Source organism: Dendropsophus ebraccatus, chromosome 2 (genome assembly GCF_027789765.1).
Source record: "Dendropsophus ebraccatus isolate aDenEbr1 chromosome 2, aDenEbr1.pat, whole genome shotgun sequence".
Taxonomy (NCBI): domain Eukaryota; kingdom Metazoa; phylum Chordata; class Amphibia; order Anura; family Hylidae; genus Dendropsophus; species Dendropsophus ebraccatus.
In genome coordinates this window covers 208211035-208283123 of record NC_091455.1, presented here as the reverse complement: position 1 = coordinate 208283123, position 72089 = coordinate 208211035, and the positions used below count along the sequence as shown (strand labels likewise).

The 72089-nt window shown below is 41.3% G+C and overlaps 1 protein-coding gene across 3 annotated transcripts; it reads right to left on the bottom strand.

Moving 5' to 3' along the window:
* Window positions 1-14104: 14104 nt before the first annotated feature.
* Window positions 14105-71436, bottom strand: ETV1 (ETS variant transcription factor 1). 3 transcript variants are annotated; one of them, XM_069959340.1, is made up of 13 exons: window positions 71232-71436; window positions 70591-70723; window positions 68913-69000; window positions 68479-68526; window positions 55123-55176; window positions 39206-39335; window positions 36660-36848; window positions 33255-33502; window positions 21074-21142; window positions 20896-20964; window positions 19199-19368; window positions 17613-17714; window positions 14105-16668 (listed from the first exon to the last, which is right to left on the bottom strand). In XM_069959340.1, the coding sequence occupies exons 2-13, from the start codon at window positions 70633-70635 to the stop codon at window positions 16447-16449; spliced, it is 1434 nt and encodes a 477-aa protein (XP_069815441.1). In that variant the 5' UTR covers window positions 70636-70723; window positions 71232-71436; the 3' UTR covers window positions 14105-16446. The 3 variants fall into 3 exon arrangements, with proteins under 3 accessions (XP_069815441.1, XP_069815443.1, XP_069815442.1); XM_069959342.1 differs by lacking the exons at window positions 68479-68526; window positions 68913-69000; window positions 70591-70723; window positions 71232-71436 and adding an exon at window positions 67912-68276; XM_069959341.1 differs by lacking the exons at window positions 68479-68526; window positions 68913-69000; window positions 70591-70723; window positions 71232-71436 and adding an exon at window positions 65924-66020.
* Window positions 71437-72089: the final 653 nt, after the last annotated feature.

Sequence of the window (72089 nt, the reverse complement as noted above, 5' to 3'; positions counted from 1 at the left end):
GTACATCCCCCATGCTACTCCCATACTGTAACCCCCCCATGCTACTCCCATACTGTACATCCCCCATGCTACTCCCATACTGTACATCCCCCATGCTACTCCCATAATGTACATTCCCCATGCTACTCCCATACTGTACATCCCCCATGCTACTCCCATACTGTAGATCCCCCCATGCTACTCCTATACTGTACATCCCCCATGCTACTCCCATACTGTAGATCCCCCCATGCTACTCCCATACTGTACATCCCCCATGCTACTCCCATAATGTACATCCCCCATGCTGCTCCCATAATGTACATCCCCCATGCTACTCCCATACTGTACATCCCCCATGCTACTCCCATACTGTACATCCCCCATGCTACTCCCATACTGTAACCCCCCCATGCTACTCCCATACTGTACATCCCCCATGCTACTCCCATAATGTACATCCCCATGCTACTCCCATACTGTACATCCCCCATGCTACTCCCATACTGTACATCCCCCATGCTACTCCCATACTGTAACCCCCCCATGCTACTCCCATACTGTACATCCCCCATGCTACTCCCATAATGTACATCCCCATGCTACTCCCATACTGTACATCCCCCATGCTACTCCCATACTGTACATCCCCCATGTTACTCCCATACTGTACATCCCCCATGCTACTCCCATACTGTACATCCCCCATGCTACTCCCATACTGTACTTCCCTCATGCTACTACCATACTGTACATCCCCCATGCTACTCCCATACTGTACATCCCCCATGCTACTCCCATACTGTACATCCCCCATGCTACTCCCATACTGTACTTCCCCCATGCTACTCCCATATTGTACATCCCCCATGCTACTCCCATACTGTAGATATCCTCATCATTCTCCAAAGCTGTAGATGTGCCCCCCCCTCGCACTATTCCAATAGTAAATGCCTGTCCTAAAAACCCCACCTAACTTCAGCTCACCTCCCACACGCTCCAGTGTGCAGTTCTCCCAGTGTGGCTCTGTCCCAATAGTGCTGGCCACCTTTGTTCTCTCAATTGAGTGTGTGTCCTAAAGGCGCACATGCAATTGAATGGTGTCCTGGATTTACTGGACAGACCGGCATAGCTGTCAGGGCGACACTGTCGGGCGTGCCATAGGTTCGCCACCATAGATTTCAAGTGACTGTACCACCAGGCCCAGGCTGAAGCACTGGAGTCGGGGCGATCCACCCCCAGTGGGAAGAAACCCCAGCCCCTCCATGACGCAGCTCCATTAGAATCAATTGAATCCTATCATAGAGGGGCTGGGGTTTCCTCCCACTAAGGGTGGGTTGGCCCGCCTCCAGTGCTTCAGCCTGGGCCTGGTGGTACAGTCACTTTAAAGGAATGGAATTATCCAGGTACAATGCTCTGCTGTCTCGGCGGCTCACATAGCCATAGCATAGAGAATGAATGGAGTGGCCCCATCGGAGCACCATATTGCAGCACATGAAGCATTAATGGCCTCCTGCACACGGTTATGCTATGTGCATGAGGCTCTACAGTCTTGTACACACCATAGACTCTTATTCTTCACCGAATTGTGAGTCTTGTCTCTAAAGAGAAACCTAATAAATACTAGCGGAGCCGCAGACAGAGATCTTCACAGCCTCTCAGACACTAGTGATTAACTACAAACAAGCCGTATTAGATTGTTGTTAAGTATGTCAATTAAGTAGAAGGCTAATTGACGTATAGGTGGCGGGAATTTATCAGATTGCTCAATTACTAATGCAAGGTGAGATCTAGGTGAGGACAGCAGGTGATAGATGTATGGTGAACAGTGATCAACTAGAAGGGGAATAAGGAGGAGGAACACAGCAAAAGTTTCAAGTAGTTTTAAGAGATTCAAAAGATTGAACTTTATTTCTTTTTTCAAAGAAATAGCGCCACTCCTTTTCACAGGCCACCCCTGGTATTGCAGGTTAGCCTATTTGATTGTTTTTTGTATCTTACTAAAGAAGTCCCAATTTTTGTATTATTTAATTTTGAGCCATCTAATGGGATGTTCTGTCCAATAGTCGAGAATATTTGATATTTTTACATCTTTCACCCCCTTTATTTCTGAATTGTTGGAATTTTACTGTAATTATCATATTTATTATTATTATAAGGCGAGAGGAACGAAAAATATTGTAGATCAGTGGTGAAAAGTTTACAGACTGAATACAAAAGTTATGGAGAAGCCAGCAGAGGGAAGCAAAGACTAGTCTAGGGAAAAGTTACCAGATTCTCACACAAAACTGTAACTTTAGGAAAACAGTTTCAGTCATTTTTGATGTTACTGTTAATGGAGCCGTAATATTTGCTACAGAAGACTAAAGACTCTATAAAAGAAAAGTTTATCCTTTTTTTAATTTAGTTTTAGCTCCAATACGTCATCAGGAAGAAGAAACTATTCTGAAGAAACTTATTGGTTGATGGAACTTGTAGAGTAGAGACGACTGCTCTCAGGCAAATTATATAAAATAATTTGTCACTGGTAAAACCGTATGTTGATACATAAGCTTCAATGGATTTACTATATCAGCACTACAGAATATAATGCCGCCCCCGATGCAAAAATATACCTGTTATAATACTTCTATGTACAAGAATATAACTACTATAATACTGCCCCTATATACAGGAATATAACTACTATAATACTGCTCCTATGTACAAGAATATAACTACTATAATACTGCTCCTATATACAGGAATATAACTACTATAATACTGCTCCTATATACAGGAATATAACTACTATAATATAAGACCCACATGACCAAAATTAGCAGGATATGCCTGTGCTCACATGTCTGGACCTTATGTCTTCCCCATTCTGTGAGAGCAGCAATGGTAAGTGTAATACTATATCCATACTTGTGTCGTTTGGGGGCAGCCTTCCCCGCCGGTGGTGCTGGCTGGGTTTTGGTGGGGCTTTTTGGGTCTGGTCCTGTGACATTGGGGTTGCAGGGCCGTTCCATGGCCTCCCTTCCCTGCACATGCACACTTTGCGGGGTTGGCGGTCGCTGACCGACACAGTGTGGAGTTAGCGTAGGGACCCGTGTGGAACAGAGGACCTGCGCGGTGGTACACGGGGCAATATGGCTTGATCAATTCATATACAGACACTCTGGTGTTGATTTTTAATATAGGCCTAGCGGCATTAGTATCAGCCATGGATGGGATGCGCAGCGGTTCCATTCTCTCCAGTTCGTGTATAACTACTATAATACTGCTCCTATATACAGGAATATAACTACTATAATACTGCCCCTATATACAGGAATATAACTACTATAATACTGCTCCTATATACATGAATATAACTACTATAATACTGCTTCTATATACAAGAATATAACTACTATAATACTGCCCCTATATACAAGAATATAACTACTATAATGCGGTTCAGGGAAGAAAAAGAGTGCTGCACCTCACACCTATGGCTGATACTAGTGCCGCTAGGCTAAATAAAAAACACATCAGAATTTTGTGTATGAATTGATCAAGCCATACTGCCCCATGTACCTCGTGCCGGTATCTGATACACATGGGTCCCTACACTAAGTCCACACCGTGCCAGTCAGTGGCCACCAACCCCGCAGGCACGCACAGTCAGGGAACGGGGGCCATGCCTGCGGGGTTAGTGTAGGGACCCATGTGTATCAGATACCTGCACGATGGTACATGGGGCAGTATGGCTTGATCAATTCATACACAAAATTCTGATGTGTTTTTTATTTAGCCAAGCGGCACTAGTATCAGCCATAGGTGCGAGGTGCAGCACTCTGTTTCTTCCCTGAACCGCATTTTGTTTCTCTCTTTTCTCCGTGTTTTGCACTCCTCCTGGTGAGACCCACATGACCGCAATTAGCAGGAGACACCTGAGTGCACATGTTTTTATCCCTCCTGTTTTTTCCCATTCTGTTTGCTGCAGCTATGGTGAGCGCAATACCTTATCCAGACTTGTGCTGCTTGGGGGCGACCTTCTCCGCCGGCGGTGCTGGCCGGGTTCTGGTGTGGTGTTTTTGGGTCTGGTCCTGTGGCATGGGGGTCGCAGGGCCGTCCCATGGCCCCCGTTCCCTGGCTGTGCACGCCTGCGGGGTTGGTGGCCACTGACTGGCACGGTGTGGACTTAGTGTAGGGACCCATGTGTATCAGATACCGGCACGAGGTACATGGGGCAGTATGGCTTGATCAATTCATACACAAAATTCTGATGTGTTTTTTATTTAGCCAAGCGGCACTAGTATCAGCCATAGGTGCGAGGTGCAGCACTCTGTTTCTTCCCTGAACCGTAACTACTATAATACTGCTCCTATATACATGAATATAACTACTATAATACTGCTTCTATATACAAGAATATAACTACTATAATACTGCCCCTATATACAAGAATATAACTACTATAATGCGGTTCAGGGAAGAAAAAGAGTGCTGCACCTCACACCTATGGCTGATACTAGTGCCGCTAGGCTAAATAAAAAACACATCAGAATTTTGTGTATGAATTGATCAAGCCATACTGCCCCATGTACCTCGTGCCGGTATCTGATACACATGGGTCCCTACACTAAGTCCACACCGTGCCAGTCAGTGGCCACCAACCCCGCAGGCACGCACAGTCAGGGAACGGGGGCCATGCCTGCGGGGTTGGTGGCCACTGACTGGCACGGTGTGGACTTAGTGTAGGGACCCATGTGTATCAGATACCTGCACAATGGTACATGGGGCAGTATGGCTTGATCAATTCATACACAAAATTCTGATGTGTTTTTTATTTAGCCTAGGGGTACTAGTATCAGCCATAGGTGTGAGGTGCAGCGCTCTTTTTCTTCCGTGAACCGCATAACTACTATAATACTGCTCCTATATACAGGAATATAACTACTATAATACTGCTCCTATATACAAGAATATAACTACTATAATACTGCTCCTATATACAGGAATATAACTACTATAATGAACAAGGATCAAGAAACAGAGTCTCGCACTCACCGGACTGAAGATGCAAGTGGTTTATTTCCGATACATCAGAGTAGGCTAGGCGGGGAGAGGGGAGATGGTGAAGCAGGTGTGTTCAGCAGGAGCAACAAAATGTTTCACGCCTACAGAGGCGCTTCGTCGGGCTAGGAACCGTTCCTAGCCCGACGAAGCGCCTCTGTAGGCGTGAAACATTTTGTTGCTCCTGCTGAACACACCTGCTTCACCATCTCCCCTCTCCCCGCCTAGCCTACTCTGATGTATCGGAAATAAACCACTTGCATCTTCAGTCCGGTGAGTGCGAGACTCTGTTTCTTGATCCTTGTTCATTTATCCTGCCTTTTTTGTCTCTGCACCGCCGCTCCACGGTTTGGATACAGTTTGTGTGCTATATACTCCAGTCCCGGGTTTCCCACATTGGGTGTACCTTGCAGTTAGTGCCGGCCGGAACTCTCACCATACGTATAACTACTATAATACTGCTCCTATATACAGGAATATAACTACTATAATACTGCTCCTATATACAGGAATATAACTACTATAATACTGCCCCATATATACAAGAATATAACTACTATAATACTGCCCTACTGCCCCCTATATACAAGAATATAACTACTATAATACTGCTCCAATATACAGGAATATAACTACTATAATACTGCTCCTATATACAAGAATATAACTACTATAATACTGCCCCCTATATACAAGAATATAACTACTATAATACTGCTCCTATATACAAGAATATAACTACTATAATACGATCTAGGAGAAAAAGAAGCGCTGCACCTCACACCTATGGCTGATACTAGTGCCTCTCGGCCGCATATAAAAAACATCAGAAGTTTGTGTGTAAATTGATCAAGCCACACTTCCCCATGTACCAACGTGCAGGTCTCTGATACACATGGGTCCCCACACTAAGTCCACATTGTGTCGGTCAGTGACCACCACCCCCACCAGGCGTGCACAGGCAGGGAAGGGAGGCCATGGAAAGGCCCTGCAACCCCCATGTCACAGGACCAGACCCAAAACAGCCCCCCAAAAACACCCAGCCGGCACCACCGGCGGAGGAGGTTGCCCCCAAACAGCACAAGTCTGGATAAGGTATTACACTCACCATAGCTGCTGCAGACAGAATGGGAAAGACAGGAGGGATTAAAACATGTTCATTCAGGTGTCTCCTGCTGATTGCGGTCATGTGGGTCTCCTGGATCGTATTTGTTTCTTTCTTTTCTCCTGGCAAGACCCGATGAATTTATTCTCAGGGAAATATGCCAGGGAGGGGAATCAGCAGGTATGCTATTCCTGGAACAGACTGTTTCGGGGCGTCGCCCTTCTACTAGCCTGACTGGACTGACTAGGAACAAAACTTGGCTAGAATAATACCCTAGAGAAATACAAGGAATACTGGGTAACTGAGCATAGACTATAATCCACACTATACTGCAAAAGTCAGGGATTTTTATAAAGACGCTAGCCAATCAGAAACCTCAACCCCAGCCAAGCCCTGAACCGAGCAAAGATCAGCTGATCCAGAGTAATAGATCGGCCCTGAGATGGCTCTTTAGCAACTGACCAAAACTAACTAATAGACAGGAGGCATTCCCAGACAACACCTACATTGGCACCACAGTGTCCGGCCCTGGCTGACCTCACACGTATCTGAAGTAGACAAGAAGGGATAATCCAAAGGGAAGAAAAGTTACTGAAACATGATATGAGATTCTACTTTTGCTAAATGTATAAAGTTCACTATTACGTGTAAATGAGATCCTGATAATTACTTAAAGTGCCGCTACGGAGCGTGATTGCTTTTAGAGTTGTGTTTTTGTAGCAATGTGAACCATTAGGAATGGAGAAGAGGCAAATTAAAAGAAAAACAACTTCAAATTGTAACATTTGGTTAAAAGCAAGTTGTAATATTACATTCCAGCATAACTGAGATGGAAACAATCAGGTAGCGATTAAGTGCAGAGGAGGCGAGGGCCCGGCCTTGTGTCTCTTCAGATCGCCCCGCTACAGTCAACCCCTCTCGTCGCTGTCTCTTCATTCTTGATTATCGAGCTCATTACCTTCAAACTCTCACACCTAATTAGTTCTAATGGATTAGTGAGGTCATTTGTCAGATGAAAGCACTCAACAAACTTGTACTTATGGTCTCAGTGGATGTTCCACATAGTATGGATCGAACTGGGCTCCCACTATGGTGATAGGTTCATCACGAGACCTTGGTGATGGTTTCCCTCTCTACACCTAAATCTATAAACCAACGTTCACACAAGAGTACAACTGCCGTTCTGTCCACCCATCTACCTAATATGATCTAGTTACTTACCAGGCAGGAATGCCCTGGTAGCTAAAGAGTTAATCAATGGAGAAGAGATGTATGAAGAGTTGTATGTATCATGGGGTTTTCTCTATTCTGAAGTCAACAACACGTTCTCCGTAACTCTCCAAAGACTTTAGTGTTAGGAGTAGGGATGGTCCGAACCGAGTTCGGATCGGGTTCGTACGAACCCGAACCCTCGGTAATGATTCCCGCTGTCTGCCCATTCCGTGCAGCGGGCGGGTATAGCGGGAGGACCGCCTGGAAAAATGGGATACAGCCACAGCCATAGGCTGTATCCCATTTTTCCAGGCGGTCTTCCCGCTGGATCCGCCCGCTGCACGGAGCGGGCAGACAGCGGGAATTCGATGCCGAGCGTTCGGGTTCATCCGAACCCGAACCTCGGCGGGTTCGGACCATCCCTAGTTAGGAGCCATTGGCATGCATGGCCAACACTTCCACATGTGGTTGTCATGAGGATGTGGTCCCAAAGGGAGCCTCCCACCGACCTTAGCCCATGTTCACATATCAGGCCAAACATTTTTAATAAGTCTGAGAACAATATGGCCAAGAATTGAAAATCCTTCAAGTCATATACTTCTTCAACCAAACCCATTAGTGTCAGTTTCCGGCTGACTTTAATATGGGCACCTTTAGAGGTGAAACAGATATAGGGGCAGGCAGGGCTAAAAATACCTTCACAGTCTTGGATAATTTTCTTTCCGGATCGGCAAGTCATTGACTCCTCCCAGTTTACTTGTCTGAATCTTGTCTGGAGAACTTCAAAAGAATGTAGAAAAAGCAGGGTTGTCTGCTGGAACTGTTCCTGCAACTGAGACGCCTCAAGGACCACATCTTATGGCAGATCGATTTTTATTTTCCCATTTGCAGTAAAAACATAGAGGTCACAGACAACGTATTTTGTGCAATCATGTGATATATACCCCAGCCATCTTTATTCTAGAATTCCAAATGGTTTTCAGGTCCAAAAAGTCATAGTGCCCAACAAAGAGAAAATAAGACATGACTAGAGATGAGCACACCTTGAGCATGCTCGAGTCGATCCGAACCCGAACTTTCGGCATTTGATTAGCGGTGGCTGCTGAACTTGGATAAAGCCCTAAGGCTATGTGGAAAACATGGATATAGTCATTGGCTGTATCCATGTTTTCCAGACAACCTTAGAGCTTTATCCAAGTTCAGCAGCCCCAGCTAATCAAATGCCGAACGTTCAGGTTCGGATCGACTCGAACCCGAACCCAGTTTGCTCATCTCTAGACATGACGCAAATTTCTTATGAACAGAACAAGAATAAAGCCAAATGGAGTCATGCGGAAACACAGTGGCACTAACATAACTACCTCTTCTGGGACAAGCTCATATGATGACATCATTGTCTCCTCTGATTACATCATTATCTCTTCTGAGAAAGTTCCTTCTGATGACATCATTTACTTTTTAAGACAAGCCCTACTGATGACATCATTGTCTCTTCTGAAAAAGTTCCTTCTGAGGACATCATTGACTATTTTTAGAACCCTTCAGATTATATCAATATGTCTTTCTGAGACAAGCCGTTCTGATGACATAATTGTCTTTTCTTTTTAGAAGAAACCCTTGTGATGACATCATGATTTTTTATCTTTTTTGGGGGGTGTATCCATTTTGATGACATCATGATGATCTTTTTTTGAGACCAGCCCTATTGATTTCATAATTGTCATTTCTTTTTAGAAGAACCCCTTCTGATGACATCATGATTTTTTTTTTTCTTTTGGAGGGGGGCAAACCCTTTTGACGACATCATGATCTCTTTTTTAAACAAGCCCTTCTGATGACATCATTGGCTTTCCTGCCAGGATACCATCCTCAGCATTCTCCAACCTATCAGCAAAATATGTTCAACTTTGAGAACACCTTGAATAATACTGTGAAAGGACTATGTGTCATCTTACAATATTCACATTAGCAGAGCAAAGGAAAATATAATGGAAGTACTCCAGACAACGCTTTTAAGGTCCAAAGTAGGTCACTAAAAGATTTGTGATGTCACCGGAGACTTCATTTATATTCTGAAAACTAATTTTGCTCCAATTGGTATTCAGGAGCTATACTGAGAGCCAGGCGCGAGACTAACGGAGATCTCACCTCATCCTGGCGGGTGAATTCATGGATTTCCCACAGAGAACTAACTGAAAAGTTTTTTTTTTTGTTTTTTTTTCTTGTATCCTGAATAGTATTGGAAGGGGAAGATTTAAAGTTTAAGTAGTATGTTTTTTTTTTTCTTTTTTACTATAATTCAGATAAAATAAAAGGTGAAGCAATTTTGCAAACCGTTATGGAAATAGAATCTCCGTTTTGTGTTCACAGCTTTTATATGCTTATCTGGGTGTCAGGTAAGGATTTTAACTAAAAACATTTCTGCATAATCTGATCTTGCAATCTTGGGTTACTCAAGTCCTTCCGTTCCCTTTGTGATAACCTGCCTACAGTCAAAAAGAAGGCAAGATGGAAAAGAACCACACCTGACTGCCGCATCAGACTACACAGGGCTTATTTGTAGTCTGTAACCATGGAGACATATAGGTCTGCATTGGAGCTCTATGCTCCAAAATATAAAGGGGTTGTATAAAATTACATTGCTGATTTCTTTATTAAAACAGCCCCACACCTACAGGATGCATTCGATATTGCAGATGACCCTGAGTCACTTCACTGGAATTGAACACCAACACTGGATACAACACTTGGACTTGGGGAAAAAAACATCAATGGTTTTCTAACCTTTTACTAAGGTCAAATGGGGCTATATGAAGTGAGTAGCCAAAAAGGAGTGTTTTAATGCAGTTTATAAAGTTGTCAGTTTTTTTTTCCATCTGTGACATGGTTTAAGCACACGGTGGTGTCATGTAAATAAATGACCATAAGAGTTGTCATGATAGAGATTGTTGGCAGGTAAAATTCATCATAAGGCTACGTTTGGCATCATTGTATCACTTTAAAAAATTGTTTGTTTTTTTTTTTTTTCATTTTTTTTTCCCAACTACTTTTACAAACGGTTTTAAATTACGGGTGTAACTGTGCCCTACTTTTGAGTTACTTTATCCTTTGGGAGGGGCAATTAAATTTTTAATTGATCTGTTAGAAATATGGGCATGTTTTAAAAACTTTTTTTAACCTTTAAAATAAAACGGTGTGTGTGCTTTTTTTTTGGTTTTTTTGTTTTTTTTTTTAAATAAAAACATGTACATAGCTTTGAGCTCAATACTTAGCACACCGCCGAAGCTCTAATGTGTCTTGCAGGAAAATAAAATTTTTTCATTCTAATTTTTGTATATTTCATTTAAAGGGAACCTGTCACCCCCCGTGCCGGGGTGACAAGCTCCCGACCCCCCGTTAGAGCCCCATATACTTACCTAATCCCGCCGGGTCCCGCTTCTGGAGGTGGTCGGGTGACGGAGATCTCAGCCCCTGCAGCCCGGCGCGCGCGCTGAGAGATGAGTCCAACGCTCATAGAGAATGACGGAGCGCTGGACTCTCCTGTCATTCTCTATGGGTGTTGGACTCATCTCTCAGCGCGCGCGCCGGGCTGCAGTGGCTGAGATCTTCATCACCCGACCACCTCCAGAAGCGGGACCCGGCGGGATTAGGTAAGTATATGGGGCTCTAACGGGGGGTCGGGAGCCTGTCACCCCGGCACGGGGGGTGACAGGTTCCCTTTAAATATCCCTCCAAGGGACAAAAAAAAAAAATAGAACAAAAAATGTAATAGGTTAACCAGGTACCCTCCACTCTGCCGAGCAAGAGGCACCTGGTTAAATGCTCAAGTCGCCCACTGAATTCAATGGGATTCAATACTTGAGTAACAAGCACTTAAGTATTTTAGTTCAACACTAGTTGTAAGTAATGAGCATGTTCTTGTTTTTGAGTTTTTTTTTCTCTAAGTGCCCAATGATTGCTAATGGAGCACATCATGCTGAAAAAAGTCTGTATTTTACTCTAATTTTTATGAACGTATTTTCATGTTATTTTACTCCGTGTGAACATAGTCTCAGCATGAAAGCTGTGAAAAGCCACATTCTTGTATCATTATTTAACCACCAAAGAAGTCAAGTTAAGATCATTGTCTGGGACTGTAAAAGATTTGCACAGTATAAGGCCATGATCATGCGTAGTATTTTGGTCATTTATTTTAGCCAAGGAGTAGGTAACAAAGTAAAAACAGAAAAAGTGCAAATCTTTTTACTATAGCTTCTCTCTCTGTCGAGCTGAGATTGATTACAAGCTTTGCAAAAAGTTTGGTTTGATACTGAGCCAAACTTTTTGCAAAGTTCGAAGCCAGATCGTAAAGATGGCGACCGCATAGCTAAAAAAAAAAAAGGTATGTCACCCATCTGTGCTCCACCACTGTCATCTTCCAGGTCTCCGGAGTCTCTAGAAGCAGCTGGAGACACAGGAGACACAGGGGATGCGACACAGGGTAAGCATGGAAAGGTAAGTATTGATGACAAAAAGCTGAACCGCAAAAAAACAGCTAAACGCCTGCAATTGTTAAACTCTTTCAGTGTGGTTCGTTTAAGGTTCGGTTGAATCCGAATTTTATGTCAAACTTCGTTGAACCTGCTGAACTGAATTTTTGAAAGATTTGCTCATCTTTAATCATAACAGTTCAACTGCTACTGTTGTTGAAAGGATCTGATAAAAATAAAAGTATATTAAATGGATACAGCATCTATAGACCTACATCCCTTCCCATAGACCTTAAAGGGTACCTTTCATGACAGCCCACTGCCAGATCAGCGGCGAGTTACTCTGTTCATCCAGAAGTTTGAGTCTCAATACATGCGAACACGCAATGAGACCATAATGCAAGCAATCCCTATTGAATCCAATCCATTGCTGTCTCATTGCGTGATAACCGTACATGTGATGATACATTCCCTTTAACAACCCCTAGGAATTACATTTCTAAAAAACATAAAATTAAAAGGGGAAGTCTGGTGAAAATTTGTATTAAAGTATTGTATTGCCCTCCAAAAGTTATACAAATCACCAATATACACTTATTACAGGAATGCACATAAAGTGCTTTTTCCCTGCACTTACTACTGCATCAAGGCTTCACTTCCTGGATATCATGGTGATGTCACTTCCTGGATAACATGGTGATGTCACTTCTTGGATAACATGGTGATCTCACTTCCTGGATAACATGGTGATGTCCCTTCCTGGATAACATGGTGATGTCACGACCTGACTCCCAGAGCTTTGCAGGCTATGGCTGCTGGAGAGGATGATGGCAGGGGGATGCTCAGTGTCCCTCCAGTGCCCTGTGTCCCTCAGTGTCCCCCTGCCATCATCCTCTCCAGCAGTCACAGCCCGCACAGCTCTGGGAGTCGGGTCGTGACATCACCATGTTATCCAGGAAGTGAGATCACCATGTTATCCAGGAAGTGACATTACCATGTTATCCAGGAAGTGACATCACCATGTTATCCATGAAGTGAAGCTTTGATGCAGTAGTAAAGAGAAAAAGCAGGGAAAAAGCACTTTATGTGCATTTCCCGTAATAAGTGTATATTTTGGGGGGCAATACAATACTTTAATAAAAATATTTGCAGGACTTCTCCTTTAATGTCAGTAGATCCATTTTTGTTTTGCTCTTCACAATTCTATAGTGTTGATTACAATAATGCTTCCTGCCACTACCACTATGAGGATCTTTTAGTGGAGGTCAAGATTTTACTGTTTAGGGCTATATTACATGGTCTGACATTACACTGTAACCAAGCCCATACATGGCTCAATTACTGTGCAGCCCTTGATTTGGTGTAAACATAAGTAATAAGAGAAGTACTCACCTGTCGAGGCTCCCCTGGATTGTCCAGCCTTGTTCCTGAGTTCCTGGGACTTCTGATTTAATCTCTAAATTGACAGACTAATCAGCCAATCACTGGCTGAGACTGCACAACGCAGCAAGTCAATAGATGAGCAGCCTGTCAATTCAGAGACGGGTTCAGAAGTGCCGGAGGCAGCTGCAAAGAACACAGAAACAAGATAGCAGGACACTGGAGGAGCCTGGATAGGTAAGTATAAGCTTAATTTTTTGGTCATCACCCGAGCATCACCCACACATCACTATTACATGTAGTGATGTGGGGTTGATTATTTTTAAAAATGTTAAAAGACAACGATCAGTCAATGATCGTTTCTTCGGCTGATCATTGTCCTTATTATACAGAGGAATATTTCGGTAGATTATCGCTATGTGTAATAGAGCCCATAGTTGTACTGGGAGTTCAGAGCTATGTAGTCTAAACACTAGATCTCTGAACCCACCATCAACCATAAATAAAACCCACCCAATACCAAGGAGGTATTGAGTATGAACATTTATAAAGCCTTTCGAGAAATCATCTAAAACTGCACTGAAATGTTGTATACATTATTTTTTAATTGAATGACAAACGTGTTAAGTCAATTTTGCACACATCCCGCATAGGATTGGTCAACGTGCAGGTTAAAAATTCTATGAGCGCAAATACATTCATCAGAATTAGCCTTTGCGCGGTCTGTAGTCTCGCATTCCACTAAGACAATGGAGATTTTTTTTTTTCCATAAAGCAAATTAAAATAAAAATAAAAATAAAATATCAGTAAAGAGAAGTGTTGGGATTTCTATAAATTTTGATGTTTTTATCCAGAAAAAAATATTAAAATTAAAAAGAAAAAAACAAAAACAAGAAACACACACAAAACCCATAAGTTTCCAATAAATTTTCAATACATATTCTTTCTGTACAGGACTTCTTAAAAATAAAACAAAATGTCAGAAATGTAACCTTTAGAAATTTCTCCCCAATCTGATTTCTGTTCATTTACATAGAGCCTCCAGGTAAGTGGCAGTAGACCCAGTCCATCCAACAGTTTCCGCTTCAAGTTCCGAGAGTCCTTTAAGAAGCAAAAAGACTCAGATCCCATGTTACAAAAAGTTCCGGCTGAGCCTCCCACAGCGAGCAGTCGCTTACCAGTCATTTGTTGATGCACAAAAGCTGATCACCTTGCGGCAAAGCTATGTCCTAAGCAATAAATGACTCAAATCATCTATTTTGTCCTGAAATGCTACCTGTAGTTACAGCGATGCGTAGAATGACCGGAGAGTAAATTTAGCATCAAAGAGAATAGTACAGAAAATATACAGCAGCAGAAGCAATTTTTTTTCTAGTATTTATACATGTTATGAACAGAACACAGCAGTAAAAGGCATAAATGCATATTAATGGGTACCATGTCTAAAAATTACTAAAGTACCTATTTAGTGTATTGGTTAATTTTGAATATTTTTTTTTATTTGTTTTTGTCTTTTTTTCTTTTTGTCCAAAGAGTGCTTTCTCTGCAGCCAAATAGCATAATAACGTGTTACAAAGAGTACAGTTAATTCTTATTAAATAGCTTATTCGTAAGTCATATATATTTTGTTATTCACTAAGAATTTTATAAATTCACATCTAAGAACAAAAATGTAACAAAATTTGTAAAATTTGCACCATTTTTTTTTAAAAGAGCCACTGACTCCTAAAAACATTGCATGCTTTTTCCAAGGTCCGATTACAAGTAATCCATCGGAATGGAGGACTAGCGTAAATATAGCAGTTGCACCAGAGTCATGTTTCCTGAAGGACTCTTTACAGGCTATACACAGCACATATTATTTGGGGGGCCCTGTTTGCATTGGGGCCAGGAGCCTCAAGTCATACCTCTTAACAGGAAGTAAGGTCTGTATACACAAAACCACGTAAGCCAAACCAAAGGTCTTTCCTCTTTATGTTGGTTGAGAGAGGGGTAGGGTGTGACGGATTTTCAAAGTGCGACCCTATTGTTCTCAAAAAGGCTATGTGGCTATGACTTACCCAACCCTATAGGGAACACATGAAAGTTCTACCATATGATTAAGCCAGAAGAGAAAACTGTCTGCTTTTTAGTTATAAAAATGGATGGAAACTTCAAGGCTTGTATCGAGTTACAAGTTACAGATGAGAAGATCCATCAATACTGGCATCTTGTGAGCCATGGTCTTGAGACATTACAAACAAAACTACATGCTTAGCCATAAGTCTATTAGACCTCAAGACCTGTTGAAGTTACCGATGGCTAAAAAAGTTGGCTGCAGCCCTAGTACTGCCTGGAAAACATAACTTTCCAAGGATGCACCCAACTTCTTCAGCCCCGGTAATTAAATGCTGAGACTTTCGGGTTCGGACAGACCAGAGAATGCTCGAGTTGTGCTCGTCTCTAGTCTTAAATGTTAGAAAACTTTGCCCCAGAAGCAGGAACTAAAGATGTCCAGCCTTATTCTGCTTCCCATAACCAGTCATGGAGCCTGGGTATGGAGGAATGGAGGAGCTTGGACATCTGTAAAGCTTTGAGAGCAGGTCCTTAATGAAGAGTTCTCCTACGTAAAGAAGTCTCTATTCTATATGAAAGTATAGACAGCCCTTCCTGGACAAGATTCTCACCTTACCCATATGTTTCCGAATATCACAAACATATACAGGTTTGACTAGATGAAGGTTGTCAAAAAGATGGTATGCATGTACAAGAGTCAGTGGCCTTCAAAGCAGCCAACTTTGGGGCAAAAAGGTAGGAAAAAAAATATAAAAGGAAAATACCAAAATAAAGAAAGCTTAATTTTTTTTTATATAGCCATTTACACCATTAACTGTACCCTGTGTATCCAGAAATAATGTACAATATCTCATGAGATCTTAAAACTGAAGAAAAGAAACACAGTCATGACTTATTAATGAAGTACCGTGAGCTTTAAGTCCCCTTCCCGAGCATAAATGAATATTATATATCCATCTGTTATCGTCCTGTTACATACATAGTATCAGTTTTATCCCCTGTCCCTCAAGTAAAGTGCTTTGTCCATGGCAGACCATAGCAGATATGCAACAGGAAAAGCCCATTCGTGATCTACTAAATATATATATTTATATATTTATAAAAAAAATTGTATATTTTGCTTTTCTTGGGTCTTGCGAAGAAAAGTGAAATGATCGTCATCATAGAAAGGTCTTTTTTTTTTTTTTTTTGCTTTTTCGTTAGTAAACGTATCCTTCATTGTATGGGTGACTGTTACAGTAGCCTCCGTCTGCCATGTAGGGAATATTTTCCTCAAAATGGGACAGTGGTACTGTATCCTCTTCGTTAATGTGTCGCTCCATGTCCGTTTTCAACAGCGGCCGTTGATTGTCTGGGAAGGCCATAGAGAAGAGCGCTTCAGGGTCGCACACAAATTTGTAGACGTATCTTTCTCCGGCGACCTTAATTAGAGAGAACAAAAAAAGTTTAAGAATCACCATCTATATCAATTTCTTCCACTCCATATTCAAGACATTTAAGGTGTGATGTATGTAAATGTGTGGCCATTGATGTAGATAATCCTTTGGCTCCATATGTCACTCGAAGTGTATAATCCACTGAGCAGTATACTTAAAGGGGTTAGAAAAACATGGTCTCTTTCTTCGAGAAACAGCGCCACTCTTGTCTTCAGTTTGGGAGTAGGTTTTGTAGCTCAGTTCCACTGAAGTGAATGGAGGTGAATTGTAATATCAGACACAACCCTGAGGACAGGGGTGGTGCTGTTTTTGCAAAAAAAAAGTAGCTGTGCTTTTGCTAATCCTTGGTAAGACCATTAAGAGGGCTCTAACCTTACTGGCAAAAAAAATTAAAGGATCCCATACACATTGGAGAAATGTCAACAAAATTGGGTCTCTCAGCCATAAGATATCAAATTTTTTGACATCTTACATTTAATTACTGAACTTTTTGGAACTCTCTGAACTATAAACTGGGTCTTCTTTGGAATTGGAACCAGTAAAAAGTAATAACCTGTCTTGGATTCACTGTATTCTCCTGGCATAATGTTAATGGTGGGCAATGGCTTCATGGTATGGGGCAAGAACTGGGCACCCCCAACAATGAGGTGGCCCTTGTCATGGTTCTTGGCATAGATGACTGCTTCCATGTCTCTACTTAATTCCAGACAGCAGTTTGCATAACAGTCTCATTTTTGGTCGTAACCTATTCCCATTGGTTGGACATCTACTGATTTTACTTTTCATGTTATGTGGAAATAAAAAATAGCTTAAAAAATAGGGTCATAGTCGTGTCATAGCAAAACCCTAAGAGGATGGTGAAAAAACTAGGGCTTTTGTGAGCCCCAATACCTATCATTTTGATGACCCCAACCTTATAGAGGTCTTACCTTTTGCATAATTCCCTTCTCATAATAATAGCGCAGTGAACGACTGAGCTTGTCATAGTTCATGGCGGGTCGGTTCTTCTGTATGCCCCATCGCCGCGCAACCTATCATAAAGAAAAGACCAGAAAATGAAACCATCTGTTTTTTACTTCTTTTTATGCATGTAGTCTGACCTACACCTTCAGTGGACCTTCACCTACTTGAAGGACAACTTTTTACCTACTAATGTAGAGAATGGAGCAATGGTGGAGGGGAGAGGCATTAATGTTTGGTATTGTACCAGTTTGTATTGGTATTATATGCAATGTAACACACTAAGGGGGCATTCACACATTCTGTGCATGGTCTGTTATTAAAGGGAAACTATCAGCAAGTTAGACAAATCTAACCTGCTGACAGCCCCCTTATGTGCACGAGGCACAGAGAAGGAAGGTTTGTCTCTTACTTTCCTCCACAGTGGTGTTCCCATTCCCAGTTAGTAGTTGAATCTATGGCCCAGCCACAGTTAGGAGCACTGTTCCGCCCCCATCGCTCCGGCTCAACCGCTGCATTGATTATCATTAGAAGCAGCAGGCAAGCTTGGTGTGATGGGGGCGGGGCAGTGCTTCTAAGGGGCCTATTCAATGGAGCGATAATCGGCCTAATCATCCCGATGAAATAGAGAGAACGATCAGCCGATGATCGTGTCATCGGCTGATCGGTCATTAAGGTTCAAACCTAAAATCCTTGGTCGCCACCCGCACATGGCTGGGTGGAATAGCAGGTGGCAACCGAGGATTTTAGGTTTGACACAAAACATCATACATTACCTGTCCAGGCTGCATGTCTTCTCCTTCTCCCGATCCCGGGCCGCAACAGCTTAGGAGCTGCCTGTTTGAGATGACACACCGCTCAGCCAATCACTGGCTGAGACCGCCGCGGCCAGTGATTGGCTGAGCGGTGTGTCATCTCAGACAGGCCTCTCCGAAGCTGCTGCAGGGCGGGCGGGACCGGGAGAAGAAGAAGACCTGCAGCCTTTACAGGTAAAGTATGAAACAAGGGCTGCAAGGACATCGGTAATGATGTCCCTGCAGCCCTTGCTAAATAATTGTCGGGCTCATTTACATCGTTGATCGGGCCCTGGTTGGCCCATGGAATACCACCCTAACCGTGCCTTGGATTCAACTACTAACTGCATGGAAACAGCACCAAGGAGGAAGGGAAGAGACATATCTTCCTCCTCAGTGCCCCATGTACATTAGGGGGCTATCAGCAGGTTAGATTAGTCTAACCTGCTGATAGTTCCCCTTTGAGGACAATGTGCTACGGAATGGACCGGGAGCTCTAAAAATGTTTAAATTTTCACGCTATGGTACTGACATGATCCGCTCCGTTGTACATCTTCTGTAATTATGGATGCGTGAATGCCCCCTTATTCTATCATTTACCATGTGTTCTCCCACTACAATCAGGAAGTGGCCTACGACTGACCAATATGCTCAACTTCCTTTGTGGAGATCTGCCGTTGGACTGTCTGCCTGGTACAAGCAATGAGTCAGTATGACAGTGCCAGCAATGGACAAACACTGGGCCAGAACAATGCACGCACCTCCTCGGGCTCAATGAGCTTGAACTCCATGCCTCGGCCTGTCCAAGCAATAAAATGGGAATTGGCCGGATCATCAAGTAATGCGACTAAAAACTGCCATAACTGGAGCGAACCTCTTCTCTGGTAGGTGGGCCCTTCGCGGTACAGTCCAGGCTCTTGTTTTATATCACCTGCGAAAAGATAACAAATTTCCACAGATTATTACAGTATCTTAACTAAAAGAGTTAATATATATATACTGTATATATATATATATCGGAATTGACGTTATTTTTTTTGTTCTTTTTAAAGGACGGCAACCTAATGTCTCACACTGAATTTAGGTCAGTGGCCCTTTAAGTCAAGTGCTTCACACGGACCTCTAGTTACGTAGTATTACATTCCCGTGAAATTCCTGAATTCAGCAAGTGTTATGTAAGCCATACAGGCCATTCACAGAAGGGCCGCAGTCCGCCTGGAATCCTGCTCTAGCTTGGCTGCAGTCCTGGGGGTTGCAGAAGCGGCGGTGGCGGTGCGGTTTTGCAGATGTTGCCGACAATAATAATATACATGATATACGCTCAGGACACAAAAGCCCAGAATGTTTCTCTTTGCTTATCCATAAGCACATGATTTGTCCCATAAATATGCAAAGCCTTGTGCGTCAGTCACTAACAATGCTGAGTTATAGCTCTGGCCTTTGCAGGCTGGATAATTGTATGGCTGGTATGAAGCAAATTCTTGCAGAAAGACTCATAAGCTGCTGGTGAGAATGCCAAGATTTCACTAGGAGAGCACGGTCAGGTTCTGGTGTCTGTACAGGTGGGACACATCAGTCTATGTATGGTGCTCATAGAGGCAAACAAGCTCTTGGTCTTGGATCTAAAGCTGGCCATACACATTAGATCAGTTTCAGCTGACCTCCTGATTCTCCCCCTGATGAAGCTGGGAGAGAAAAGCGTGGGGCAATAGGATTTCAACTTGCCTGAACCTTCTGTTCTCTGAGGAAATAAGACAGGGGCCAGTAGGTAGCTTTTCCATTTTGGAACATATACGCACTTGGCCAAGGTGAGTGTGCATGTGTGTGGCGGTGTGGGGGGAGGGGTCGAGGAGGAATATCTGTTTATCTCTTATGAAACATTATGGATCTTTGGTCCCACCCAGGAGGAGTGGCAAGAGTAGTAGTTACCTATCCATGATCAATAGCACATCTACAATCACCAGCATTCACGGTTGTACTTACTTTCTTCTAACAATCATACAAGTTGATGAAGTAGTTACAACACAGGGGGGAGAAGGATGGTGCAGCAGAAGTTGGACATATCTGATCCTTTTGCCTCAGGGCAAACAAGCCGATGTCAGAGATGTCTTGCTTACTCCTCACTCCCCATGTGGAACAAACACTCAACTGAGCAGAGCATACAAGTGTATGGGGAGGCTAACCTAAAGTCCATGGCCAGCTAAAGAGTTTACTTGGACAATGACTTCCCAATCTGTTGTTGTGTTTTGCCACACTATAGATTTTGGACCCGCCCAGGAGGAGCAGTAAAAGTCGTAGTTGCCTATTTGTGTTCACCAGCGCCTATGCGTTTAGTTTTCTTACTTCTAACATGATAACACAAGGTGATGAAGATGGTGCAATACAAATTTTCCAAGATGCAGAATTCAGTACAATATTAAAAAAATAATGATAATAATTAAATATTCGGAACACATACCTTCAAATTTCTCTGGGACCACACATGTGTCATCATAAAACTGTCGAGGACCCTTCTCGAACATACAGCCTGAAACATCAAATAACATAAAAGGTCAATCGTGAGCTGAAACCGATACGCGGTTGCCATGGTGCGGAACGGCGTATAAATAAATAAAAACAGCTGTAGAATAAAATACCTTCTGTCCCGTTGGGATGTGCCAGGAAAGCTTCTTGCCTCATGTAAATGGAATGGCAGCTAGGCACTTCTGCAAGGAAAAACAAGGCAATGCTAATCAAAGAAGTGTCTGGAATTGAAAGCGTGCAGGTTATCAATGAGACAGCCTGCAGACAGAAGAGTAACAGAAAGGGACACGCGCTGCAGCGAAAGGAAAACTGTCAACACATGGTTAGCCTTCTCCCAGACGCACGCACGTGGCACGGCAAAATGAAACGAGAATATGAAGAACATTGATTTTATCTAACACAGTCACTTGAACTCAAACTTTCAGCATAATCAACCTTGCTAAAGGTCAGCTCCTTTGGCAATCACACTTTACTTTAAATAGCACTTAGTATCCCCCACCCCCACCCGCCCCCTTTAAACTGGAGCGACTCACATTTGCCTGATCTGTTCTGATTAATTACATTATCTGAAGGCTGTACGTCTACCATGAAAAGTGACAGAATACAAAGTATCCTTTTAAAAAATTTTATTTTATTTTTTTTTTTGGAGGAGGGGCAACTTTACACCACAAAAGTGGTCAAAATTTAAACATATTTTAAAAAAAAAATCTATTAATATTTTAGGCAGTACAAAAAAATATCGAGACAGACTTTTTAAAATTTGTATGTGTAACGTTGTTCGATTTTAAAAGACGTCACGATTTTTTCTAAATTTATTCTGTAGCTTTAAATTTTATGTTGATACATTTTTTATGTAGAGATTTAAAGCATAAAAAGGTGTCAAATGGTTGTGTTAATTATAATTATTATATACGCAAAAGTGTTATAATAAGCATTTCATTATTTTCCCACCAACAACACTCGTGTATCCTCTGGCTAAGTGATGATAAGTATCTGATCAGATACCAGATATTTATCACCTATTCTAAGATACAGGAGTGTTGCTGGTGGGAAAACCGAGGAAATACCGTGTTTCTACGCATATAAGACCGTCCCCGAAAATAGGCTTTTTGGAGTAGGCTTGAAATATGGCTTGAAAGTCCTGGTTATAGTCAGCTGATCAGATCACTGACACTGGGTGCTGAGCGTCAGCCAATCAGGGCCAGACCTGTTATGCTCCGCCCCCACCTGCTGATCATAAGCTGCAGGGGTGGCAGGAGGGGTAAGAAGATGAACAGTAAGTGACGTTGAATATGGGGGGACAAAGGGTATGTGGGCCAACTGCAGAGGAGGAGGGAGAAATACAGTATGGGGACTACCTGCAGAGGGGGAGGGAGGTATACAGTATGGGGGAACAACTACAGAGGGGGAGGGAGGTATACAGTATGGGGAACAACTACAGAGGGGGAGGGAGGTATACAGTATGGGGAACAACTACAGAGGGGGAGGGAGGTATACAGTATGGGGGGGACAACTACAGAGGGGGAGGGAGGTATACAGTATGGGGACTACCTGCAGAGGGGGAGGGAGGTATACAGTATGGGGAACAACTACAGAGGGGGAGGGAGGTACACAGTATGGGGACTACCAGCAGAGGGGGAGGGAGGTATATAGTATAGGGGCTACCTGCAGAGGGGAGAGGGAGGTATACAGTATAGGGGCTACCTGCAGAGGGGGAGGGAGGTATACAATATGGGGGAACAACTACAGAGGGGGAGGGAGGTATACAGTATGGGGATTACCTGCAGAGGGGAGAGGGAGGTATACAGTATGGGGAACAACTACAGAGGGGGAGGGAGGTATACAGTATGGGGACTACCTGCAGAGGGGAGAGGGAGGTATACAGTATAGGTGCTACCTGCAGAGGGGGAGGGAGGTATACAATATGGGGGAACAACTACAGAGGGGGAGGGAGGTATACAGTATGGGGACTACCTGCAGAGGGGAGAGGGAGGTATACAGTATGGGGAACAACTACAGAGGGGGAGGGAGGTATACAGTATGGGGACTACCTGCAGAGGGGAGAGGGAGGTATACAGTATAGGCGCTACCTGCAGAGGGGGAGGGAGGTATACAATATGGGGGAACAACTACAGAGGGGGAGGGAGGTATACAGTATGGGGACTACCTGCAGAGGGGAGAGGGAGGTATACAGTATGGGGAACAACTACAGAGGGGGAGGGAGGTATACAGTATGGGGACTACCTGCAGAGGGGAGAGGGAGGTATACAGTATAGGCGCTACCTGCAGAGGGGGAGGGAGGTATACAATATGGGGGAACAACTACAGAGGGGGAGGGAGGTATACAGTATGGGGACTACCTGCAGAGGGGAGAGGGAGGTATACAGTATGGGGAACAACTACAGAGGGGGAGGGAGGTATACAGTATGGGGACTACCTGCAGAGGGGAGAGGGAGGTATACAGTATGGGGAACAACTACAGAGGGGGAGGGAGGTATACAGTATGGGGACTACCTGCAGAGGGGGAGGGAGGTATACAGTATGGGGAACAACTACAGAGGGGGAGGGAGGTATACAGTATGGGGACTACCTGCAGAGGGGAGAGGGAGGTATACAGTATGGGGAACAACTACAGAGGGGGAGGGAGGTATACAGTATGGGGACTACCTGCAGAGGGGAGAGGGAGGTATACAGTATAGGGGAAGAACTACAGAGTGGGAGGGAGATATACAATATGGGGGAACAGCTACAGAGGGGGGAGGGAAGTATGCTGTATGGGGGAACAACTAAAAAGGGAAGAGGAAGGTATACAGTATGGGGACTACCTGCAGAGGGGGGAGGGAGGTATATAGTATGGGGGGACAACTACAAAGGAGGGAGGGAGGTATACAGTATGGGGGAACAACTACAGAGGGGGAGGGAGGTATACAGTATGGGGGAACAACTACAGAGGGGGGGAGGTATACAGTATGGGGGAACAACTACAGAGGGGGAGGGGGGTATACAGTATGGGGACTACCAGCAGAGGGGGAGGGAGGTATATAGTATAGGAGAACAACTACAGAGGGATGAGAGAGGTATACAGTATGGGGGCTACCTGAAGAAGGGGGTTGTATACAGTGGGGGGGGGGACTACAGAAGGGAGAAGGAGGTATACAGTATGGAGGCCTAACGACAGGGGAACTTACAGTATAGGAGCCTAATAACAGTGGGACATACAGTATGGTGGCTAACTACTGTATACAGCAGGGCTACAGTGTAGGGCCATACTGTTTTTCTCTGAAAATAAGACCTACCCTGAAAATAGGACCCAGCTCTTTTTTAGAGAAAAAAAAAATAAGACCCTGTCTTATATTCAGAGAAACACAGTATCACAAGAATCGGGGCCCCAAGTCCCTTTGTTTGAATGAAGTTGATGGTCATGTATACGTCCTACCAGCGCTTGGACTCCTCCGTTATAGATGCCCGTCCACCTTATACTAAAATCATCATGCTGCCCTCACATACTCTGAGTGTATTCCAAAAAAGTGTCCATTTTGCATTTTTAGGCCATGTTCACACATCGCGAAAAACTGGCCACTCTGTGACTCGGGCGGGCCAGTGTTGGTGAAGATCTGCAGTACAGGCCAGATGATCTTCATTTGTGCGCCCGCATCCCAATTCACCATTGAACACAATGGAGAGTACGTCCGGAGCTGCACTCTCCATTGTGTGACCTGTCAGGGATGTGCTGCTGCTATTCAATGAATAGCCGCCGCACAAAACTGACATGTCAGTTTTTTATACGGCCGCTAGGGATCTCGTCCGGAGTGTATATTATGTATATAAACTCCATCCGGGTTTCCCTCAGAATGCAGTGCACGTATGTTGTGTATTAATCACGACCGTTGTTGCACATCGGCAACAACGGCCGTAATTAATACACAACTTATGTTGTATGAACATAGCCTTACAATGGGAGTGGAGATGAGCACAACTGGGGCATGTGCAAGTCCTTTCAGCATATGAATACCGGTGGTAAAGAAGTTGGATGCAGCCCTAGGGAGTCCTGGAAAACATGGACACTTCCATAGGCCTATGGCTGTACCCATGTTTTCCGGACTCCCTATGGCTGCATCCAACTTCTTCAGCCACTGGTATTCAAGGTCTACGTCTATTGTGCAACACTGTGTATAGTCTCCTGACTATACGAGCCACACGAGCAGTCAGCATCCTAAAATATATTAAAAACCATCAACATAGAAGAAGCTCAAAGCTAAAACCAAACGTCACCGGGAACACACAGAAATATCTGTTTCCCGGTCGTGTCATCGCGGATCGCTTTACTCAACGTCTAAGGTTTCAATTTTATGTATGAATAACACGACAAAAACCATCACGGGGATAATGACAGAGTGCCTTCTTCCCATTGACGCGGGCACAAGCCTGCTTTTGTTCTTCGGCAGCCATCTCCAAACTTTTGTTGAGCAAATTTGGACTCGGCCAGAGGATATGATGTTCTTACAGAAGATTACCATGTTTACACTGGGTAAATATTGAGCCGGCACTCTAACAATAATAACCTTATAATGCTGGATAATAGAGAAGGAGTTGTAGCAAAATTAAAGGGGTTTTCCACTTCTGACAAACTGTTATAAAGGTCCCCTAAAAATCCGCTAAATCAGTCATGCTGCTGGGACACTGTGGGGAAACTACAAAAAAAAAAAAATATATATATATATATATATATATATATATATATATATATATATATATATCAAATCAACTGGTGTCAGAATGTTATCCAAATTTGTAACTTATTTCTATAAAAAAAAAATTCTCCAGTACTTATCAGCTGCTGTATGTCCTACAGGAAGTGGTGTATTCTTTCCAGTCTGCTGCCACCTCTGTCCATGTCAGGAACTGTTCAGAGCAGCAGCAAATCCCCATAGAAAACCCCTCCTGCTCTGAGCAGTTCCTGACATGGACAGAGGTGGCAGCAGAGAGCACTGTGTCCGACTGGAGAGAATACATCACTTCCTGCAGGACATACAGCAGTGTGTACAATTTCCCTGCTGCACCACCACAGGAGAAATTATGCAGTACATAATTTTCATTCAAATCCATGTTTTTTCGCTCACTCTTAAAGGGGTATTCTGCTCAACCATAACTTTTGATATGTTGCTGCCTTTGGTAAGACTAACAATTTCTACTTCTTATTATCTATTCAGTCTCTTTTCCCCAATTCTGAGCTGCTGCTTCCGCCCCCTGCTCTATTCCAAGACAGCTGATGTAAACAAGTCCCTGGCAGGCTGTATCTGCAACTTTGTAGCTTTTTTGTAATGCTGGGAGGGTTAATCTCACTGGCAACTCACTGTGATTAACCCTACCGGCATTAAAAAGTTGCTACAAAGTTGCAGATAGGGACTTGTTCACATAATGTGTCTCGGAAGGGAGGGGGGAGGAGGGGGAGACAGAGAGAAAAGCTCACACACAGATTTTTGTGTCTTCAGCAGAAAGCAGCAGCTCAAAACTGAGGGAAGGAAACTGAATTGAAAATATGTATGGAAGGAATTGTTAGTCTCACCATGGGCAGCAACATATCTAAAGTTATGTTTGACTGGAATACTTCTTTAATGCAATTACAATGGCTGATCTAGTAGCAATACCAAGTGAAGAAAGTTAGGAATCTTTAAAAAGATATTCCTATCTTGAAAATGGAGAATGTATACAGTGTAGCTCATGGGGATACACCATATGCTGAACTCCCCATCAAAGTCAATGGGAGTTACACAACTTCCTTAAATGCTGCCTTTTGGTCGTTCCCAGCTTTCAGACCACCTCCAGTGGCCGCGAACAGTAACCCCTTTATGTTCTTATAACTAGAGGAAGTTTATGGTATCCTCTCCTGACCCTTAAAGGGGTTGTCCAGCAAAAATCTTTTTCTTTCAAATCAATTGGTGTCAGAAAGTTATATAGATTTGTAATTTATTTCTATAAAAAAATCTCAAGTCTTCCCATACTTATTAGCTGCTGTATGTCCTGCAGGAAATGTTTCATTCTCAGTCTGACACAGTACTCTCTGCTGACATCTCTGGCCGAGACAGGAACTGTCCAGAGCAGGAGAGGTTTTCTATGTGGATTCATAGAAAACCGAGACAGAGTTCCTGTCCCGGCCAGAGATGTCAGCAGAGAGCACTGTGTCAGACTGAAAAAAAACCAACACTTCCTGCAGGACATACAGCAGCTGATAAGTATGGGAAGACTTGAGATTTTTTTTTTAATAGAAGTAAATTACAAATCTATACAACTTTCTGACACCAGTTGATTTGGAAGGAAAAGATTTTCGCTGGACAACCCCTTTAAAGGGAGTGTTTAAGACTTTTCCTTTTTGTACTTTTACCAGAACTTTTTTTCCCACATTTTTTTTTATTTCACATGAATATCTTCGAAAGACAACAAAATGAGTTTTAAACACTAGACAATCCACCAGAAGACACCACCATATTTAAAAAAAAAAATAAAAAATTCCCATAATCCTCCTGTATTCTCTCGAAAGGTCTAACCGTTAATTTATGACTCCGAGAGCGGGTCAGGGCCTAATCAAATTGCAGAAACATTTCTAAAGTGATTATTCAATCAAATGACTAACATGGTTAATTAGGAGCCATAAACATTGCTCTGAGGTTCATCAAAGTAATGACTTGCTCAGAAAAATAGTAGCTAATTAAATTGCCGGCTGCTTCCATTTCTACCTTATCTAATAACCAGTCACATCAATGAAATTTAGCATTTACAGTTTCAAACTGTACGAAATGTTGATACAAAACACAGAACTATTTGCACCGGTTTAAACAGGGTGACTTCAAAGCAAACAATTAGAAGACGCTGAAGACTAATTGTATCTCGCTCTGTGATGAAGACGAGACTAAAGCCGGAGAAATGCAATTCCAAGAGACTAACTTGGGTCCAATTCTTTATCGGACGGGGGAAAATAGATTAACGCAAATTGGCTTCATCACATATTTAACGGTCGGGTGTAATGTGATTATTTTGGGGTTTAAATAGTCAAAACAGATCCACACTTGGCATAAAATGTAATAGAGTAGTAAATCAAGTAGAGATTAAAAATAATATATGTAAAAGCTAAAAAAAAAATGGAAAAAATTGTAAAGAAAAAAGAAAAATAAGCATAACACAAAATAAATAAAAATGTAAAACTATAAATAGTAATAAAAACAATAGAAAAAAAAGATATGAATAAATGTCAAAAAGTAAAAGAAAAATGTATTTAAAAATTTGTTAAAATATCAAAAAGTAGTACGTCAAAATGAAAAAAGTAAATAATCTAGGAAATTAAATATAAAAACAAAAGTAAAAAAAAAAACAACTTTAGAACGAAAGGCTATGTTCACACAACGTCAAAAATATTGAAAAGGCGGACGATTTTCATATTTAAAATGACGTCCATTTTTGCAGCGAATTAACTGACTGCTATGGCAATGCTTTGAAGTCAATGGGAAGACGGACGTCCAATGCACACAATGTATTCAATAACGGACGTTTTTACTGCGGACGTCAAAATAATGAACATGGTCATTATTTTTGGACGTCTTTTGCAAACAGCGGACGTTTTTTATTAGTTGTTCACACACAGTTTTTCTTTTGTCACCGTTCTTCCTCCGTTTTTACTATGAAATTCAATGGACTTTTCAATTAAGCCGCATCCAAAGTCCAATAAGTAACCAAACTAGAATAATGTACAAACAGCCGTCATTACACTAAGGGGAGGCCAGGCTGCTAAACGACGTCCGTTATTTTAGACTCAAAATGACAGGTGTCATTTTAAACGGAGCAGAAAAAACGCTGTGTGAACATGGCCAAATACAGACAATGAGAATGTGAAAAAAAAAATCCTAAAAAAGTTTTGTGTCCTCATACAATGTTATATTTGTAAATTTTTAAATATAAAAAAAACTTAAAAAAAAAAAAAAAGAAACAATACAATTAAACTTTGCTGGGTCTATGTTTGCATCTTTTGAAAGATATTGAATAAAAACAATTATTAGGAGGTACTTGAAGATGAAAGTGTTGCCGGTAGAGATGACTGCCAAGAAACTAATTAAGGCAAAATGAAAGCAAGTACATGAAGTTACAAAAATAAAAACAAGCCTGTGCTTTTATAGCGTTAAGGTCAAATTACTGTATGCGCTCTCTTTCTCGAACAGCGTTTCCATGTAAAAAGATGTGAACAACAGCCGCCATGTAGAAAACTGCAACAAAGGCAGGAAATTAAAAAAAAAAAAAAGTTTTCCGATGTTGAGGAGCACTCCTATAACTTACGAAATTATTAAAAAATTATTGAAAACCTATTATGGTCGCCTAAAAATATCATGTTTCTTTGAAATAAACCAAAAAGTGTCTAAAAAGGTGTTCCTGGATGACCCCAAACAAGTCTGTAACAGCATCCGCCCCTAGGTATAATACTAGTATCTTATGTGCCTTTGAGGCTAATGATGTGTGAACCTCCCAACAATCTGTTATCTTCTTGGGCTACACAGTACGCAGTGACAGACTACACAGAGGCCAAGGAAACTACATGGATAAGCAGGGACCCCTTTCATTTTGACAGGAATATGCCTGGTTGCTCAGCCCATAACATATTATCTGTATTAAAGTAAAAATAGTCACCTTCTCCCCACTCCTCTCTCTCTCTATGATCCTCGCCAGGTCATATAAACAAAACAGAAAAAAAAAGCCATTCTGGCCACATAGTGGGTACACAGCGGTTAGGGGATTATAGCATATGGCATCCTGACCCCTTTTAAATGGGTATGCTTGCCACTCTCATACTGACTATGTCCCAGTCCCCACAACTCATGTCTGGATAGCTACTGCTCCTGAGCGCTCACTTCTTGAGCAGGAACAAGAGAGACGAGGATACCCTAACACAGCCACATAGGAGCTAGAGGGGAGCAATAGGGGGGGGGGGGGGGTGTCAGGGCTTGGTATGTTTTTTTTTCTCTTTAATTATTACTATTAAAACCTACCCCTTCCTGTCCTGGCAGCATATAATTTTGGCCACAATAACCCTTTAAGGGCTGGCCCGCTCCATTCATTATTATTAGAAAGTAGAGGGCTGGTTGGGAACAGATCAACTCTATGGGGACAGGCAGTGCTCCTAATGGTGCCCCAGTGCTCCTAAGAGTCTTACCGGACCATGGAGCACACAACTAACTGCAATGGAATGGCACAGTGAAGAGGTAGGTATGTCTCTTACCTTCCTTCTGAGTCTCATGTGCAATAGAGACATATCAGCAGGTTAGATTTGTCTATCCTGCTGATAGTTCTCCTTTAAGGCTATGTTCAGACGCTGTATGAGACTGTCCGTCTCATCTCAGAAAAGATCATCCCGGCTGTTACTGCAGTACCGGCCAGATGATCTTTAGCGCTGCTGAGTTCTGATGCGGGCGCATGCATACGCGCCCACATCAAAACTCTCCACTGCTCACAATGGGGCGTGCGTCCGGAGCCACATGCTCCATAGTGCGCACTGACAAGGTTTTCTGCGGCCGCTATTCATTGAATAGAGGCCGCAGAAAACTGACATGTCAGTTTCTCACGGCGCCGCTAGGGATCCCGGCCAGAGTGTATACTATGTGTATACACTCCGGCCGGGATTCCCTAAGCCTGCAGCACAACGTAAGTTCCGTACTAATCACAGCCGTTGCAACAACGGCCGTGATTACCGCGGAGTTCACGTTGTGTGAACATGGCCTAATGCAGCTGTTACTGTATGGTTGGATTTCTTCAAGCCTCATTTAGATGCACGGAACATTTCTGCAACAAATCTGCCGCACGTGAATATAAACTAAAGCTCGGCTTGGCCTCAGCTTCCCACAGTGCAGCAGAGAAGGTCGAAAAGAGAAGAAAAAAAAAAAGTTGAATGGAATTCACAACCGAGTATTTCTTCTTTAATCTTTCACAGTCGAGAACACAGCTTTCTACATCTGTGTATATCCGGTACACACGGAGCCCATAAAATAGAGTCATATAACATACTGGCACAGCCAGCGCACATTAATCATTGCTGCGAGATATCTGGCAAGCAGAACAGCTGATGGAACTTTAAACCTTCCAGCTCAAGATTATTGAACCGCTCCGAGAATTTTCTTTCTTTTTTTTTTTTTTTTTTCCAACCTCCTCGTTGACTTTATGAATGAAGCTCTGAGCTACACAAAGACCATTCATGTAAGACAGCGCTTACAAAGGCAGCCCCCCTGGAGATCAATCAGTCATGGCTAAAATCTACGTGATTGGTTTAAGACCATCTACAGAACTTCCATTACAGATCTTAAATGCAGCCTGCGTTCCCGTGACCTCCCTTAATGCATAAAGAGTAAATCCAGACTGCGCAATTCTCAAATCTAATAAGGAGACACTAGCACTTACTGTAACTCTCCATCTCAATGATGTGTGTTTATTCGGGCTGCACCCACGACACCATGAGAAAGACTGACAAATTCAATCAGTGAGTTTTATTTTATTTGGTTTTTACAATGGGGCCTTTAACCAGGCTGAGTAAATTTTTTTCCATCATGGGAGGCCATATTGCCTTCAAACCGGGGGGGGGGGGGGGGGGGGGCAGGGGGAAGACAGTGTCATATAGCGTAAAAAAAAATATATATTAAAAAAATTATATATATTTACATAACTAAAGCAAGAGCGAAAGAAAAGACAGATGGCTTCAGTATGATCGGTCTTTGTTAAAGGGAATGTATCACCTCAAATTATTTTAATGATCGATATATTAAACATGTTCTCATTTTCTCATTAGTTATTGCCTTCATATTTTCTCCTTATATTTTTTGGGACATTTTTATGGTGGCAGCCATCTTGCTTCAGCTGTTTTTAACAGCATTTAGTGATATGCTTTACAGTAAGCCTCATGGACATAGACAGCAATAGACAAGAGCTGTCCCATTGCCATAAATAGGAAACGTTACTGGGCATACTCTGTGACCTTTGAAGTGGTTATTCCACAGGGAGGGGGAAGCTGAGCTGTGAGCTTCATCTCTTGTTTCCTCAATTTACTGGTGTCATTGATCACTGTGATGCTGTACAGAGTGCTTTGAATTAGTGTCCTCCTTATCATCATAGACAGAACAGTCTCAGCTTAGTTTTAGGCCAAGTGGTGAATCAAAACTGCAAAATTTCAGGATTACTTTATAATATAGATGATAAAGATGACATTAAAGAGCAGACTTTGGGCCAAGTTTGGTTTCCCAGATACCCAGACCATCCATTTTCCGCTATACGCCCTGTCCTGCTCTGGTGGGACATGTAGCTGCACTTGGTATGCTTTATAGTAATATAACATACGTAAGGATTACCATCATATATCAGGAAAGACTGTTCCCCAGTATGACAAGAGCTTAGACAAGACCAGCCCATGTCCTCTTTCTCTGTGGCCGATGAAAGGTAGGCTGATGCAAGCGGGTTCTGGGACTGTAATAAAGACAACATGGGTTGGACTTTCCTGGGCTATTGCCAAGCTGGGGAACATCCACTGGGCACTTGGGCTCAATTTGCATGTTAATACACACATACATATACCCAGAATCAGGATGACTGGTCCTATCTAGCCACGGCTTCTTTACATTACTATTTTTCTGCTGGCAGTTCCACTTTAAGCTTCCTTGGTTTTGGCCCACATACTATAGATTGATCTGTTTCTGGACACCTTTCATAGATGAAGGACTGACATCAAACATCTACTAAGTTACCTTCCTTTCATACTCTATTTGCTATTCAAATTTTGATTGGGGGGGGGGATCCATAAATGCAGGAACCTTCAACGCCCAAGCAACACTTCAGATTCTACTGGACACTTTATCATCAAGCAAAGATAGTTGATAAGACTATAATTAGTGTTAAGTTCGCCAACTTGGCTGGCTGGAGAAGTTGGATGGGGGTCCTAGGGGTCCTGGAAAATATGGATACAGCCATAGTCTGTATCCATCTTTTCCTGGGAAACCTAGAGCAGCATCCAACTTCTCCAGATGCCGGGAGTAAAATAACGAGTGTTCAGGTTCGGACAAACCTTGCCAAGCCTGAAGTTCACTCAACGCTAACTGTAATGCCTAGCCAACTTAATTTAGAAACAGCTATTTCCCTGACCATCTTTACTGAGAAGATATGGGTCAGAATGGCCCACCATAGTATCCTCTAGAGGACCCACATCAAGAACATTAACAAAAGAAGAAACTTCACAAATAAGACGGTGAATCTATGCAACAGGAGAGCGGTTTTTACCTGAGTCGTAAGCAAAATCTCTAGGTTCCTGCTTAATCATAAGAGGTGGAGGGAAGTTCTGGTTGGGGGCATTGCCCACCATAGTGCTGTGTTCGTACACTGGGTCGTGATATTCTTGTTTAAATCCTTGAGGAGGGAACTGGATGCTTGGCTCAGACATTTGTCGTTGGTAGACAGGTCGGCCTTCTCTTGGCAACGTAGGAAGCGGTGGAAACGAATTGCAAGGTTCTGAGAGTTGCCGACGAAACCTGGTTTGCACAGAAAAAAAACAAAGCTAAAATAATTACTGAAAAAAATACGAAAGAAACTAATATATAGAACTAATAGCTCAGGTGAGATAGAGTTTTAGAATAAGATTTTGCAAGTGTTCTTGGGTGGATCTAGTGGGTCTTAAAATTTCTAAATGGGCATCCAAATATTGGGAGGTATGTTTCAGGCAATGCTATCCACAAATGGGATAAAATGGCTTCTAAAGTCAATAATTCACTATAGGAGTCTGGACTTTAGATGGCTGAACCCGCCACTTGTGGGTGGATAGGGCCGTTCTGAACAACCACCAAGAGATGGCGTCAGGGGTGATAGGGGTTGGCCGTACTGGAAAATCACAGCCAACCGCTTGCAGCAAGAGCTCTCTGCCTACTCTTGCTGCTTAAATTTCCCCATAGACCTCACAGGTTGTCCCGAATGTTCCATGTGTGGGGAGGACGGGTGGGAGGGAGACATAACTGATGGCCAGACAATCATTCGACTGTCAATAATTGAAGGTGTTTGGGGGCCTTTATTCCTTCCATAAAATTTGATAAATAACCGTACATGATTGGTTCCTGTATGTTAACCAATAGCACAAAGAGGGGATAAGAGGTTCAGGCAGCTTGGTTTTCAACATGCCCAATTCCTCCAAGAGATAGGGCAGTGTCAGAGGTATCTGGCTTCTACTTGTCTCCATTATCTATGAGAACATGGCTTGGCCAACCAGAGAAGCTCATACATGGATAGTACGGTCTTTGGATCCTGACAAATTAAAGATTAGCTAATGGGCCCAAAAAGTTTGTCAGAAAAAAAAAACCTGCAAAAAATACATCTCTTTCCCTAACAGTTGAAGGAGTTTCACAAGATGATAAAAACTTTCTTTAAAAAAAACAGTACTACACTTTTTTTTTATGGTTGCAGCTCAGCCTTATACATTTCTTTGGAGCTATCATAACCCATAGTCAAGTGTGGTGCTGTTTCTGTAAGTAAGCAGCCATGTTTTTCTAATTCCTTGTTTCCATGGTTTTCCCACCTTTATCATGCATCCCTATAAACATGATAGGGGGTAACTGTATGATCATGGGGTAGCTGACTACTTGGATCCCCACTATCTTGTGAATGAGGTCCAGTGTCTCCCATTGGAATGGAGAAGTGGCACAGATAGGCACATGGCTATCTCCCAAAGAAGAAAATAGAGTGGCGGTGCACATGCGTCACCACCACCATATGTTTCATCGGGAGACTTGGGAATCTATTTTCAAGATCCCAGTGGATCCCAGCAGTCGGTTACCCCAGAATTATAGAACTGTTGCCTATCCCGAGAACAGGGTGTAAGTTCTAAAGGTGGAAAAACTCTTTAAGAGCAAAAAGTCGAAGAAATGGTACTTGAGATTTTTTGTTCTCCAACCATGTGTTTTCTTCCCATCAGGGCACATTGCCCCATCCTTGTTTTTGTTTTTTAACCATTTTCTCCTTCCCCATTGGAAACAAAACACAAAAAAAAGTAACTGCTCAGATCTGGATAATATGAACACAAACCTGAGTAACATACTACAAAACAAAAAATACCTAAAAATAAGCAAAAAGTGGAAAAAAAAAAAATGTTGCGTCTCTGACATAATCCTAAAAACACATTAAGGCAGTTAACACATATTTTCATCTTGGCTATTGCCAGCTCCGGAGACACTCCTTAAATTTCGAAGCCAATTTTTTTATTAGACAGTATAAAACAAATCCGTTTTGCAAAAGGAAGGAATGAAACTATAGACGCTCCGCAACCAAAGGTTAATTGTGTGATTGTATTTTAAAGGTGCAATGTGAGATAATCAAAGTGATTCCTCAGCGTTATTCAGTGAAGGTCACAAGCGGAAGGGAGAATTTATGGAAGGGGATAACAGGCTGCAACAAATCATGAGACCTGAGCGATGTCCGTGTCGGGCCTGGAGCTGACGGAACATGGGCTGCATCCAGCCAAGGTGATTCTAAACCATTAGTGCAGAGCAGAGTAGCATTTTCCCCTTTGCTGGAAACATTTGCCATGCAAAACATGTATACAAAAGAGATGTCGCATTTCCATGTTAGAGTAAGAATATCGGCATATGGAGACAACGATGAGAGCCCGGCCTTACAGACAAACGGCTCAATTTACATTCCTGGACTCTAGATGTTAGAACATAAAGTGGCAACTCTTCCTACTTCCTAATATAATTCAAATGGAGAAAAGTCCTCCTTTTGGGTCCCCCAGAAGTAAACTGAAATAGAGAGCGGCTACAAGGAGCATCTCTCTTTGGAGGAACCAGCATGTTTTGGCATTACAATAAAAGTCCATTCAAGTTTCCGATGGACATATTGTAGTACTTCACCTAACCAGGGGTGGCACTGCAGAAGAACTGAACATCTGCTGTTAATATTCACCAAAGCCAAAGGTTTGACCTGGAGCACAATTTTAGTCTCTATACCCTAATCTAGGCCCAGCTACGACCCTGCCCATGACAGACAAACCTTTAAAGGAGTTATCCAGTACTACAAAAACATGGCCACTTTTGTACCACTCTTGTCTCCAGTTCAGGTGCGGTTTGCAAATAAGCGCCATTTACATCAATAGAACTGAGTTTCAAACCCCACCCAATCCGGAGACAAGAGTGGTGCAAAAGTGGCCATGTTTTTGTAGCACTGGATAACCCCTAGCGTTGAGAGAAGATGCTGAACTGTTCGGGTTCAGCAATGTTCTCCGAACCCAAACATTTGACGTTTGACTCGTGGCTGCTGAGTTTGGATGAAGTCCTAGAGAGTCATGGAAAACATGGATACAGCCTAGGGCTGCTTCCAACTGAGGGGAGTAAAATGCGGAGTTCAAACCCAGCGTTTAAACCTTCACTATTGTTCAATGGATAGGTGATAAATGCACAACTACAACATCACTTTAAGTCACACCCCTGAAAATACTTTTTGGTTGGAAATGCCAGGGGGCCACCTACATTAGTACTATAATGATGTCATCCAGAATTCATGAAAGGTAAACGGAACAATCTCATTCGGACATTGTACCTGGAATGATGCTCTGGTTGGAGCCCCAATCCTAAGCAAAACTCTATGGGGTTTACATAGGTAGAACCCGGACTTAACACAGTGAGCAGATATGAGCGATGGCTTTACCTGTGGTCCATTGTGTAGGTGCTGTCTGGGATCGGCTGGGATGGCGGAAGATGTGTAGGAAAGATACGTTCTGCTTTAGGATTCTGTGCTGTGTTGGGTGATGCATGATGTAGTGGGGACACTGGAGTGCTTGAGGGGGTTGGGGGGTTAGAGGGCCTCATTCCAACTTGTGGTTTCTGATCATAGGCACTAGAAGGGAAATAACCGCAAAAACAATAATTTTCAATGAACGTCTTTAATATTTACAAATTTATCCTAAGAAAGAGGAAAACGAGCAGTGATAACAGTTATAGTGGAATATGATGGGTGCAAAAGAACACTGCACCATGTGGTAGAATAGGTGCATTACATCCTATTTTGTACTGGACACGTGAATTTGAATACATGATACAATTTTATAAAGTGTTGGTTGTCTTATGTAGGCTGCTAGTAGCAATGTGCCCCAAAACCACATGTCCACAGTATTCATGGGTAATAAAAAGTAGATTAAAGAACTTTTGGTTAGTTATTTAGTCAATGTCTAAGGCAATTTACAGCAATAACTAAACCTATATGGCTTTGAAACCAACATTTATGAGCTTCAGCATAAAGAACTACTGTTTATAATTTAGACCCATAGGAAACTACCAACAGCCAATATGGTGGCCTTTACTGGGTTCTTATTAGCTATAGGAAGGACACTCCTTTATTAACTACAGTGGAGAGGTTGCAAAGAACATCTGTTACACAGGAGGATAATGCACTCAAGGGGGATCATGCACTGGGGGGAAGATCATGCACTGGGGGGAAAAACCTGCACTGGGGGGAAGATCCTGCACTGGGGGAGGATCATGCACTGGGAGAGAATCATGCACTGGGAGAGAATCATGCACTGGGGGAAGAATCATGCACTGGGGGAAGAATCATGCACTGGGGGAAGAATCATGCACTGGGGGAGGATCATGCACTGGGGGAGGATCATACACTGGGGGAGGATCATACACTGGGGGAGGATCATACACTGGGGGAGGATCATGCATTGGGGGAGGATCATGCATTGGGGGAGATCATGCACTCGAGGGGGAGGATCATGCATTGGGGGAGGATTATGCACTGGGGGACAATCATGCACTGGGGGAGAATCATGCACTGGGGGGGAGGACCATGCACTGGGGGGGGGAGGATCATGCACTCGAGGGGGATTATGCACTGGGGGAGGAACATGCACTCAAGGGGGATCATGCACTGGGGGGAGGATAATGCACTCAAGGGGGATCATGCACTGGGGTAGGATCATGCACTGGGGGAGGACCATGCACTGGGGGGGAGGACCATGCACTGGGGGGGAGGACCATGCACTGGGGGGATCATGCACTGAAAGGGGGATCATGCACTGGAGGGGGGATCATGCACTGGAGAGGGGATCATGCACTGGAGGGGGAATCATGCACTGGGGGTGGATCATGCACTGGAGGGGGATCATGCACATCCATACATGATATAGACAATTTGCTGATTTTAATGGGAAGGGTGTAATACTTCATTTCGCAAGTGGAGGCACTGCTGCCATAATCCCCCACACATTGTTGCAATTTGCTGTAAACTGCATATTGTTGGACACAACAAGAAAATGATTCGGACTCAAGGATTTAAATAATCTGGGATTTTTTATTTCCAGGGAATCTGGTGATTTTAGAATACGGAAAATGAAGCATCAAAGACTAGAAAGTAACAGATGTCCTTGTTACATTAGACATATTTACACAGCAGCTGAAGGGGAATCAGGTGATCGGCCGCGTAGCCTACCTACAAGTCACAATACATTCTCCGCTGGACGGGCAGCGCAATGTAAATCACTTTAAAAGCCTGTCTGGTCTATGCTAAACAAAAATGCATTACAGTAAGGGGAAAAAAGCAAAGGTTAAAAAGCTCCCTGTAAACACTTCTGCTGAAAAGCATTATTTTTCATCTAAAGAGAACGTAGAGCCAAGAGGCCCCAAAACGTCCCCATAAATCACACCGCCGCCATCTAGAGAGACCCGTAAATTACAAAGGTGTCTTCATATTTTTAGGTGGTGATTGCGAATTCATCAGCTTCTTTGCATAGTGATCTTCCCCCAGACTCAATAACAGAAGTCCATAGTTTTGAGTACAGAATTAAATAAAAAAATAAAATAATATATATATCTTTTTTTATTATTATTATTTTATTTTTTATTTTTTTAATGTAATTTCTATGTATATACACTTTACATCAACCCTCAGGATTTTGCTTACTTGCCATTTATTTATTTATTTATTTTACAATTTTACGGGAGTCTGAAGTCCATCTCCTGCCTCATCAGGGGCTCGGTCTGATGTTTTGCCCCTCCCCCCAAGCTTTATGCTGCAGCTCTGTTTGTTCTGATTGGCTGCTATATATAAGCACAAGCCCAGCAGGAAGTCAATACACAGAGAGAGGATTTACATTGCAGACAGAAACTAACCCAATCCTCTGACACACAATATTAAAAACCAGACCACCCAGACACAAAGGACCCCCCCATGTCTCATATTGAGGTGCTTACCTGGCATTGTACAGGCACTTTTCTCCATAGCTGAATTTAAACGGCTGTTCCTGACTGCATGCGGTGTTCAGGTCAGAACATGGGCTGTGGGGTTCTTTCTTAATTTTTAAAGGGACACCGTGAAAAGCCACTAGGAGAAAATAATCAGTAATATTAATGCATCACATTGCACAAAACTAAAAAAATCTATTTATATTTTAATTAAAAATCTAATTTAAGGGAACGGGTCATCAGGATTTTTTTAATGACTCTTTTCATATAAACAATGCTTAAAAATCTTAGTTTTAACAATACAAAATTAATTCAGTGTTATTAGAGTTCATAAAGAAGAGCCTGGGTAAAGCAAAATCCTAAAGAAATTATCCAAGAAAAAAAAAATACTATATATATATATATATATATATATATATATATATATAATGGTGATTAATAATAATAAATAATAATAATAATAATAATAAATATATATATATATATATATATATATATATATAATTATTATATATATCTGCAAACCTGAGCATGTACAGTGAGTCAGGATTGTAGACCTTCGGCTTACAGGTTATGGGGTTTAAGAGCTTAGAGATCATCACTTGACACTTAATAACATAATAATGTGACGTCAGTCGCTCGTGTACACAACTACAAGGCAGCACTAAGGCCCGTGCAGGTAATAAATGCCTCTCTCCAACTTACACAGTACTGACATGGTCGACTTTGCCAGTCAAATGTGAAGGGGCAGAAAAACGAATGGTCTGTGATTTCCATAAAGATTGTCTGGTGGTTTTGAGAGAATTACAGCCTGACTATATCACTGCTGCCTGTATTACCATACAACAAGGTCCTTAAAGGACATTACAATGTAATGCAAACAGCAGGGACTATGAAACCTGTATAACAGCACAAGGTAGAAACTACTAAAATTTATAATGGCAGCCATGTCCTTGGACACTAGATAGGACTTATAGATCCTATACAGCAGCACACAACAGGGCCTATGGAACCTGTATAGCAGCACAAGACAAGACCTATGGGGCCTCTACAGCAGTACACAACAGGGCCTATGGATTTTATACAGCAGAACACAACGAGGCCTATACAGCCTGTACAGCATAACACAATGGGGCCTATACAGCCTGTACAGAAGCACATGACAAGATGTATGGGGCCTATGGAGCCTGTACTGCATAACACAACGAGGCCTATACAGCCTGTACAGCATAACACAATGGGGCCTATACAGCCTGTACAGAAGCACATGACAAGATGTATGGGGCCTATGGAGCCTGTACTGCATAACACAACGGGGCCTATGGGGCCTATATAGCAGAACACAATGGGGCCTATGAAGCCTATAGAGCATCAGACGATAAGACCTATGGAGCCTGTACATCAGCACACGATAAGGCTTTTGGGGCCTGTACATCAGAACACACACCGGGCCTATGGGGCCTATACAGCAGCTCACGACAAAGCCTATGGGGCCTGTACATCAGCACACGATAAGGCCTTTGGGGCCTGTACATCAGCACTCGACAAAGCCTATGGGGCCTGTACAGCAGAACACACACTGGGGCCTATGGGGCCTATACAGCAGCTCACGACAAAGCCTATGGGGCCTGTACATCAGCACACGATAAGGCCTTTGGGGCCTATAAAGCAGCACACGACAAAGCCTATGGGGCCTATACAGCAGCACACGACAAAGCCTATGGGGCCTGTACAGCAGAACACACACACAGGGGCCTATGGAGCCTTAACATCAGCACACAACAAGGCCTATAGGGCCTATACAGCAGAACACACATTTGGGCCTATGGGGCCTATGAGACCTGTACAGAAACAAACAACAAAGCCTATATGGCTTCAAACAACCTACAGAGCCTATACAAGACATATATTAAAAAAAATATGAAGGGCAAAAGCATGAAAACTGCATTACAATAGATATGTGCGTAAAAAGCATATAACATGGCATATGGCAGAGTAAGAAGATGGATCGGTCCTTTTATATGATATGATGCTCGGCCTGAGCAGTAAAGGGCGGAATTCTCTCACCATGCGCGCAATTCAATATCAATTAAGATTATCCGCCATTCATATGCATTTAGTCAATTCCGCCAATGTGGTCAGTGAATAGCAAAGAGGACGATTAGATTATTTCATTTCCTGTGGCAAGAATTCCCATATGGATTATCCAGGGAAAATTGTTCAATACAAAACTGGATTATTTTTTTTTTTTACTACATAGTTTTTAGTGAAAGGAGCTGCTTATGTGGCGTCATTTTATGTTATATTTTGGTGCAATGTGAACAATTTTAGTGCAAAAATATGGTTATATCAGCATTGTTATATATATTTTTTTTTATTTATTTTATTTATTTATTTTTTTGCTAAATCAACAGATAGTATATATCGACGAATAATCATTTTGTGTAATTGGGCCTTAAATGTGGGAACGCGACCCCAAATTGCTGGTAAAGTCATTTTAAAAAATTAAGTTTGTTTACAAAAACAAAGGTTATTTTGCTCAATAACAAAACACGGTACACAAAAGCAGTGAAAATCTCGCGTCTATAAAGCGTTAATACGGAGCCTCGATTTGCCGCGGAGGCGGCCATTTTGGTAGAGGAAATAATATTTACAGCATGACCTCACTAGAAAACATTAGAACTATCAGAATTGTAATTGTATCAACATAGTCACTAGAAAAACAATAGTAACAAATACATTACGTTGGCCTTCATAACTTATTATCCCTCCTTGGGAAATCCACATGAACATTTGGGGACGGAAAAAAAAAAAAGAAAAATTTCAAGAGAAAATAAAAAAATAAAAAAAAATTGTAAAACTAACACCAATGTATAAATGCATGTGCTAATGTGATAAGGGAAAAGCAGCTAATGAATGTTCATTTCCTTGCCAACTGAAATGTTGAGATGGAAGAAAAGGCGAGATGAGTAGGCGCCTATGTTAAATAATTTTCTTGCAATTTTTTTTAATTTTTTTATAATAAGGGATGCCCTGTACATTTCTAGAAAACAGTATTTCATATTACCAAAAGCTTGTACATCTGCTAAAAGGCTGTGTTCCAGCTTACTGGCATTTACACAGGGGGGGGGGGGGGGGAGGAAGAAGAAAAAAAAAAAAGCTGCATATTCATTTTGCGTTCCTTGCTTCTTTACCTTCCCACATGGAGCTGGTGCATGTAAAAGCCTGTTAAGTACTGAATTATTCCTTATCAAATCACCATCATCTGGAGTCATGATCAACACTAATTCAATTAAACTCCCCGAACACGGCTCCAGCCTGCTGCCTGCTCTATACATTTTGCTTGCACGCCGTAAGAAGAAGTAGTAAAAAAAAAAAAAAAAAATCTTTAATGCTTATGGACCGTGCGTCGTCTGAAGTTTGGAGATTGTGAAGCACTCAGCACTGGATGCTACAGTAACACTTCATCTAAGATGCTGAGTAAGGATTAAGTGATGCTAAAATGAATTCTCCATTATGCCGATCCTGCAGATTCAAGACCGGCCGTCCCGCTATTAACCGCAGGATGCATCACGTGTCGATTTAAGAAGTTTACGTCTTACGTTTTAACCTTGAAAGAGACGGGATCATGAATGGTTTTGGAAGATCTGAACTTTCTTGAGACTGTAGAGAGTCCCCCGACTGTCTCAAAAGCCAAGGATTTGGATAGGGGTCTTTGGAAAGGACTTTTGAAGTCATAGAAGGAATACAGGAAAGGACTTTTTATAATCCACTTCTAGTTTTAGCTCCAAAAATAGCATTGAAATAAAAGCTGTATCCTAAAGGAACATGCCAGGCAAAATGAATATATCATGTTATGTGTAGGTCTGGATCCTCAGGGGTGGAGCTTCAGCCAAAGAAAGGCCCACCCCCCAGGTCCAGCACGAGCTATAACAAAGTGTATCAGTGATTTCCAGTTAATTACTTTAATATATAGCACCTGTCTGAATTGTGTTTTACTTTTCAGCCACACCTGTCTTGCCTGTCAGACTTATGGCAGTGCAAGGGTTACTGCACTGCTAGGTCTGTCCAGCTAAACTTGGTGCTGGGATCAGGGCTGCTCCAATCAGCTGCTGGACCTAGTCTCTGATCCTGGATAAAAAGCAGCCAGCTCCTCACTTCTCTGCTGGCTATTAGCTCACACTAGTCCCAGCTCCCCTGCTCCTTTCCCAGTGTTCCCTGTCCTAATACGCTTGCTATTGCTCTGCCCGTGTTCTGACCTCTTGCTTGACATCTGACTATCTGCTCTGATTTTGTACTGAGTTGTCCGTTTGGTTTTGACCCTGCTAGTTGACTATCCTTCATTGTATTTTGTTTGTCTGTCTATGTTTTGTGTGTTCACCTACTCAGTGTAGGGACTGACTCTGTGGTTGTCCGCGACTGTTTAGGGTCGTCTGTGGCAAGTAGGCAGGGACATTGGTTGGGGCAAGTTTCAGGCTTCACTGTCTTGTCCTTGTCTCTCTAGCCTGACAGGAAGCCTGTGTATGTCTGGTAGAGGTGTCACCGTCTGGACCCCCACTAATAAGCAGAAAAAAGGGGGATGGCACTGGATGGAATCCAGTGACCGCCTCACTTACACTCATGAATGGGTTGACATAGCAGTAGCAGTACAGTGGATTTTTTCTACTTCCTCAGATAAGTCCTGTAAAGATTTACATTTATCAATAAATTTAAATTTTCCCCCTGTAATAACCCTTTAAGACAGTAATAATAAAAATATTTATAAATTGTATTTAAATTTTTTTCACATTTGACATATTAAGGTGTTAGCTGTCCCATAAAGAAAGAAAAATATAAGGAATTGCGCACCTTCCTATTGCCCACTGTGCTATGTTGGAAGAGATATCAAAGCATGGATGAGTTGTATTTATTTTTTATTGTATGATGGATTTTGCAGCATCCCGCTTTACAGCAGAGCCCAATTAGCGTATAATTAGTTAAGCGATAAGCGGCGTTTATATAACATAGCACCTGGTCGAATTCCAGAAGCAAAAGGGGATGACCTGCGTGTAGATAAGGACTACGGTGTCACAAGCTTTTTTTTTTTTTTCAATCTGTCTTCCTGTACAAGAAAACAAGACTGAAAGCACTTGACATATATCAGAGGCTCTCGCAGATTGTCTTCCAGTACATTTACCTCTGCCAAACCAGTGCCCTTCCCCCATGCCAAAATCCATTACTGAAAGGCCTAATCTCAGCTATCAGCATAGAGTGCCTTTTATGGAGCCATTAAACCATTTTTCTTGTTTACTGTGCCCGAAGAAAGATGTGAATTATGTCTGTGACAAATCTAGCGATAACATTTCTAAACCGCTATTAAAAACCTACACTAAAAAAATAAATAAAAAAATATTAAAGAAAATAAAATCCACCACTGACCTTAGCTTAACTAGTTTGATATTGCGATAAGTCTTCATGTCAAACTTTCGAGTAAGAAGCAAAAAAATAATAATAATAATTCAACTCCTGTGAATTTTTATTAATCATCGGATCAGCTGAACATTTCCATGTCTAAAAATATCAACAATGTGGAAGAAAAACTTAGTTTTGTTCCGTTTCAAATATTATTTTGGTTCTTTCCAGTTGATGACAGTCAGAGCTATTTGCAGTGGTGCAGGAAACACTAAACATTGAGTAACCCAATGAAAAGAGGGGGAACGTGTAGTGTCCCCTAGATATGGAAGTCAGGTTATCATACAGTGATGAGCTCTTGATAACTTTCTTGGAAATATGTGAATGTTCATCCGTTTGGGACCAGGTAAAGAACCCTCAAACAGATGCCTACAGATGGGCTACTCTTCCTTCTAGAAGAGATTCTTACTCGGCTATTATTCCTCAGTCAAGTTTCAAGGCTTCTAAATTGTAGAGATGCTACCTCCAATAGGTGTCACTAGAGAGCAAGCTCTCTTTCTTCTGGTAGTGAGCTATATGTTCTCAGCTGTCAGATCAACTAGAACACTTGCATGCACACTCAGCCGAGCTAAGCCCACATACGTATGGGGTGGAGGAGATGACCATTCAGCCGACAGCTATCTAAACTGAATGGCCAGTGTTAGGTCCAAGGTCGAGGATAGACTCCATATTCCATATTGTGACCTGTAATAATTCCCGTCAGTTGCTTCCCGTGTATAGATCAACCTATACTCTGGGTTTTCAGAAAAAGAAAGGAAAATATGAAAAATAAATTATTCTCAATTATGGCTAATGCAGAAAGCATATGCCTCGCTGACACCATCCAGCACCATGTGACAGGCTGCAGTTTATCCGCCACAGGCTCAGCCCCCTAGCGGCCACCCCCAGGGTCCAGGCAACAAGTGCAGGTTACATGTCACCTCTGTCAGCTCCCGTACTCAGCAAGTGTGCAGCTGAAGATTACAGGAGACACAGAGAGACAGATGGTCTGTATTTGGCTTAACCCTACAGCTGTAAAATTGGTTAAGGGCAAAGGTGACGGGGCTAATGATAGAGAAGGAGATTGTGCAGAGCCCAGACCGTGCATCGATTTTCTGTAAGTGAGCAGAATTTTTGTCTGGGGTAAAAGAAGTTACTAACCTTCCATAACCCGACCCCTCCGGAGCTTGTTAAATGTGACACTAAAATATCTAATGGAATAGGTTGTTCATACCATCACTGAACCATTGGGTTACCATAGCCTGGATGGATGGACAGAGAGATAGATAGATAGATAGATAGATAGATAGATAGATAGATAGATAGATGATAGATAGATAGATAGATAGATAGGAGATAGATAGATAGGAGATAGATAGGAGATAGATAGATAGATAGATAGATAGATAGATAGATAGATAGATAGATAGGAGATAGATAGATAGATAGATAGATAGATAGATATATAGATAGATAGATAGATATCCAAAAACTAACTGCAGCACACAGGACTTAGTGAAAAAAGTTCAATCTGTATTGGTGATTATTCCATACAAAACACACGGTAAATGGAAAGCGACGTTTCGACGTCTCAATGACGTCTTTTTCAAGCCAGTGAATCACTGGCTTGAAAAAGACGTCATTGAGACGTCAAAACGTTGCTTTCCATTTACCGTGTGTTTTGTATGGAATAATCACCAATACAGATTGAACTTTTTTCACTAAGTCCTGTGTGCTGCAGTTACTTTTTGGATGTTTATATAGACACCTGTGGATCGGGGTGTGAACCACGGCACCGGGCAAAGCTTTCAATTGAGTGCTGCGGAACTTGTGTTTGATAGATAGATAGATAGGATATAAGTGAAATTAAAAACACATTTATTAAAAAAATACATTAAATGTTATTAACGAGTTTCATGTGAACTGTCAAAAAAATATAAACAAAAATAAAAATAGTAAAAAAAAAAAATTGCAAAGTTTACGCTCCTAGGTTTCCGCTCAGTCGTCTATGCAGTTTACACTATAAGCTCCAGAGTTCATGAATTATTTAGAGACTTTTTGAGGCACTTCAGTCCGGGACCGATTCGGACAATGACCATAAATTAGAGCGGTGTGAAATGTAACACATGCCTCATGGCGTTCTGCGGATGGTATATGGCCAGTGTTAATGGGCTCTGACAAATGATAACACGGTATGAATTACGCATATTGCCATGTTCTATCTATAAACTGCCAACAAGCGACAGCTCCGAGCCATGCCAGGACCCGGGCGCGCTCCCTCACATTCTGAAATATTATACGCTGCAGCCCGGAGAAACCAGATTCATGGTCAGGAACGGAAAATTTTAGTACAACAACTGCGCAATAAACACAACAATTATTTTATGGGATGGCGGCATTAGTCACAATTGAGATTTTGACTCCTTTATGTAACAGATAGTGAAGCCTTTATGTAAGGAAGTGTTTCCAGATGACTCCTTATAATGTAATACAAGAGGGAAATTATAAGAAGGATAAGAAGAAGATCGCTCATCCACTCCCAAAATATTTAGTAATAAATTCCTAATGCAGCCCACTCACCGACATAATGTATCTGTACAAACAATACGCCTCTATGATAGGGGTTCAGCCACAGTTACACAAGGACTGAGGAAATACTGCAACAGGAGCAGTATTATAGTAGGTATATTCCTGTATATAGGAGCAGTATTATAGTAGTTATATTCTTGTATATAGGAGCAGCATTATAGTAGTTATATTCCTGTATATAGGAGCAGTATTATAGTAGTTATATCCCTGTATATAGGAGCAGTATTATAGTAGTTATATTCTTGTACATAGGAGCAGTATTATAGTAGTTATATTCTTGTATATAGGAGCAGTATTATAGTAGTTATATTCTTGTATATAGGAGCAGCATTATAGTAGTTATATTCCTGTATATAGGAGCAGTATTATAGTAGTTATATCCCTGTATATAGGAGCAGTATTATAGTAGTTATATTCTTGTACATAGGAGCAGTATTATAGTAGTTATATTCTTGTACATAGGAGCAGTATTATAGTAGTTATATTCTTGTATATAGGAGCAGCATTATAGTAGTTATATTCCTGTATATAGGAGCAGTATTATAGTAGTTATATCCCTGTATATAGGAGCAGTATTATAGTAGTTATATTCTTGTACATAGGAGCAGTATTATAGTAGTTATATTCTTGTATATAGGAGCAGCATTATAGTAGTTATATTCCTGTATATAGGAGCAGTATTATAGTAGTTATATCCCTGTATATAGGAGCAGTATTATAGTAGTTATATTCTTGTATATAGGAGCAGTATTATAGTAGTTATATTCTTGTATATAGGAGCAGCATTATAGTAGTTATATTCCTGTATATAGGAGCAGTATTATAGTAGTTATATCCCTGTATATAGGAGCAGTATTATAGTAGTTATATCCCTGTATATAGGAGCAGTATTATAGTAGTTATATTCTTGTATATAGGAGCAGTATTATAGTAGTTATATTCCTGTATATAGGAGCAGTATTATAGTAGTTATATTCTTGTATATAGGAGCAGTATTATAGTAGTTATATTCCTGTATATAGGGGGCAGTATTATAGTAGTTATATTCCTGTATATAGAAGCAGTATTATAGTAGTTATATTCCTGTATATAGGGGGCAGTATTATAGTAGTTATATTCTTGTATATAGGAGCAGTATTATAGTAGTTATATTCTTGTATATAGGAGCAGTATTATAGTAGTTATATTCCTGTATATAGGAGCAGTATTATAGTAGTTATATTCTTGTATATAGGAGCAGTATTATAGTAGTTATATTCTTGTATATAGGAGCAGTATTATAGTAGTTATATTCTTGTATATAGGACCAGTATTATAGTAGCTATAGTCTTGTATATAGGAGCAGTATTATGGTAGTTATATTCCTGTATACAGGAGCAGTATTATAGTAGTTATATTCCTGTATATAGGAGCAGTATTATAGTAGTTATATTCTTGTATATAAGAAGCAGTATTATAGTAGTTATATTCCTGTATATAGGAGCAGTATTCTAGTAGTTATATTTCTGTATATAGGAGCAGTATTATAGTAGTTATATTCCTGTATATAGGAGCAGTATTATAGTAGTTATATTCTTGTATATAGCAGTATTATAGTAGTTATATTCCTGTATATAGGAGCAGTAGTATAGTAGTTATATTCTTGTATATAAGGGCAGTATTATAGTAGTTATATTCCTGTATATAGGAGCAGTATTATAGTAGTTATATTCTTGTATATAGGAGCAGTATTATAGTAGTTATATTCTTGTATATAGGAGCAGTATTATAGTAGGTATATTCCTGTATATAGGAGCAGTATTATAGTAGTTATATTCCTGTACATAGGAGCAGTATTATAGTAGTTATATATAACAATGTAGGAAGTAGATCCGAGTTAGCACCAATGTTCATACGCTGTTAGTTCTATACCCATGAGCTACGATAATTCCAAATGAGGATTCTAGGCAGCAGTGTGCAGCGTGGAGGTGCAAAAAGCTAAACCAGTGTAGGTATAATCCAACAAAAGAGAAAAAGGAGCTTGCACTCACCACAGAATGCGTGGTTAACCACGTGAAACGGCTGTAGCCATCAGACGCCCCTGCCTTCACTTCCCCTCCGCACACATGTCCATGGAGACTGAATAAACGTATGTCTTTTGCAGCAATTCTGTGGTGAGTGCAAGCTTCTTTTTCTCTTTTGTTGGATTATAGTAGTTATATTCTTGTATAGGAGCAGTATTATAGTAGTTATATTCCTGTATATAGGAGCAGTATTATAGTAGTTATATTCTTGTATATAGGGGCAGTATTATAGTAGTTATATTCTTGTATATAGGAGCAGTATTATAGTAGTTATATTCTTGTATATAGGTGGCAGTATTATAGTAGTTATGTGGAGAAGGAGAAATATGCAGTCGCACTCACCCTTGGACTTTCAGCTGAGCGGCTTTATTGCAATTCACAAGGTGCGGGGAGGGAGAGGACTCAGGTGTGTACGCGTCCTGGGACGGCCGTTTCGGGGATACGCCCCCTTTGTCGACCTGGTCGACAAAGGGGGCGTATCCCCGAAACGGCCGTCCCAGGACGCGTACACACCTGAGTCCTCTCCCTCCCCGCACCTTGTGAATTGCAATAAAGCCGCTCAGCTGAAAGTCCAAGGGTGAGTGCGACTGCATATTTCTCCTTCTCCACTTCAGTACCTCTCACCTCTGTAGTGTGCACCCCCTTTCAGCAGCCATATTCACACACGCTGTCTGGCCCAAAGGACTTACCCAAGGTTCCATCTAGAAAGTGCATTGTCTTGGAGTGGTGCAGGCTTCTGTATCTCACTACCCACTATTATAGTAGTTATATTCTTGTATATAGGGGCAGTATTATAGTAGTTATATTCTTGTATATAGGAGCAGTATTATAGTAGTTATATTCTTGTATATAGGTGGCAGTATTATAGTAGTTATATTCTTGTATATAGGGGCAGTATTATAGTAGTTATATTCTTGTATATAGGAGGTAGTATTATAGTAATTATATCCTTGTATATAAGGGGGCAGTATTATAGTAGTTATATTCTCATATATAGGAGCAGTATTATATTAGTTATATTCTTGCACATACAGGCCAATATTTTAGTAGATATAGTTAATAGGTGAATGGATTTGTAAAGATATATATATATATATATCTGTTACTTAGTGCTTTTTGTCACTTATGCAAGTTATTATCATTACTCTTGTAACCTCATGAATTGTAATGCCTTTTGCTATTTTTTCAGTCACTTAAACTTACTTTAAAAATAAATAAATAAATAAAACAAAAGGTTGGAGATAAATGAGCATCAGCTTTAAAACCTGACAGCTTCCTTTGTATTCATTCACACCCAGAAGCTACAATGATGCATTTTTAATTCTTCCTGTGCTGTAATGTAAGGTGCATGGTGAACACATCTGCATATTCATGTAGGGGATCGGTAGCGACACCCTCTCTGTACACCCTATAGGATGTTACTATCTCTGTTGGTTGTTATTGGTGTTATAATGTTTGCACTCTACTTGTGATTTGCTCATTTTACTTTATTAGTTTACCATCAATTGCCTGGAGTCTCAATCAAGGAAACCTACAACAACGTGGAGTTTACTAGGACCCTGTAGAGAACTGGAATCTGCACATGATCAAAGCAGTGTTTAATGCAGGCAAGGAAACTGTCACTCGGTTTATTTCACCTTAAATGAGTGTATTACTTCCATCATTCTGTTCAGCCGTTCTCCTAATATGCAGGAGAATATGACTCTTTCCACACCCCTCCCCCCGACCTCCAGCTGCTGATTGACTGTTGACTGCCTATACACAACATGGATAGATAACTGCCAATCAGCAGCTGGTGGGCGGAGTTTTCTGCTTCTTATGAATATCCAGGACTACTGAGCTCATGCACATAATGGAGAGAACCAGTTATTGTCCATGTTATACAGGAGGATATCTCTGGATCAGCTGCACAGGACAATGTAAGTGATACATCATTCTGTTCAGCTTCTCTGTCACTAGTTTATGCTACCCTAAGATAGGACACCATAATCCTACTGACAGAGTCTCTTCAACCTACTTTCTTCTTGTTAATGTGCTCTATATAGTAACTTGGATGACTACCACTAGGGGTGTTGTTACAGGAACTTACCTAGGACCTACTAGATCCTGGGGTTTCCTGTGTATATGAAATGAGTTATGATTCCATATGGACTTCTTTACTTTTTCTGAATTGCCCAGTCCAGTGGCCGGGGGAGGAGTAGGCTTACTGTCCCTTTAAAGTGTCACTGTCGTTTTTTTTTTTTTCCAGAAATCAATAGTACAGGTGATTTTAAGGAACTTTGTAATTGGGGTAATTAGCCAAAAAATGCATTTTTATCATGAAAAAGCCGTTTGAAGCTCTCCCCCCTGTCTTCATGGTTTTCTATATAGAGGGAAGGGGTGTAGGGAGATGAGGCACTAAAACAGGACAACAAAGAGTTATTTTCTGCTACATCACCGGGCTATCTCCTCTGACAGTCAGCACTGACCTCTCTGACCTCTGAACATTGGCTTTCACACAGGTCCCGCTGTGTAATCCTTTGTTCTCTGCTTTCTGCTGCCGACTAATCTCCCTCCTCCCCCCTCCCCTCTCCATAGGTTACACAGGGCCCGTCTGATGTAAAAGAGTGGAGATTTCCTGATAATGAGCAGTGGATGAGAGGAGGGGGGCTGGGGAAAGTATATATATATATTTTTTTTTTTTGTTTTTTTTTTGTTTTTTTTGTGCTGCCATCATGGTACAAAGGCCGTATATAACAAGCAGCAATGACACATTGTACAGACTAGAGAACTGTCACTACTCCTCATTGATAATAAAGACTACAACCCCCAGTATCTCCTGCCAGGATGAGTGACAAGGTGCAGAACCCTCACAATCATCAGGGTTGAGAAAAATCAGCGGCTCCTATTGGACATTTCTAAGAATTTAAGGTTACCGGCCCTTTAATAAAATCTAGATACAAGGACACTAAGGTGGAGATGATCTTTTCAGAGACCGGCCGTTCCGTGACCCGGCCGTGTCACAGAACGGCCAGTCTCATACATTGTATGAACATGACCTGTGTTCACACTCCAGTCAGAGGATCCATTCAGATTCTATGTGACCGGAAGGATAGCAGAGCATGGAGAACGATTTTTTCCCATTCAAACGACAAATGCTACGGTGACTGCAGTGTGAACAGAGCCTTATCTGCATTGTTCCATATTTTACAATGTTGTGAAAAAAAAAAAGAGAAACAGTGATGTGAGTTGCACCAAATGACATCTTCAGCTCTGCTAAGGCCCGGTTCACACTGAATTTTTTGCAGTCCGTTTTTGTATACTGTATGTTAAAAAACTGATTTATTAAAAAACTGTATAATTTTCAGAGCTTGTTGTTAGGTCATCTGTTTCTGCAAGGTCCTGCGTGACCTCTAGGTTTATGACATGCTCTTCACTTCTTTATGTAACACCTTGTTTAATAAAAATTTGATAAAAAAAAAAAAAAAAAACATGCGTTTTGATCCGTTTTGTACAATGTAAAAACGGATCAAAATCAATGCACACAAACATCTGTTTTTTCATCCATTTACAAAAAAAAACATAAAAAAAACAGACAGCAAAAACACAAAGTGAACCCAGCCTAAAACGATATCATTAGTTGTGCCAAAGGGCGACCTCTAGCCTGCAACATCTGTGCTGCAAATTGTGCCAAATGACAATTTCAGCTCTGCTGTATCTGCATAGTGTTAAAGGCCAACACTGAAACTGTCAATTGTCATCACCTGCAATACAGAGGAGCAGATTTGATGTTGTCTTTTGGCATAACTCACACTGTAGATATAGCAGAGCTGAGTCGGTCATTTGGTAACACTAGTGATACAGATGAGCAGGCCTGATGTTGACTTCTGGTATAACTCCAGGTGCAGATGTAGCAGAGCCGAGTCTTTCACTTGACCCCACTTGTGATACAGATGATGCTTGATGCTGTCTTTCATGATGTAGCAGAGCCAAGTCTTTGCTAACACTTGTATAAGGCTGGGTTCACACTACGTTTTTGCAATCTGTTTTTTGGGAAAAAACGGATGAAAAACCGATGGAAAAAAACTGATTCAGCTGTTTGCATCCGTTTTGATCCGTTTTTCCATTGACTTCCATTATAAAAAAAAAACAAAAACGGATCAAAACGAATCCGTTTTTTTTTTGACAGACACAAAAATGTGGTCGACCTCATTTTTGTGTCCGTCACAAAAAAGAAACGGATCCGTTTTGATCATTTTTTTTTTATTATTATTATTATTATAATTGAAGTCAATGGAAAAAGTTGCATCTGTTTTTTCCATCTGTTTTTTGCAAAAAAAAAAAAAAAAAAAACGGATGAAAATAAAACAGTTTGCAAAAACGTAGTGTGAATCCAGCCTTACAGATGAGCAGACTTGATGTTGTCTTTTGGCATAACTCACAATGCAGATGTAGCAGGGATGAGTCTGTCATTTGGTACTACTTGTGGCACAGACGGGCAGACTTGATGTTCTCTCTTGGCATAGCCCACACTGTAGGTACAGTAGAGCCGAGTCTGTCATTCGGTTACACTTGTGATACAGATGAGCAGACTCAACACTGTCATTTGACATAGCTCCCAATCCAGATGTAGCAGAGCCGAGCTTGTCATTTGGCACCACTTGTGCTATAGATGCAGCAGACTCTACTACGCCTGACAAGCTCAGCTCATACCATAAAGGAATAAGCGAGGAGCCGCAAGGACTTTGTCCAGGCTGCACGACGATGGGGGTTATTACTGTAATTCACAGCGCCGCATAGCAAAGCAAAACCACAAACCCCGGCAATAAAAAAATAATCATTCGAGCTGCAAAGAATAAAGATCCTTCAAGACTCCTTGAGGTTGGTGTAAAAGGAGGAAGGAACTGTCCGCAGCCGACCATGAACTATAATAACCTCTAAGGCACAGGGTGCTGACCTACAATGGTATAATGGGGAGGGGGGGAAAGGATATAACATGACCCCATCTGCGGCTAGTAAGTGCATCTTCTCTAATAGAGCGTTTACACAGACAGATTTATCTGTCAGCGGTTGCAAAACTACAACTCCCATCATGGTTTTGCAACCGCTGGAGTGCCACAGTTTGGGGAATGTATGCAAGTCTGACTGCAGTAAACAGTATTGTTCAGATCAACTGGTTTCAGAAAGTTATATAGATTTGTAATTTATTTCTATGTAAAAATCTGCAGTTTCCCAGTACTTATTAACTGCTGTATGCCCTGCAGGAAGTGGTGTATTCTTTCCAGTCTGACACAGTGCTCTCTGCTGCCACCTCTGTCCATGTCAGGAATTATCCAGAGCAGGAGAGGTTTTCTATGGGGATTTGCTGTTGCTCTGGACAGTTCCTGATATGGACAGAGGTGGCAGCAAAGAGCAGTGTGTCAGACCCAGTGTGCGGAGAACACAACACTTCCTGCAGGTAATACAGCAGCTGATAAGTACTGGAAGACTGGAGATTTTTTAAATAGAAGTAAATTACAAATCTGTACAACTTTCTAAAACCAGCTGATTTAAAGAAAAATATTTTCACTGGAGTACCCCTTTAAACTTGACGCATTAGTCCAGCATCCCAAATACAGCCTCAAAGGGGTTAAATTCAAAAATTCCCCTCTGCTACATCTGTCTAACCCAGTGACTCATTGGTATAGCAGAGGATTCCGACCTCCATTACATCCAGGCTTCATTAGATTACACAGAATAGGAACAATCACTTCAGAACATCCAGAAGGAATAAACCCCAGGATATAAGGAAGCGGTGGCCATGGCCCTATGTCCTGGAGAGCAGAGTAACCGAGGAGGAGGAGGAGGAGGAGGAAGACGACTTACAGTTATCAGCCTGGTAGTCTGGAACAAACTGCTCATCGTTGTCCGGCACCTGAGCTGTGAAGACAAGAGAGAGAATAATGTAAGAAAAGGAACTGAAGGAAAATATGGCGCCTAATAATAAAAAGTCACAGCATAAGGATATCTCCTATCTATCTATCTATCTATCTATCTATCTCCTATCTATCTATCTATCTCCTATCTATCTATCTCCTATCTATCTATCTATCTATCTCCTATCTATCTATCTCCTATCTATCTATCTCCTATCTATCTATCTATCTATCTATCTATCTATCTATCTATCTATCTATCTATCTATCTATCTATCTATTATCTATCTCCTATCTATCTATCTATCTATCTCCTATCTATCTATCTTCTATCTATCTATCTATCTATCTCCTATCTATCTCCTATCTATCTATCTATCTCCTATCCATCTACTATCAATCTCCTATCCATCTACTATCTATCTATCTATCTATACAATAGATATTCAGCTGCACTTCCTAGATGAGCGGGTGCCAGGGAATGTCCCGACCGCGGACCCCGTAGATACCAGTCCAATAGATATATCTATCTATCTATCTATCTATCTATCTATCAGAAATACATACATATCATTATATATATTTTTTATCAGAGTTAGTAAAAATTTGCTAGAAAAATATAGCCCATATACTGTATGACAGACACATGATGAAATGTGGTGGACGCTATTATAGTTAAAGGGTTCTACTGGGCGCCACTGGTTTTGGTCATGTGACAAGTCTGGCACCACATCTACAGCACATCAGAACAATCTAAGGTGTAAACCTAGTGATAGATAGATAGATAGATAGATAGATAGATAGATAGATAGATAGATAGATAGGAGATAGATAGATAGATAGATAGATAGATAGATAGGAGATAGATAGATAGATAGATAGATAGATAGATAGATAGGAGATAGATAGATAGATAGATAGATAGATAGATAGATAGATAGATAGGAGATAGATAGGAGATAGATAGATAGATAGATAGATAGATAGATAGATAGATAGATAGATAGGAGATAGGAGATAGATAGATAGGAGATAGATAGATAGATAGATAGATAGATAGATAGATAGATAGATAGATAGATAGATAGATAGGAGATAGATAGATAGGAGATAGATAGATAGATAGATAGATAGATAGATAGATAGATAATAGATAGATAGATAGATAGATAGATAGATAGATAGGAGATAGATAGATAGATAGATAGATAGATTGATAGAGAGATAGATAGATAGATAGATAGATAGATAGATAATAGATAGATAGATAGATAGATAGATAGATAGATAGGAGATATATAGATAGATAGATAGATAGGAGATAGATAGATAGATAATAGATAGATAATAGATAGATAGATAGATAGATAGATAGATAGGAGATAGATAGATAGATAGATAGATAGATAGATAGATAGATAGGAGATAGATAGATAGGAGATAGATAGATAATAGATAGGAGATAGATAGATAGATAGATAGATAGGAGATAGATAGATAGATAGATAATAGATAGATAGATAATAGATAATAGATAGATAGATAATAGATAGATACAAATGTTCATCATAAAAACTTCATGTAGCAGAGCTGAGTTGGTGATTGGACACACCCTAGGCTGACAGTATACAGCGCTATGATATTATATAGGACTGCTCCCTGATGATGCCGCTACCTGTCCCCCACTATAGACATGTATTATTCCCCCCGGTGAGGACTGACACCGTGTCACCTCCATGTATAGGTCCCCGAATCCCCGGCCGCCGCCGCTGCTGAATCGTCTGATTGTGCGGATGTATAAGAGCCCATTGTGCTTTGTTTCGGGCTGTATGTTTAGGCAGCGATATAAAGGGTCATTGTGCATCATTAACGCTACTAATGTTTTTGCTGTGAGCGCCGGGAGAAGCGTCTGATGGAGACCGTCCACAAGAACACGGCCAAAGGTTTCCAGAAAGTTCTAGAAAGACTGAAGGACCCAACAATACTGTAGATACATGCAAGACAGACAGAGACTTCTCAGAGGGTTCTGTATGTAGTGGCAGGTGGGAAAGAGAGAGAGAGAGAGAGAGAGAGAGAGAGAGAGAGAGAGAGAGAGAGAGAGAGAGAGGGGGGGGGGGAGGAAAGAGGGAGAGAGAGCAAGAGAGAGAGAAAACTAGAGAGAATGAGAACACAAGAGCAAGAAAGAATGAGAGAGAGGGGGAAAGAAAGAGAGCAAGAAAGAGAGAAAACTAGAGAGAATGAGAGCACGAGAGCAAGAGAGAACGTGAGAGAGAGCGTGAGAGAGAAAACTAGAGAATAAGAGCAAGAGGATGAGAGAGAGAGAGCGCGCGCAAGAGAGCGAGAGAGCAAGGAAACTAGAAAGAATGAGAGCAAGAGGTCAAGAGAGAGAGCGCAAGAGAGCGAGAGAGAGAAAACTAGAGAGAATGAGCGTACAAGAGCAAGAAAGAATGAAAGAGAGGGGGAAATAAAGAAAGAGTGAGAGAGGTAGAAAACTAGAAAGAATGAGAGCAAGAGGATGAGAGAGAGAGAGAGAGAGAGAGAGAGAAAGAAAGAAAGAAAGAAAGAAAGAGAGACTGATATGATGAAAGAAAGGGAAAAAAAGACAAAAAAGAAAGTATCAGAAACAGAGAAAGAAAGGGAGAAAAAAGGACCTCTGTATGGCCGCCTGTCAGACCTGCTGGGAGTTGTAGTTTCACAACAGACAGACCATCAGAGAGCTAGTGCTGTGTCCCCCGCCTATAATATAACCGCAGCACATTGCACCCATCTGGCTGCTGATTTTTCTGCAGATCTTTTCATTAGATTTGATGGACACTGAATGGCGCCCTGTGTGATATCTGCAGCGGCTGGAGGTGTCGCAGGATTATCCGCTGCCCGTTGCACCTTGATGCAGATATTGCACGAGCCTGCGACGTCCGCCCCTCCCCCCATACACATAACAATATCTCCTAACACCATACAAATCCCTGGAGGGAACAAATCAACACAAATATTTTATGTTAATAAAGTTGTACAAATGTTAACAAAAAAAAAACAACAACCACGGAGCGCTAATCCACGCTGACATTTTTAGGAAATGCCACTGAGCACTTGAGTGACGGACGGGAGAAATGCAAACAAGTCATTAGAACGTCCATGGCACAGAGAGAGTTAATGCTGCCAAATGGTCGGAGCTCCATCATCCTCGGATTACATCCCCATCAATCACAATAATGAGGAGAAGAAGAAGAGCTGCACATTAACCCTTCCTTATCTGCCGCCTCACACGCAGGGAGGGATGATGGGAGACTGTACACCTGCATGTCCCTTCTCTGTTCCCTGGGCAGGTGGATGCCGTCTATTGTCCCAGTTATCAGCCATGACTGTAGTGTTCTGCAATGGGATGAGCATAAGGAGTGCAGAAAACTTTATTTCAGCATTGCCAAACCTGTGGTTTTCCAAAACTACAACACCCATCATGCACTGCCAGTTTATGGAGAGAAACCCTAAAGCCACAGCTCTCCAGCTGTTGCAGAACTACAACTCCCATCATAAACTGACAGCATATAGAAAGCCTCCTACAAGCTGGGGCTCTCCAGTCATTGCAAAACTACAACCCCCATCATGCACTGACATCTTATGCAGAAGAACTCAAAAGCCACAGCTCTCCAGTCATTGCAAAACTATAACTCTCATCATGCCCTGACAGCTTATGGAGAAGAACCCTAAAGCCACAGCTCTCCAGTCATTGCCAAACTACAACTCCCATCATGCCTTATGGAGAGGAATCCTAATACCACATCTCTCCAGCTGTTGCAAAACTACAACTCCCATCATTTCCTGACTTTAGAAAACCTCCTACAAGCTGTGTCTCTCTAGTCATTGCAAAACTACAACCCCTATCATGCCTTGACAGCTTATTAAGAGAAACCCTAAAGCCACAGCTCTCCATCTGTTGCAGAACTACAACTCCCATCATGCCCTGACAGCCTATTTAGGACATGGATTTCCATATGGCAGAGATAACCGGCTGCATCAAAGAGCAAAATGATCATGCAAAAGAAATCTACTGGATCTCATGCCAGCCGATCCTGAGCCCAGGGATACCACATTCTTGTATCTATACCAGGGATGGGGAGCCTTTGGTCCACCAGCTGTTGCAAAACTACAATTCCCATCATGCCTGGACAGCCAAAGCATTAGCTTTGGCTGTCCAGGCATGATGGGAATTGTAGTTTTGCAACAGCTGGAGGGCCAATGTTCCCCATCCCTGGTCTATAGGATCCTCCAGCAATGATCACATGTTAATGCCTATATTAGTGCCCAATGTGTAAAGCTGCCAATGACACAACGGACGATTATCGGTCGCATAATCGTTAACGATTAACGATCTCAAACGACCGCTATTGCGAAAGACCTTAAAACGTTCACTCATTTCCATGGAACGATAATCGTTACTTATGATCGTATTTGCCATCGCTATTTCTTCGCTATTGCGTTCGTATCTACTGCGACCGACCGAACGACGTCTTATTCAATGCGAACGATTTGCGAACGAGCAACGATAAAAAAAAAGGTCCAGGTCTTATAAAGCGATCAACGATTTCTCGTTCGGTCGTTAATCGTTAACTGCATTTCAACCGAACGATTATCGTTTAGATTCGAACGATTTAACGATAATCTGAACGATAATCGTCTGGTGGAATAGGGCCCTAATTACTCTCATCGGCTCTAACGCTGCAGATCACAAAGGGTTAAACAGTGAATGTATTATATCCAATGAATACTGCGGCCAAAGGTATATCCATAGAAGGGGTTAGGGGTTAAGGTGAGAGGTCACTGGTATTGGAAGGGGTTAAGAACTGGACCCTTGGTTATTGCTAGGCATGATGCTAGCCAAAGGCATGATGGGAGTTGTAGTTTTGCAACATCTGGAGAGAGATCCCTGCAGTACAGTGCCCATTGAAAGGTAACAATGTATCCAAGTGTTGCCCGTCTCTTGTGATACACTCGGATACACGTATCCACCGTTCAGTAAGGTAGTGTATGGCTGGATTGTTCCTCGCTGCGGAGCCATCGCACAATCATATTCCAGCTATTTGGAGACAGAATCGGAAGCCTGTTTTCGCTTTATTATTAGCGGGTGCGGAGGTGGAGATGGGAGCTGGATTAACATCGACGTGCCAGCTCCAACCCACCCCCAAGATGTCAGGCTTTTTACTAAATCAACAGAATCAAGGAAATCTAATGGAGCTTTCAGAGAGAGAGAGAGAGAGAGACTCCTGACAAGATGTCTCGGGGAAGATATAAAGCCTACAAGTGCCTACACCGGCCTGGGAAGCCACAAAAAGCTACAAAAAAAAAAAGTGGCTGCGGAAAGGGGAAGGCATCGGCCAGGAAGGGGTTAAGGTTTTAATTAAAGCGAGCTCTATCCACTGTAACAATGACCTGCAGCCAAAGAAGACAGAAGATGGATGAGTCACTCTTTCTGCCAGTGAATGAGACAGCTGATCCGATGCAATTTCTCAAGACAAGCAAGCAGGGCTGGAGTTCTGCCTCCATTCACAAAAACACACACAGAAGTCCACCATGGAGCACGCGGCCCAACCGCACGGCCGTCCGGCGTCACACCCTTCTGTCCAGGGAACAAAATCAAGGCAAAATCCAGCTATATAAACACGGACGTCCATGGGGGGGGGGGGGGATAGACACTTAAAGGGACAAGAACCCTAAAGTGTGTAGGGTATTGGGGTGCACACTGAAATGATGCAATAAACCAAACCTGTCACCAAGACTATCTAATCTATCGCCATCATGTTATAGAGCGGGAAGAGCTGAGCGGATTGGTATATAACTTTATGGGGAAAGATTCAGTATACGTTGTAACATGTTGTGTGAAATCCCTGATCATTCCGAGTCCAGTGGGCGGAGTCACTCAATGGACTGGACTCTTTAGCTGTGGAAATATCAGAGATTCCATTGAATAAATTACAAGTTATACTGAATTTTTCCCCATAAAGATATATATCAATCCGCTCAGCTCCTTCTGTTCTATAATATGATGCCGATAGCTTAGGGAACATTTTCATAGTGACGTGTTCCCTTTAAGGCTACATTCACACGTTGTGGTTTTTCACGACTGTCCGCAATCTTCATCCACAATCCACAAAAGAATTGGTACATCATCCGTATTTTCTGACTCTTCCCATAGACTTCTATGGGATAATCTGTGTCGCAATTACAGACTGTACTAAGGCTGATCAGTAATCGCGGATTATGGATCCGTAAAACTACGGGCAGTGTGAACACTCCGGTTTAAATCAATGGGCCCGGAATTTGAACGTGTGAATGCATACATTGGGGGGCGTTCACACAGGCAGATCTGCCACTACTGTATGTACACTTATCTGGTGCAGAATCCTTGCACTTTTTTTGGAACAGATGCGAAGGTGTGATTATAGCCTTGGGCTATGTTCACACAAAGCTTTGCTTTGGCGTTCGTGATACCACCACTTTGACAGTCGAGTTGTGCAATCACTGTAATATATTCCCATTTTGGCCACGATCTTGAGAGATTTAAGCCTAAAAAAATTGTGCTATTTATACGACCATTGCGCAATTCGCTGCAAAGCAGTCAAAATTGTGGACAAAACGCAAAATAAATGCCATGTGTGAACAGAGCCTAATGTTGCACCTACGCAGACAGATTTATTTGACAGATTATTAAAGTTAAACCCAGGAATGGATTTGAAAAGAGCAGAAATCTCAGTCTTTTTATGACCTGTTCTCTGTTTATAGTCCGTTCCTGGCTTTGGCTTCAATAATCTGTCAGATCAATCAGTGTGTGTATTGTTTCCTTTAGAGATATATAGACTGAATCTACACTGTGAGCCCTAATGGAGACAGGGATGAGGGATGACCGGCTGTGTACAGGGCTATGGAATAAGTTGGCGCTATATAAATAAAGGAATTATTATCCTCATTAGGGAATGTTCCCACCTGAGGATTCGCTGCCGATCTGCTGCAATAAATGTACAGTCATTCTGTGCCAATCAATTAGTTGCAGCAAATCTGCAGGTGTGAACATACCCTAAAGTAATATTCACTCTATGTAAGAGGGTCATAAGGTGCATTCACATGTACAGGATCTGCGGCGTGGCTGATCACTGAAATCTACAGCTTCAAATCTTCAACAGATCCTACATATGTGTGTATATGTATGTTCCCTGTATATGTATGTACCCTAGGAGCATATTCACACCTGAGGATTTGCAGCAATCAGCAAATCAGTGTATATACAAATCAGCTGCAGAAAATATAAAGCAAATCCCCACATGTGGAGGATATGTTAAAATACGCCACAAAAATTTAAAAAACAAACAAACTACAATTGGGCCAGATTAGTTGCACCAAAATTGAAGTGCAAAAGTCTTAGGCTGGGTTCACAGTGCATTTTTGCTGTCCGTTTTATGCAAAACGTTGTTTGCATCCGTTTTGATCCGTGTTTCCATTGACTACCTTTTATAAAAAATAAACTGATCAAAAATCAGATCGGTTTTGTTTACATTAAAAAGGGATGCATTTTGATCCTTTTTTAATTCTTTTTTTATAATGCAAGTCAATGGAAAAACGGATGCACACAAATGTATCTGTTTTTCGTCAGTTTTATGCATAAAAATGGACTGCAGTGTGAATCCAGCCTTAGATGAGATTCTAAAATCAAAATTTGCTAATTCTAAGGAAAATATTTCTGCAACAGAAAAATTCTGCATTAAAATTTCAACAATTAAAAAAAAAAAAAAAATGCGACATGCAAATCTACCTTTACGGGAGAGTTCACACACTGCAAGTTTGCTGCAGTTTAACTCTTGTTTCTGCAGCATGTGCATGGATTTCTCCAAAATTAATGGAACAATTGCAGAAATTCCTGAAACAAAACAGTCACGTGTGGCTATCCTGTAAGGCAATGAATGGTGCACAACCCGCAGCCCTCTAAGTGTTGCAAAAGTACATTTTCCACCATGTTAGCCAGCGGCTGTCCAGGCAATGATGGGAATTATAGTTTTGCAACAGTTGGAGCGCTGCAAGTTGTGCACCACTTAAGTTATTTGCAGACGACTTATTGCAAAAAAAAATAAAAATAAAAATCTGCCACTGTCCTGACCATCCATTTGGAGAAACCAATGCACTTGCTGCGAAAGGAATCCCATTCAGATGCATTGCGCTAACTTTTAATTTCAGAAATTTCTGCATGGGAATTTACAGGTGGGAGATTTGTTGCGGAAATTTTAGTAGTTGCAGCAATCTAGGTGTTTTCCTGAAAAAACCCATTCAGATGCACAGAGCAGAGTCTGAGTTGTAGAAATTTCTTGGACAAATCTTCCCTATTCAAATTACCTGCGGCAGATTTGTCGCAGAAATTTCTGCAACTACGTTTGCATGGCATGCATTAGAATGCATTGGAACAGTTGTAAAAAAAACAAAAAAAACTGTCACATGTGAATTCTCCTGCTGCCAGACGTGATGATTATGGCGGCAAAGGGTTTCCTGCACTTTCTGCTACTCAATCCAATGGAGAACACTACAGTAAAATCTGACATATGTAAATCCACTCTTAGTCAAAGTAAGAACATACAGTATGTTCAGGATTTTATGGAATCGAGTGAAGATCTGTTTGGTTTTGTTGTCTTGAATGCACATTCCATGGTCTGGAGACACAACCAGGACAGGTATTCACATTGCTAATACTGAGCACAATTATGGTGGTCACCAGTCTTGTTAGAGTAAGTTCAGGTTCGCTTGATCCCGGACACTCGGCATTTGACTCCTACTGACTGGAGAAGATGGATGCAGTCTTATGGCTACCTGGAAAACATGGATACAGTCATAGGCGGTATCCATGTTTTCCATGTAAACCTGGGGCTGCATCCATCTTCTCCAGTCAACAGGAGTCAAATGCGGAGAGTTCTGGTTCGGACAAACCTGAACTTACTGTAAGTTTGCTCATCTCTACTTTTAACACATCCTTAAACTAAAATCAAAAGGGTAGGACAGTTAACAATCTAGAACATAGGTTTTAAACTCCGGCCCTCCAGCTGTTACAAGATTACAACTCCCATTATGCCTGGACAAGCAAAGCTTTAGCTTCGGCTGCCCAGGCATGATGGGAATTGTAGTTTTCCAACAGCTGGATGACACCCATGATCTAGAATGTAACTAAAAAGATAGTTTGTTGCAATCTACTAATAATTTTCACATCAGCACACATCAATCTCAAGTTTCCATATTGCTATTATAGCGATAAACTTTATTATAAAGCCCAATCGATGTTCCAAGTGATATGTACCATTGCCTATTGGGCCACCACAGAGACTGATAGCCGTGCTCTGGCCACTTGCTATTGGTCACTGATAAGACTTCAGAAACTTCAGTCACAAATAGATACAACATTTCTATTGTATATGTAATAGACTTGTACGAGGAGCGTACACCCAACACACACAATCCATGTGACCCTGATCAGACAAAAAAAATCTATATTATTAGAACATTGTTTATAAATATTCACACATAGAGGCTGGGTTCACACTATGTATATTTCAGTCAGTATTGTGGTCCTCATATTGCAACCAAAACCAGGAGTGGATTGAAAACACAGAAAGGCTCTGTTCACACAATGTTAAAATTGAGTGGATGGCCGCCATTTAATGGCAAATATTTGCTGTTATTTTAAAACAACGGCTGTTATATTGAAATAATGGCCGTTATTTACTGTTATATGGCGGCCATCCACTCAATTTCATCATTGTGTGAACAGAGCCTTTGTGTTTTTAATCCACTCCTGGTTTTGGTTGCAATATGAGTACCACAATACTGACTGAAATATACGTAGTGTGAACCCAGCCTCTGAGATACTGTAAAATATTTATAAATGACAATAGACGAGTAACCTGTAAGGGTCTATTCACACAGCATGTTACATAAACTTCTAGGGCTTATAGAAATTCAGGGTCATGCTACACAAACAAATTTCCAGTCGCGAAAAATTCTGCAACATTTCTGATACGTGTAAATAGAGCCAAAGCGTTGCAGAAACTTTTGCAATTGTTGCATAATCCATGAACTTGCTGCAAGAAGAATCCCAATATTTTGAGTTGCAGAAAATCCTCTGCATGTGAACAAACCCTTACTTTCCAACTACTATGCAATGCACTTTCCCATCCGCTGGGAAGCCACAGGTTGTAGACCATAGACTTTCACTCTAACCCCTAGCTATAGGTTGCAATGGACATATTTTGGACAATCCTTTTAACGCCTAAACTACTATAAAACATGATCTTAAGAAAAAAAAAACATCAAAATACTAACAAAAAAAGTCAACACACAATGATCTGTGATCCCCACTAAGATTCAGACTGAAGTAGAGGAAACAACCAGTCTTAGATAGCCACTCAAGTTTAATCTAAAAATTTACTTACAGGATACTTGATGCATAAATGGGCAGTCTATTCAATCTTTACACAACAGTATGCGAGTTTACTCCATACACCAGCTGGATCCAGTAGTCCCCAGAACTATGCCTCAGTATAGAATGAACACAAAAGAAAACAAAAATTTTGGAAAATTTAAATGTTTCCAATTTTCGTAACGCTGAAATTCGATCTTTGTTCCAAGCTTTGATCCCTCTACCGTTGAGGGTAACAGTGAAGATGACGTACAAGTGTAAACAGTTGATTGTCTCTAATTCTTTAAAGTATGGAAAGGGAACTTACCAAGAACTTTGCAGCTCTCGGAGTCGATGCAGTCTGATCCATGCCCTACATGAATACTGTGTTCCTCAAGTGGTCGTAGCATCCAACTATGTCACTATGAGTTATTCCAAAACTTACTGGCCATATGGGAGTCAAATGAAGTCAACCCTCCTCCCCTACCAAAGTGGTCATTGGAGTCTATAGGTAAGAATCGATCTGCGCATCCTGTACAGGTCTACATACAAAGTTAACCCTTACTCTTCTACATTCAATAAAATCTTACCATTTAGAAAATTTTTAGGCCAAATAGGAACAGTCATCATAAAGACAAATGATACGGAAAGCAATGGGGACAAAGTAAACAAAGACTTCGGTTCATTGGGTATTTTTGTAGTTTTCGGTCAACCAAACCCTTCATTTATCCACATTAGGCTCTAAATTCAATTACGAAATATTCTATGGAACCCAATGGAAAAACAAAAAGAGGGATAGGATTTCATAATTCTATTTGAAAGGGAAAAAGAAAAAAAGAAATCAATAACTATGGAAATCAGTAGATGATGGTCTAAATCTATAGGGCAGGGGATGGGTTAACCAGAGGATATGACTGTATCATATTCCGTATCGAATGGCAGAACCCTAATGATATCAGAGAAGTTAACTCTATGTAGGATTGATAGGAGTCTGAGCTCGGTCATTGTTTTTGAGGTCGGTGACACAATACAATGATATGGTATAGTCTATAGATGAAGATGTCCACCATTACCTTACCTCAATGACTATTGGGGGTCCCTACAAAGTTCCACAATAGTACATCAGTAAGTATTCCTAAAACTGTGAGTTTTTGCTTGAAACTTGCAAAAATAGGATCAAAACTATGGAGCCAAAAAAGGGCCGAAAAATTATATAATATATTAAAAAAAAAGTTATAAACAGCTAATACATGAAACTATATAAAAAGGTGTAGACTGTAATATAGCTAACATCTATATCAATTATAAATCTAGTCCTATATAATAACTAGGTATAATGTAGTGATTATTATGTCAGGCTCAACTATAAAGGAGAATATTCATGGCAAGAGGAAATAATGATATAATAATAATAATAATGAGGATGTAGAAAAGCTACAGCCTCCGAGACACACAAATATTCCCTCCACAACACAACTTGTCCCGACAGGTAAAGTCTTCACCTGGCGTTTCAGCTACATTTGTGAATCATCTGCTCGACAAGTCATCCTATATGAAGGCGTACCAGTGGAAAGCATCCTATACGAGGCAACCATGGTGTGAAAACACAAGAAGAACAATCCGGATACACATAGAAACTATTTTCAGTGCCAACGTGTGAGACCGTCCACACTGCATCAAATGTTTTTAAACTTTTACAGAATTACAGAAAATTTAAAATTTTTATAAATTTTGTAAAAAATAAAAAATAAATTAAAAAAAATATATAAAAAAATGTATTCCTTTCTAAACGCTCCTGCACAAAGACTTAAAGTAACTTGCAATCAATCTACAGAATACTAAAATTTTATTAAAAATAAGAAAAAAAAAACTAAAGAAAATTAAAGATTCAGGAAGAAGTTTTAATCTTGGCATCATAAAATGTATAAAGCCCTATGATATATATATATAACATATACACCATAGTGTTAGGAAGCACGAAGCATAAACGTATGTTAAATCATCGATATACCCTCCAGATAAAGCTGACCAACTCTGATCAGAGTGAAATAACATAGCAAAAAAGCACAAAAAAGGCTAAAAAACCCAACAAAGTGCTTACAGTTACGATGACTTTCCTTACAGAACCTACACATAGAATAGCTGTATGTAAAGTAAATCGTCTATATAACGTATAGAGTCCTTTTCAAAGAACATGAAAAATACATTTAACAATGATAAATTATAAGAAAAATTATAAGAAAAAATTGGAAATTAACTAAAAAAAATAATAAAAAATCTCTAAAATAAAGCGTTACAAAATCCATGGATACACACCTAGTGTCCTATGCTGTGCGCAAGGGGGAAAGAAGACACTGGCACTCAATTCTTGAAGCATCCCGTCCTCCTAAACTCAGGGATACCAAATTCTGCCATCAGAAAGCTGCTCTTCCAGAACACCAAAGAGTCATGTGTGCTGCTCAGAAGACAACAGCGAGCCCTGTTCTGGCTGTATACAGTCTCTGGAGGTGCACTGATATAAACCTGATCAATTGCAATTAAAAACCTGAACAGAGGCTCAGAACTTCCAAGTCTTGCTGCATTAGTTCTTGCCAAAAGCAGATGTGATTGTGAGCTGGAAGCAATTTCTCCTGGTAATTTGTGATGACACTGGGTAGAGCAGCCCCCGAGTCCCCAAAGACAAACTCATCAGTCTCTCTAATGTATGCATGACACATGAGGTGGCTCTTTTAAAGCTCAATTAATTGGGCTGAACATTAAGACAGCAAGTTCAAGATTTTTTTTTTCTCTTCTCCCTCCTCTCCCTCCATCCTTCCATCCATGATCTGGGGGGTTACCATGCATTTTGGGTTTTTTACATTTTTTATATATTTTTTTTCTTACCTTCTGCAAGCCACGTCTCCTGCAACTGACTCAGATCTTGAAAAAGCTCTGCAAATAAAGTTTAATAGTTGCATTTTAATCCATCACATACCCCATAGTATATAGAGAGATTTTAACATATGTCTCCATCAGTCGTCTATTACATTGATCTCAGTATTCCCTTACATTGACCACAAGTCTGAGCATTATATAGTAAAAAGATACTGTATAAAACAAATAAGAAGGTCTGGACCATGTGTGATGCCAGGAAGCACCATCAAAAAGCTCTAATCTAATGTATCTAGGTTACATGCTGTACGAATGCAGATATCAGGCAATAGTCAATAACAGAGATGCATGTCAAGTCACAGTCGATAGAATGGGCTATAAACAGCCTATTACTGACTCTATATCCACAACCCACCCCGAAGCCTCGAACATCTCGCAGCTCTCACCTTCTGAGTCATGAGCCAGGTCTCTATTTAAAAACTTTCTTTTCCTGCTATTCGTGGTTCTCTCATGGCAGATTGTCCCACTTTGATTCTAAAAACAGCAAGAATCAGAGACTGAGACCAAGTCAGCTCAACAGTGAGAAGAAGAGGAAGAAGAGGAAGATAAAGAAGAAGAAGCTTATACACTCAGCAATCTATAGGAACAGAAACAGTCACATTATATAGAGGGAGAAGCCTGCTGGGGACTTGTGCAACATTGTAGCATCTACTAAATATACACAGTGTCATCTTTTAGGCTATATTTACAGATTATTGCAACATTTTAGCATTTGCCAAATATACATTGTATCATTTTTTTATGCTATATTTACAGGTTGTTGCATCATTTTACCAAATATACAATGTATCATCTTTTATGCTATATTTACAGGTTGTTGACACTTTTGCAACATTGTAACAATGTAAACCCTGAGGTACTGTTGCACTTTATTAACCTCTTGTTGAGGCTTTTACAACTCTGTAACAATAAGGTTAACTATTGTTCTACCAGATTAACTTCCTATTGGGGGCGATTACAACACAGAAACTAATAGTCACATAGATTAACCCCTGACGGGGGCTTTTACAACATAGGAGATTAATGGGAACATAAAGCAAATATAGATAACATTGAGGCAAGTGTTGCAAGACCTCTACACTATATGAAGGTTCTATTGGTGTGTTGTTGTTTTTTTAATCAAGTTCCTATGTGAAATGAGTCATACAGGAAACATGTATCAAAGTAAGGCAAAACTATATACAGGGTGCTTGGGTGCTATATACAGGGTGCTTGGGTGCTATATACAGGTCCTTCTGGTGCTTATTGTGAGGATCCTATTTTATAAGCCTCTTATGAGTGAAACCAAGGATAACATGAAGCAGACAGCATATGGCTATTGGTGCTTATGGGGAGTTTGCTAATATATATATATATATATATATATATATATTATATATATATCCTATAGGAAACTATGGATAACATGTAGCAAAGTATTGCAACACCCAAACCCTATGTACAGGTCCTCTTGGTGCATATTGTGAGATTTATATGCTACATATATATTCCATAGGAAACTAGGGGTAACAGGTAGCAAAGTAAAGTGAGACCCTAACACTATGCACAGTACAGGGGCTTATTGTGAGGTCCATATAGTGTATAAAGATAGGAAACTAGGGATAACATGTAGTGAAGTAATATAATACACCCATGATATACTGTATACAGGTCCTATATGAGCTTATTATGAGGTTCATATATTATATACAGGAAACTAAGGATAACAGGTAGCAAAGTAATGATATATACAGGTCCTATATGTGCTTAGTATGAGGTTCATATGTTACATAAATCTTACAGGAAACTAAGGATAACATGTAAGAAAGTAATACAGGAACCCAACACTATGCCCAGGTCCTGCTGGTTCTATGTTACAGGTCTGCAATATAATAGCAACATTCATAAAACCAACCACCACCCCCTCCCATCCCATTGTAACCTACAGAGTCAATATTGCAAAAGTCACACAAGGAATGTCTAAGGAAAGTTATAAGAAAAGGAAAAGATGAAGGTACAAAAAAAAAGCAAAGTAGAGGAGTAAGTGCAGTAAGTTCTGTAAACTTCTGGAGTCTCATCACTCACATTGGGAACCATGTAAGGCACTTGCTGATCATAAAATCCATCCATCCTTGGCAGATTCTATTTACACCAGTCTTAAGTCACAAAGTGTCGCCTGCATTTATCTTGTGATTTTTTTTTTCCTTCAGGATCTGAGCTGCAAGGGAAACAAGATGGCTTTAGGAGAGGAGGAAAAAAAAAGAGAGAGAGAGAAGCAGCAGCACAACTCATGAATGAGAGGCTTGCATTTGCATAGCTAATTAACCTTCAGCAGTCCCATTCATAAAAATCCCTCCTCAGCACTCAGCTGCATTTGCATGAGAGGCTGTGGCTTCAGCTGGAAGGGGGGAGAAGAAGAACAAGAAGAAGAAGAGGAGGCAGCAGCAGCAGAATCAACAACAACAGGGGCAAATAGCAAATCCTGCAACCTGGCTAGTGCTGGGGGTAGTGGGTAGTGGGCACAAGGTACACCCCCCCCCCCCCCCTTCTCACCCCCCTCTCTCTCTCCTTCCAGTGGGAATCACTGATTTGCAAACGTGTGCACTGTAACTAGTAATGGCGATCAGGAGGATTTGCAGAGGATACATTGTGCTTCCTCCCCTCTAAACTCCAGGGCTCAGCCATTGCATGCACGAAAAGACAAAAGTTCTTGCAGAAAGACCCACCTGATGGCGACTGCTTGCAGCAAAACTCCTTGCAAAAATTTAATAAAGACCATGAATTTTTTGGTTCCAAGCCACTTCCCCCCGTGCAGGCTGCAAGCTCCAGTGACAGAGCTGGATTGTGTGGTTTTTCCTCTGCTTCTCCTCCAGGGGCCTCCTATCCAAACTACTCAGAGGAGAGATCTCTCCCTCCCATTTGCTCTCTGTCTCTTTCACAGGATCAGATTTCTGACTGTCAATCAAGCTTCTCCCTCTCTGCCCCCCACCCCCTGATAAGGAAAACAATGCCTCCTGCCTCTCCTCCTCCTCCTCCTCCTCCCCAGGGGATCTGGCCCCTCTGACCTTTCCTCACCCTCACAGTGAAATTCGGAAATGTTTTTTGTTTTTACTCCACTTCTATTAACTTCCTAAAAAAAAAAAAATTGTAAAAAAAAAAAAAGGTCGCACAGGGATGGCGCTGCGGGTGCTGCAGGTTGCACGTGCGCTGGGGGGGGGGGGGGGGGGGGGCGTCCTGTAATCCGGGAGATTTGATAGTCCGGCATTTTTTTTTTTTTTTTTTTTTTTTTTTTTATCCTAGTGTAAACATATTGAATTGCAAGAATGAGAATCAGGGGCTACTGTAATGTATAAGGATGTGGCTTTTCATCTGTTGGATAAGTACAACTCCCATCATGCATGGACAACCTCAAACTGTGGTCCTCAAGCTCAGGCATAGGGAAGCTTGGCTCTCCTGCTGTTGCAAAACTACAACTCCCATCATGACTGGACAGCCAAAGCTTTAGCTTTGGCTGTCCAGGCATGATGGGAGTTGTAGTTTTGCAACAGCTGGAGAGCCAAGGTGTGCTATTGCAAAGCTTTAGC

Bases quoted from the DNA above. Each gene is read 5' to 3' on its own strand.
- ETV1 (XM_069959340.1), bottom strand. From the start codon at position 70,635: ATGGATGGATTTTATGATCAGCAAGTGCCTTACATGGTTCCCAAT. The intron at 36,849-39,205 runs GTAAGCACCTCA...TTTCCCTTCTAG, and splicing joins AAGTGCCTGTACAATGCCAG to TGCCTATGATCAGAAACCAC. The intron at 20,965-21,073 runs GTATTTTATTCT...TTGATGTTTCAG, and splicing joins ACATCCCAACGGGACAGAAG to GCTGTATGTTCGAGAAGGGT.